A 50,941-nucleotide genomic window follows, 5' to 3' on the forward strand; every position below is an offset into this window, starting at 1 on the left:
TTGTACAAGTAGTACAAATATGCCTACAGAATATAAGACAAGCTGTCAGATGTTAGAGAGGAGCCAAATTGTTTTTTCTTCCTTAGTCCAGTACCTGAAACTTTCCACTAATAAAGAGATCCATTTCCCTCTTATTTCTTCAAAGAATGAACAAGACAACAAATAAACACTAAGGTCATGTATCTCATTATGCCCCCAAGGGCATATGCTGTCTGAATATTGGGTCTGACACCACTCCTCACAATGACTGCAGATCTTATTAGAGTGAATTACAGTTATGTAATGGCCTATAGGGCCATGTCCACATGTGGTGTGGATGTTTGGTTCCCCTGGGACAATTAGCAGCCCTGCACCTTGTGTCACTGCTAGTTCTCCCTAGGGAATGCCTGTGCCATGTGCACTCTGGTGCATGGCAAGTTACCCCGGGGGCAGGAGGGGAGGACAGCCTTACCTGGGGTCCTCCTGGGGCTGCAGCAGTGGCAAGTCTGCCACACTCATCTGCACATGGGCTAGTTGTTTGGCCTAGAAACCAGACAGATAGGTTTCTAGGCCACAAGAGGCTTCTATTATTTTTTTTAAAAGGGAAGTTTGAAAAAATTGGAGTGCCAGCACATCTGTCTGCATTCTGGCATCTTTAATTCTTAGATGAAAACGGAAAGCTCTGACCACATGTGATCAATAACAACTAAATCTTGCTTGTCCCTGAGCTCTGACAGATGTACAACTCCCTGCTGTAACTCATGGTGCTTTACAGCAAGTGCCATGACTTACAGCGACCCCCCCACCCCTTACCAACCCAACAGACATTAACTGTTGGCTTGGGGAAGAAGGGGGAAAAATCGAACTCCACTTTGGAGCCGATTCAGGAGGAGCTGCATGTCTGCAGCCTTTCTCCCCTAGCCTTGCACCCACCCACCTTTGGTGCTCTCTGCATAATGAGAGGGGGAGAAGAGAGTGGAGGGAGCTCCGGCAGTGGTTTGCCCAGCCTGTGCTGGAGGAGGGGCAGTTGGATTGGAGCTCCCCCTCCTCCTTGGGACACCAAACCACCTATCTTGGGTAGTGCTTCAATCCACCTGCCCTTACGAAGGCTGGGAAAACCCTAGCCCAGAGCACCCTCCCCTCCCTTCTCCCCCTCCCATCATGCAGAGAGGACCAGAAGTGGGGTGGGGCTGCATAAGCTCACTCCCACTCAGACAAAGGTTAATGAAGGCACTCTGCTTTGGAGCACCTGCATCTGAATCGTCATGTAACAAGTGTTAATTTGTTACACAACTGGGCACCTTTAAAGTGCTCTGCAGCCATGCCCTACAGCTATTAGGGCATGGCTATAGAGTGCTTTCAAGGGGATGATTGTGTGACAAATGTCACGTCTGTCATCACCCTCCATGCATCTAAATGGCCTGTACATCTGTGTGACTGCAGTGTTTGGCAGTAGCAGTCTCAGATTCTATATTCCTCTATGCACATAACTACCAGGAGGAGCGCCTCCCATGTTTTAGCACAATAACCTAGTGGTTAGGGCACAGGGACTAGGAATCCCAGATTCTAGATGCTCTTCACTCTCTAACTGCAAGGCCACAGAATAGACAATGCACAGACACATCTCCAAGGCTCCTCTTGAAGCTGGCCCAATACACCTTGCATTCAACTATTGGATAAAATGGATGAAGAGCAGTGGGGAAGTTATTGCGCCATTGTAACCAAGGACCCAGGGCCTCTCCATCCAGGACAGCAGCCACCTTACTGAGCCCCACAAACTGTAACTTGAACTCTTACTCCTGGCCCCATGTGTGTGCCTTTTTATTGGCTCTTGCTCTATGTCACAAAGTACTTGCTCAGGTGCAGAGCAGTCCTACTGGGCATGCTCAGTGGGTGCATGCAAGTTTGCATGCTCAGAACTGAATCACAAACTGTGCAGAAGTGCTAAAAACTGCAGTTAGATGGCTGTGTACATACCATATAGGCTTAAAATTTGTGAAATAGGATTTAGCCCTAAATATTCCACTGCACTTTTACAGGACTATGGATAAACAATGTAGGTAGTTAAGTTCTGCCTATCAACATTCCCTAAGTAGTTTGAGGTGGATGGGCAAAAACTGTGTATGACGCGGTCCCAGTCTAGCTTAAGTACCACTCTAGCCTAAGTACTTCCAAGACACCCCTAACTGGGATATATATATATCAGTTTATGATAAGTATCTAATGTAGCTTCAGATCAATGCATGCAACAGAGAGCGCGAGGCGTTGTTATACAGCATACAGTGTGGAATTTGGTGCCCTCCATGCAGCATCTGAGAAAGGAAAGGTTTGGGTTTCAAGGGATTAGACACTAGATATAATGGGCTTCCTCTAGGTCACCAACCCAAGTCTAGCCTCGGACTGATCAAAATAGGCACCAGCCAACAACTGTACAGTAAAATATGGAAGATAAATTAGCAATGAACAGATACTCATGTCACAAAGACCAGTGTAACAGTCAGAAGTGACAGCCCCTTGAGGTAGTCTCTGTGTAAAGGAGTCCTTTCTACCTTGAATGGTTCCCTCAAGAGAGGTGAAACACGTTTCATAGTTTCACAGTAGCTAGAGTCGGAAGGGACCTAGGTAGATCATCTAGTCCGACCCCCTGCCTTATCAGGAAAGAGCACCGGGGTCAGATGACCCCGGCAAGGTGCTCATCTAACTTCCTTTTAAAAATCCCCAGGCTAGGAGCCTGCACCACTTCCCCTGGAAGCTGGTTCCAGGCCCTAGCCGCCCTGACTGTGAAGTAGCGCCTCCTAATATCTAATCTAAACTTACCCTCCGCCAGTTTGTGACCGTTATTCCTGGTCACTCCTGGCAGCGCACGGGGGAACAGGGACTCCCCCAATACCTGCTGATCCCCCCTGACCAGTTTGTAGCAGGCCACAAAGTCCCCCCTTAACCTTCTCTTGTGGAGGCTAAACAGGTTCAGGTCCCGTAGCCTCTCCTCATAAGGCCTGCCCTGCTGACCCCTGATCATACGAGTGGCCCTCCTCTGGACTCTTTCCATATTGTCCACGTCCCTCTTGAAGTGTGGCGCCCAGAACTGGACGCAGTACTCCAGCTGCGGCCTGACCAGTGCCGCATAGAGGGGGAGGATCACCTCCCTGGACCTGCTCGAGATGCATCTGTGGATGCATGACAGGGTACGGCTGGCCTTCTTGACTGCCTCCCCACACTGCCGGCCCATGTTCATCGTGGAGTCAATGACGACTCCAAGATCCTTTTCCGTCTCCGTGCTGGCAAGAGGGGAGTTCCCCAACCTGTAAGTGTGGTGCCGGTTCTTCCTCCCCATGTGCAACACCTTGCACTTATCAGTGTTAAACCCCATCCTATTCTCATCCGCCCACCGTTGCAACCTGTCAAGGTCAGCTTGTAGCCTATTGCACCCTTCTAGTGCACCCACATCCCCCCACATCTTAGTGTCATCAGCAAACTTGAACAGGGTGCTTTCTACCCCCTCATCCAAGTCACTGATGAAGATGTTGAACAGTGCGGGCCCGAGGACCGAGCCCTGCGGAACCCCACTGCCCACGTCCTTCCAGGTCGAGAAGAACCCATCCACTACCACCCTCTGGGTGCGGCCCTCCAACCAGTTGGCGACCCATTTGACCGTGTGGGCATCGACACCACAGTCTCCCAGCTTTTTGATGAGGACAGGGTGAGAGACAACGTTATCATGTTGGTGTGGGAAAGTTTTTGCAGTACAAGCTGTACCTGCTCTACAGATACGAGAAGACTTGGCTCTGTAGGGATATCAGTAGAACACTTTTTACAAGAATACAAAACATGTGAAAAAAGTATTTTTTTTCTTTCTTTTTAAGGGGGAATTTTCTGTTGAAGCATTGAGTTCCATTTGACTGGGTTAGGTTGTCCTGTGTGGTTTCATTGTTATGAGAACTGAACAAGTTTAGCAGTCTGAAGCAAATTACTATGCATGTCTGTGTTCACACACCTTATGTCAAAGGCAATTTATTAAAATGCACTTCAGAAGGAATCAGATCGTGATTTAACTATTCATCATGACAATATTTTTAAATGGCACTGTACCTCAGCTATGTTCATATTTAAAATGCAGTCTTTTTATCACGGATTAATCACTTGCCTAATTTCATTCACTACTTTTCAAATATACAAGAATTGTAAAGCTGAATCAGACCTGTGGCCAGTTTAGATTAGTATTTTGTCTCTGCTTTGGAGAACTGTACAAGAGCAGAGATGGGATAACTACCCCAGCAGCAAGCGCTTCCTCCTAACACCTGTAACTAGTGATTTGTTTAAATCCTGATGCTTGAGGTTTTATAACCTTCCCAGAACTCTTGGGTTTTAGTAGCATTTCTTGATGTTTGTGTTTCAGTTTAAATGTCCATCTGGCTGAATTTTCTGTTTCAGTGATATCTTGTGACAACAACTTCCACAATCTTATTATAACAAGACACAGAACAAGTATTGCATTTCTGTAATTCCCAATCTTGTCCACATAATAACCCCCTGCTGTGCATATAAGCAGGAACTGAACCTCAGCTCTTGAGCACTAAATGAAGAAGTCTTGAACATTTGAAATATCCTGAAGCCAGAGGCCGGCTGACAGTTACTAGAGGAAGAGACATGCACTAATGTAATGTATTATATATAAATTGGATATGGCAAATGTGCAAATGGCATTGGTTCAACCCTTCACTGCTGAGTTTAAATCTATAGAGGAAATTTGTGGCTAGGTTTAAAATAAAAACTGCCTAGAAACCTCCACGCCTGCAAACAAGCTTTATGACATATGTTTCACTATGGCTGCCTGGGCTAAACCAATGCATTCTAAGTTACATTTTTATTTGACAGAGTATGATCAGAATGTTCTGTAGATATTTTAAATCAGGATTAAAAATAGTTTCTGGTTATTGGATTAGTGTTTGGGGCATGAGTAGGAGTGGCGTGATTACAAACTATTTCTATGTGTTCTCAATGTAAAAGGAAAAAAAAGGCAAATAAAACTTCTAGAGTCACTTGAGGATGCTGAACCCTGTCATGTGACAGGGTTAAGGGACTTTATAATCCTGTTCCCTACCACAAGCCTGGGTTCAGGTTCAGCCCAGTATTGCTGGGGGTCACACCTGTATGAAGGAACCAGTAGAGCCAAATACTGCTTTCAGGTACATTGGTACAACTTTTTTAGGGGTGTTGGTTGTAGCCATGTTGGTCTAAGGATATAGGCACACAAGGTTCTTTGGGTAAACGTGATATCTCTTATTAGATCAACCGTTTGCACCTGAAAGATTGCAAAGAACAATTTTCCCAATTTTCGTAAAATGCCTGTGATTTTCAACAGAAATTACACTGTCGTAAATTGAGAGTAAAATGATCCAAAGTGCAGAAAGGATTAATGAAACACACTTAAAGTATCCTATTGATACACTGGGTGTAACATGCATAAAATACTCAAAAACAGAACAGATCCCTAATTTTCAATAGATATTTTTTCCCATGAAAGTTACAAGCATATTTTCTACCCTTGTTTTCCATACCTATCCAACACATTTACATGTGTGTGCATCTCTACACACATGCACACACTACATATTATATGGAACCAATTGTCCATGAGTTGCAATTGCAGCAGGCGGCTCCCTGATCTGATGCTGCCAACTCCAGCACAAGGCAGAGTGGCAAGTAATAGCCAGAGTGATGTTCAAGAGGCAACAGGTTCAAGAGGCACTCTTTTATCTTTCTGGTGGAGAATTCTCCTTCACATGGAGTACTTGCATAGTAGCTGTGTCCACATGCTTTAAATGTATGTGGCATTTCCTTTCATATTGTGGTGCAGAGTGGAGCTAGTGGATGAGAGAATGCATCCTTCTGCCATTACAAGTGTTTGGGCCAGGTGCTCGCTGTATCTCCCAGGTTTTGGGAACTCTGTCCATTTACCCTAGCTGAAGTTCTTGCTCATATTGCCTAGGCACATAAAGTTTTTCAAAGCTAGTCACATGGAGTCTGTCAAAGGCATTTGACAATATATCTAAAGTCTTAAAAAATGTAAAATACAATTGCTGTAGGATAGCTTTTCAAATGATGATTGAGTGACACTTTCTTTGTATTTTTAAGCTTCCAGACTAAAACCTTGCTTCCAGTGTAAAGGGAAAAAAGGAATAGGGAAAAAAGAAAGAAGAAAGACTTCTGTATGGGTCCAGATAATGCATGCTGATACAAGTGCATACTCAGACTACAGTTCTTGACTACAAGTGGCTCATTAACATACCACCTGCAGCTCTTCACAGGCAGTCTTGCAGAGGTGTTGTTTTCTGTACTGCATGCACTGGGCATGTTGTTTTTGTGCAACTGTGAATAATGCAACATGCTGTGTAAGAATATTAAATAATGTGCTGCTGTTCTTCTGCTGCACCGCACTGTCCACCACAGTTCACCTGGAAGTATAGACGTTTGCTGCGGCTTTCATTAACAGTGACTGCTCACATGTCTGCAGCCAGTCAGGACTTAAATCTCACTGCTATTAGAGGGCGCAGTTTGATAGAACAGAAGGAATCGTCCTGTGAGCGGATGTGGGCATAGCTTTGAGTTACAGACTAGTACCTACTGGATAGGTGCTGCCAATGGCAAAAGTCACTGTTACAATGAGAACTATTAGGCGTCTCAGAAACATGCCACACTCACAGTAAATCACAGCGTGAACCCCATGTATTCATGCGGGTGTTTTCACCCAGTTCACACAGCCACAGGCAGGGCCAGATTAACACAAAGGCAAACTAGGCAGATGTCTAGAGGGGTCCAGTTGTGATTATTTTACGTATTGTAGTTATTGAGTGAAAAAAATAGTATATATACAGTAGTAAGTAAAGACTCACAAGCTTGTTTGCCTAGGGCCAGCACCATACTTAGACTCCTGGCAGCCCCAGGTGAACTTTTAGTACCCCCCTCTCCCCAAGCTAATGATAATAAGTATTATTATTTTCACCATTTTCAGGCCCCCTTTCTGTCCAGGCCTGTGTCTGGCCCTGCCTAGGGCCCACTAACGGGTTTACCTGGCCCTGGCCACAGCCTCTTCCGTGCAGCACCCCGCTCCTGACATGTAGATGTTTGGGTTTGCAAAAGGGGCCGGGAATTGTGCTGAAACACAGAGCCAGGCAAGTCAAGCAGCTTCCAGAAACACACGGCGCAGCACATCCATCCACCTCCCAGCCTGCTCGTCATGCTTAGTCCCGGGCTTGTCTTTGACTTCATGGCGCTTTACAGCGGTGGCCCGGCGCTGGAAGTGGGATGGCGAATGTCAGCGAGATTTCCCGGCGGCCGCACGTGCCCTTGAGCGCGGCGGGGGAGCCGGCCCCCCCGGGCCGCGCCGGGCTCCGGGGCCCGCGTTCTCCTTCGGAGCGGGCCCGGGGTTGCCGGGGCAACGGGAACGCGGCCGGGCCCCGCGGCTCTGCTCGGCCGCCCCGCGCGCAAACGGCTGCGGGGCGCGGCGCGCGGCTGGAACGGCGCTTTGACCCGCACTGCGCAAGCGCCCTGCCGTGCCGTGCAGAGGGAGGGAGTCACGGCCGCGCACGTGGCGGAGGTACTTGCTGCGCGGCTCCCAGGCGGGAGGCCCTGGCGATGCTGAGGGATGAGGGTGATTCCAGGTACTTCTTGCAGCTGGAAAACAGGCGGAGGAATGTTTTCGTGACCCAGCTCGGGGAGCACAGGTAAGGGAGCGCACTGGCACCACGCTGTATGCCCTCCAGTCTGAAGTCCAGAAAGGGTGTCTAAGGTGAAGGTGCCTGTGAGAGCTGATTGTCACAACCGGGGTTCTCCCGCCCTGCCTGTTGCTAGGGAGTTCAGGGCTAGGAAATGAACGGGGTGCTTTAGGAGAAACCCGTCGGAGTAACTCCCAGGCCTGTGCTTGTGCAATGAACTGCATTGGGCCGGGACTTCCAGAAGCTGAGAAAGCCCTCGGGAGGATGCCTTGAAGGCAGATGGGTTGGTCAGACTGAAGCTGCCTTTCTCAACCCTAAAACATTCTTTGCTGCCCCTTAGCAGAGCTGTACATCTACTGCGTTTGGATCTGTGCTGCAGAAGTCAGTACGCTGGGTTGCCAGCCAAACTCAGAAGTTATAGAAGATAATATGGAGCCTGTCAAAAAGCCTGCCATGCATAATGTGACACAAATGCGCAACTGGTTGACTCTGCCCTGGAAAAGTCTAAGGCAGAGCTGGGAACTGGAATACATGCAGCTGCTGCATATGGATGCGTCTCCCGAATCCTGCTGTCCAGCTCTTTGTAACGTGCCCGTCATTGTGGTATCTGCCATCACAGTGTAGTTTTGACATACCTGCTTTATCTTAGCAATCTTTGTTCCATAACCCCCTACCTACCATATCTCTGACTTGCTGGCTATCTGAAAGAGCATAAAAGGTCAAGGATACATGGGCCTTCTCATATTTTTGGCAGCGATTTCTTTCTTACAACAAACCCTTTCAAAATAATTACAACATGCCAGACATGCCTATTAGTTCTAGTTCAGGGCCATGTCTATTGCTCTGTACTCAGAGATTCCAGTCCCAGTAAAACAGGGCTCAAGATGTCTAAGATTTATGACCCCAAACAGAACAACATGGAAAATGAAACTTGTGGCACTTATAGTAGGATTAATTCTGTAATAGAAACCTTCATTTTCAGCCCAAATCTGTCTGACTCATTCTGGCCATGGGAAAGTCACTTAACTGGGCCATGTCTCATTTTTTCTGTCTGTAAAACAAGAGTCCTATCCATCTATCCAACCAACTGGATGGATTCAAGGAGCTAATAATACTTTTGTTTTCTATAAAATGATTGTGAGGAGCATTGAGTTAATATTTTTTACAATGTTTGATTGGGGGCACTAAAGAGAATACCATTTGTTTAGGAAAGTGCTCAGAAACCTTTAACTTCCACACACATTAAGTATCATTCAAGGGCTCTCTAAATAACACTGAACTCAATTATCTACTATAAAAAGATGAAAATCTATTGGGATTTAAATCTGTGAAATTAGAAAAATTAGGTATTTTAAACTTAAGCTGGACGGAAGCTGAACTAAACTCTTAACTGCATAATGAGCTATATGGCACATATACATGCTATAAATGTAAAATATTAGTTGAAAGCCATCTATTGGCTGTTTTTTTTAAAGGCTGCAGTCAAATAACTTCCTGCCTTACACAAACATGGGACAATATTGGTGCAGTCATTAGCAGTGCAGTCATCCTCAACCAGGAAAGAGGCACACCAAGGACAGGTAGAAGCCCTGCAACATTGCCTTTAGCCTGTAGGTAGAATTTGATGCACCAGTGATTAGTCCCTCTGCTCTAGGGAAAGACGACAGTAGAGATGATAAGTTGCTTCCAAGTGTGTTTACAAACAGAAAGCCAGTTAATACAGTTTTTGTTCAAGCAAAACTGAAAGCCAAAGGATGCTTTATACAACATGACAATGTGAAAACTGAGTAAGAATCTCAGGATTTGATCAATACTGCATACTGTGTGTCATATTCCTAGTACTGAGCTATGGACAGTCCTGATTAAGCCTATCATTTATTTTCCCAGGGAAGAAGAGGATAAAGATGTCACTTATATCCCCATCATCAATGAGGTTGGTTGTGCCCTTAATGCCTATTCCTTTGTGTCTCAGAATATCACAGGGAATATAATTATCTCCTTATTTGAGAGCTATGTCGTAATTCATAAACTAGGTATTGCCAACAGGATGCTTGGTCTGTGTCATCCAAGCTTATAACAACTGTTTCCACCTATATGGACAGTGTATAGACCTCATCAGGGTTAAGACATGTCGCTATAGCTCTGGAGAAGTGAGTTAAAGATTCTCTCTGGACTTTTGCCCAAGTAAAATCCTTTAGGTATCTGGATACCTGGCCATTCAGACTGGAGAGTCTGAGGTAGCTGGATGTGATGCTAGCCATATCATTCCCTTGTGTGCTGTCTGGGTGGAAGTTTAATTTTTTGATAGCCCTCATGCTTGTAGTTTGGTAGCTGGGTGAGCTGATATCCTGGCAGGTGTAAGTGCCCACACTTTTTCTACAAGGGTGCTTACACCCTACACCTACAAGAGCACTTACACCCTTTTTCTACAAGGAAATTACCGCAGTTCTGTGTCTCAGTGACTGAGGTATTGTAATAACAAAGCTCAAGAAAAGCACTTAAAGGGATGCTGCATACAGTCAATCCAGAGTGTCTGTTCAAATGTGACATTATCAGCCCTGAGAAAGCCAAGTCATGCAGTTCTATATGTAGGGGACTTTGGCAAAAAAAACCTTGGTGGACCTTTTCATATACATAAATGCCAGAGGGCAGTTTCCCATGAACAGGACACCGACGGATCTCCAGAGGAGCAATGGGCCGGATGAGTGAAGGAAGAACGGGGCAACCCAGAGAGCATCAGAGGTCCCCAAAGTGAGTATTGAGACGGTGGGCCTGGACGACGCCAAAGAGGGGGCGAAGAGCTGCGGACAACCTGGCTGGAGGGTGATCGGGGCGGGATCGCCGCCGAGGTCTTTGGACTCCGATAGATGGGCCCTAGCTGGGCAATTAGTAGTTGACAGAGAGGAGCGCCTTCCTGCTCATAGGATCCCCAGACAGGAATCTGGTGGAGGGTCGGTTAGGGGTAGCTAGGACACTAGCATCCCCGAGTGGGGGGGGGCACGAAGCACAGAGTTGCGCACGGTGGAGGGGCTTGTGATGAGGTTCCTAGAGAGGTGACGGCAGAGGCTCCTTTATAGGATAGGGTCAAGGTGCATGACCGCAAAATAGTCGTGCCCTACTGGCATTTGGGTCCAAGGACTGGAACAGCATCAGAAGCCTGCAGGGACAACCCTGGGAATGAGAAGGCGACGCATCACAGGAAGCATGAGGCCGGGGTGTAGGGGTGGCGGAGCCCTATGAGCAACCATCGGGCTGGGCCCAGGCTACTGAGGGACCCATGAACTAGCCCCGCCCACTAGGGAACATTAAGTCGTGGCAGGAGAGAGTGGGGTGGCAGCACGGGAAGAAGAACTACCCTGGTGACGATCAGGCCCAGAAGGGGCGGAGCCAACCGCAAGGAGAACAGAGCTGCCCTGGAGCGGCTGGAGAAGGCCCGCTGGTTGCACTGATATTTTAATCAGAAAAATTGTATATGCAACACCGACTAATTTGCTGACTTTTCGCCAGTTCTTGGATTCTCTGTTCCAACATGAACAGGAATTCTGATCCTCAGCTACACCAGTCTAACTCCACTCATCTCAATGGAATTATTCCTTCTTTCACCTGAGTAAGAAGGATGGAAACCAAGCACTAAATATATTGTTTCAGAAGCAAGACTGGGTACTTGAAATTATTATCTAGAAGGAAATAAATACAACTCATCTGATATGTAAAACCCCATTCACTGACACTTAGGCTGCCTATACATGTGCTCAGGGGTTGGGGAGCACGTTTTTATTAGAGCGGTTCCCAGAGATCCACTTTAATTAAAACGCCTCACCATCACATGTATTAAACCACTGCTTGTTTAAAATTGGCCACAGGACTCTTTATCCAAACCTCATTTGACAAGGTTTAGTTAAAGTTCCCCTGTAGCCATTTTAAACAAGCGGGGGTTTAATACACAAGATAGTGAGGCAATGCTAGTGCGTTCTAATTAGAATGCGGAGCAGGCTAAATGAATCGAGTCTCCTCCAATGTGTTCTAATTAGAACGCCACCAAGCGCTTGTATTGGCAGCCTTAATTTTGTTCCTGCCTGCAAAGTGATTCTTTCCCCACGTTGTGGCAGGTTAGGAACACTGGTTGACATTTTAGTTTGAATGTAGTAAAGGAAAGCTTTGTCCTTTGTTTCAACAGGATCAGGATTTGACTTGCAAATTGTAGCATATCTCCATTTCAGTCATTGCTTTAATATTTTAATCTGTGCCTCCAGGGTAAAGAGATGGTAAGTTTGATTATGGTCAAAATTTGAAGACCAAAAGTAACACTGCATGGAGTTTTTTTGTTTTTTTTAATGCAAGACCCATGGGCATTTCTTGTGTGCTGCCTTGATAAGCCAGTTCACTTTTTAGGCCCCCAGCAAGATTCTGGAGACTGATGCAAACACCCTGCAAAAAACCTTGGTTCTCAAGAAAGAGATTGAAGTTGATCGTGTCACAGCAGAGCTTATTGCTAAGAGGCAAGAGTTTAGAGAGCGGATGGAAGCTGTGGCCCGACGGAGAGCAGAGTTCACCAAAAAGCAACAGGATGTAAGCATTTCCCATCTATATTATGAGAAAGAAACCTTGAAACCCTTTCTTTTCTTATACCCAGGCCTCTGTTCCAGTTGTTTCTTTTGCAAATCTGCCTGTGGGTGTGGTGGAAGCAGTGATATATCTGAGCACTGGACAGTCTGCAATCTGATATTCCTCCAAGGGAACACAGTACACTCTGACTCTAACCACAGAACAGGAGGGTTTTTTGTATTGCTGTATCAGCAGTAAGGCCTCCAACTACTCCCCTTTCTGTGTTTGTTGTAAAAGAGATAGGGCTGGCTACAGTAGTGACATGACTGCTGGTGTCCATTATACTCTGGACACCTGATTCTCTATCTAAAAGCAACACATGGGAACAAACTAGAGGATTGGTAGATTGGCTAAAAGTTTATGAGCATAATGAAAATAAATCCATCAAGCTGCACTTATGCAGACTTTTCACTGATTTTCATAGGTCGCTTCCCTGGTAGGGTGTGGCATCAGTTTGTTAAATGTGCCATCTCTTTTTTTTTTTGCCAGAGCAGGACTCAAGCTCTTAAATTTGACAAGTTTCTTAAGGACACTGCTGTGAAGAGGCAGTGTGCAGTCCAGAAATACCAAGTAGAAGCAAAGCTGAATGAAATGAAAGAGAGAGAAATAAATAAATTGGTCGCAGAGCTTGAAAAGCTGAGAGTCAGGTAAGTGACAGATCATCTGAGCTTAGCTACAGATTTCCCTTTCTACTGTCTGTTTATGGAGTTCTGCATTATTTCGCATGGGTTTTTCTGACATGTAAATGTTTGTGGCTTAGAAATCTAACTTTCAGGTTTGCAGTACAGTATCTTGTCTCTTCAGGTTCAAATAGTAACAAAAGCAATTCAGTTTCTCAGCCTTCTCAGGTAGGTAATTTGAAATCCATGCAGTATACCAGCTGTAAAAATAGAGCTAAACTCAGGACAAGCCCTCCCTTTCAAACAGTGTCACATGGGTGAAAGCTGGATCTGAAAGTCCAGAATGTTGTGGGTTGGTACAGTTTTTGCTTAATGGTGATATTCAGGAGTCATAATCAAATAGCACTTTTCATAAGACCCAGATCTTCCATGGGCCCTTTGGCCACCATTTCCTTCCTTGCAGTCTGTAATTCTATTCTGTGGGCTGGTTTTACCATGTTCCACCCTAAACGGAAACTGCAGCTATTGCAACAGGCAACTATTGTGAACTTAGGCAACTATTTGTGAACAGTTTGAAAAATTAATGTCCCTCTCATTAGCTTGTGAGTGATAGTGGAAATAGGAGGCGGTCAGTAAGGATTATATCTTCCAATAAGGGCACAGAAGGAATACTGTGTGACTTAGGTGACAAAACAAAGAGCTTGAATGTTGTATGGTGTACTCAGAGTACTTCTAGGAACCACTTAGCAACAAACCCATGGGCTGGAAACTGTTTTTAATAAACACTGCTTGAACAATTAAGAATAGCAAACAAATATGCCAGTCAAATTATTTATGGATGTGTAAACATTGCTCTGAATATTGCTAATTATTCGTATTGCTGGAGCACCTTGGAGCTCCAGTCATGGACAGACTTCACTGTTCTAGGTGCTATACAAATGCAGAACAAAAAGACAGCCCTTGGCACTATAAGCTTGAGAATAAATTTTTAAACTATATGCATGCAGGTTCTGAAGCCCCAAAGGTTCCTGTTGGGAGCTGAAAACAAGGGGATATCTCCAAGTTCTATCAAAATAAACCACATCAGAAACCTCCCTTGTTAATAAAAATGGAAGTGCTGGAGAATTACTGCCTGACTCTACACGACCCACTGATAGAGTGCTGGAGGTGGGAAAAATAAATCGTGTTGGATTGGTAGGATTGAGTAGGAAAAAAATTCTGCTTGTAGGAATTTGCATAACATATTATTTACTTAGTTATAACAACCAGGCAGTCATTTCCTAGCACAGGATTAAGCAGGATTTAAATTACTGTGGACTGACACAGGATTAAACTCCTATTCAAAACTTCTCAGATTCCTTCTCAAAATGAGTTAACATGATCAGGATCAACCCAAGAGAGGATTTATATTTCTAGAATGTAGGTGCTGCAGTGTCTAATTTCCAGGTCTTTGGCCTCCAGAGTTCATTATCTAAGCTCCCTATACAGTACATGAGAATGGTGTACCTCGGAATAGTACTGCAAAGCACCCCCATGCTGAGGGTGAAGAACGCAGGAGCTAACTAATAGGAAACACTAAGAGCGTGGGTGTGCCTGCGTTGGGGGGGCAAGCGGACAGGCATCTCTGTCCACAGGATCCAGAGCCTTGACTCCTTCCCTAAGGGTGGGCACTTACCCCTGTTCTTTGCAAGAACTAAGCACAGGTCACGATTTTCTTTCAAAACGGTGTTAGTAGTGCCCACCTTTTAGCAAAGGGCCTTGTTGTCAGACCAGTTTGCCAGGAAGTAGGAGGCCCAGGTTCTCTGTTCTCCTTGACCTGAGATGGCTCAGACCCCCGCCTTCCAGGATACCCAGTCACTACCTGGAAAGGGGATGGGCCTAGACAGTTTATGGGCTTTATAGGGACTGGGGTTGGTGTCCTTTGGCATTGCTCTTTGGTGGGGATGGGTTGGGGAGTGTTATCATATTTCTTTTTAAAAGTGAACTGAATAATTAATTAAATAATTAAACTGAATAATGTGCTTCTATGAAGCATTGGGAGGTGGAGAGGGCAATTAGGTTTTGCAGACAGCTACGGCCCTCCTGTGAGAGAGGAGGTATGGGTTTGGGAGGGACATTAATACAAGTGGTGGACTCCCTTGGATGTGAGGCAGAGGAGTGGGTAGAGCTGGGAAGGGATATGGGGAGAAAACATTGTTTATGGGGTTTTTTTATTTCTGAGGTAATGAATGGGGCCTAGAAAGTAAGGTTGGGCCGGGCAGGGGACATGCTACTAAGTCAGGCAGGAGAGTGGGGGTGGGATAGACTGATTTTGAATTTGGGGACATTTTTTGGTGAGTTTGTGGGGTTTTATACTATCTTATTTTAATATTGCATTCTGTTAATTATTGTAAGGCTCCCTGAGCCTTTTTTGTGAAGGTGGCATATGCATCTGGTAAATGCATAAATAGGCTGCAGGGTATCTCGGGGTGGTGAAAAGGAGAGGGGCACTCTGCATGGGTCTGTGCTGCAAAGACTGTCAGAATCATGGGCTGGTGCACAAGGCATGAGCACAAGCAGCAGCACGTTTAAGGCACTGGGCTGGCAAGGGGGTGCCCTGGGTTCTGACTCCAGCCCTACAGGTTATTTTTCATTTTACATTCAGTGATGAAATACAGACAGTCCTGGATCCTTCACTTCCTTGGGCAGTGCTCTAAATCACTGTAAAGCAGGGTGGCGCTTGTGAGCAAGTGCAGAAGCAGAACTTGAGGCACCTAGAGAACTTCAGAGTCCAACATGGAGACATCTAGTAAGCTAAGAAATCTAAGGGGATAGGTGTCAGGGGTTTTCTGGATGGCAGAAGACTCCTTTAGTTGCCTGAGACCTTTACTGTGTCTCACAACTGCTGCTATTGGAAGGGTGTTTCAGAACTTCACTTCTCCAACTGTTGGAAATCTTTCTCCAATTACCAGCCTACCTTTTTTATGGTCAGTTTATATAGCCAGATATTCTTGTGCCAACATTGCTCTTTAGCTTAAAGATCTCTTCTCCCTTCCTATTGTTTATATTACTCATGTATGTATAGAGAGCTATTTTGTCTCCTCGCAGCCATTATTTTGGTAGGGCCTAGTAGCTATGCTAAACAAGCTCAGCTCTTTTGGGCTAGGGATAGAAATAAGACATAAACTGGTATAAGAGATTGGAAACTGGTTCAAATATATGTAATGCAACAGAAGTTCATTGCACATAAACCGCTTGCAAAATGTCCAAAACTGATTTAAGATAAACCTGGATGGATGTTGTATCAGATTTAACTGATTTAGATTAAACCAGTTAATAAAACTTCTGTCCCAGATCCTCTTCAGATTCAAGTTAACTCATACTGCCCCCTCAAACCAGGATGCCTTGCGCCTCCCCACCCCGCCCCCTTTGCAAGGTGGGTAGGCTAGCCCTGGCCCAAGCTGTCTGCTTCAGATGAACAGGAAGGTGTGCTCTAGGACCCCCCACACCTCCGGCTTCTGGCTGGACCACTGCAGGCATGTGGCTGCATTTCTGGAGTCAAAAGTGAATGTCTGTTCACTTGTTTATTGGTTCAATCTATGCAGTTTAGAGTAACCTAAGAAGTTTGAATTGATTCAGCCTCGGGCTTTTTGATTGTCTGTACTTAGCCTTAGTTTCCTGGCTGTTAGCTCTCTTAATCATCCTAGTAGCCCTTCTCTGCATCTGCTGTATTTTCACTTCAACTTTCTTTGAACATGGGTGGCAAGTATTGTATACAATATTACAGGTAGGCTGTCACTGAAGTGCTTTGTACAATGACATTACTACTTCCCTGTCTACTGGAAATATTTCTCCAGTAGTAGTAGTGGTACTAATAAATATTCAAAGAAATGTTGGGAAGCTGAACATTTGAGCACTTTTGGATCCTCAGAGGAAAGATACTATGTCATGTATAAGCAGAATCAATATTCATGTTGTTATAGGAATGCTTTTCCTGTGACAGTTTGCAACAAAATGCTTATTTGATGTAAAGGATTCACATAACGCATTTCATTTTCTCATTTGTTTTATTTGAACCTTCTTAAATATCATTGCTTATTTTTACAGGCAACAGAAACTGCAGAAGAAAGTGGAAAAATACAAAGTGTATGAGGATTTCCTACTGAAAATAACTGATAAGTTGCCTGACAGTAAGTGCTGCTGGTGCTTTTACTGTAATAATAGTAACTTTCACTGACTCCTTTTCACTGTATCCTTGCCAAGACATCTAGTCATCAGCAGTGGTGTGTGTCTTTAAAAATAAAGGTAATCCATGTGTGACAGACCTCCTGTCAGCTACTGTTCCCCAACCATTTCCTCTCTATTAAGCAGGACAGTGACCATCAGAGAGACACACTTGAGACAGGGCAGTGGGTTAGATCCATATTGTTGTGACCCATGCTGTTTTACTGGGTAGGCAGTATAAACATCAGTATACTGGGTGAATTAGTCTTCCTTGTAGGAGAAGAAAAGGTTGTAATGTTATTTTGGTCTTCTTGGCACTAGAAGGTTAGCATAATCCAACTGCTCTTTCCCTACAAGAACATACTGATTAAGTCTTGTCCAACTGTGAGGCAGCCTGGGGTGCAGGGTTTTTGTTGTTTCATTTATTGTGTACATTTATTTTCTGCTTTTGCCATGCAGTGCTTTGCTATTGAAGCAAAAGTCAGTGAAGTGCACCTTATACTGGGAAAAAATGTTCCAGGTTCTGGGTAGATCTTGTAACAGTTGGACTATGGTCCCCAAGGAAGCTCTGTATCCTGCACAGATAGGGTGCATCCAGACAAGCATGCACGTGTAGTTTGCAGTGCCACAGACCTGTTTGTGGTGCGGTAAACTGCATGTGCCACACATGCAGGCATTCACCATGCTAATTTGCAGCATGGCAGGGTTTTTTGACACTTAGAGATCCCCATGTCAAAAAACCCACTAGACAAAAGCAGCATGGTGCACATGGCTGCAGCGTGTGCCACCTGAAACCTGAGCCTGGTCAGCCAGAGCCATACTTTGGCTGTTGGCCATGCTTCGTGAGCCTGGATCACCACTGCTGGAGGACCCCAGGTAAGGCTGCTGTGGCCAGCCCAGGTGCTGGCATCAGCCTTCCCTACCCAACCCAGAGCAACTTGCCACACATCAAAGCATGCATGCAGGGACATTGCCCAAAGACAAATATGTGGGACTGCTGGTTGTCCCCGAGGAGCACACTCTTCTGTTCATGGGGATGCACCCAGAAGCGCTATCCCTGTAGGAGGCAGATGCATTGCACCTGAGAAGTAGAGGAGTGATTGAGGGATGACCTTGACAGAATTTAAGGGATGTTTAGGGGCATCCTCAGCCCAGTCTATATCACTCTCCTTATGTGTTACAGCGGGGGTAGTCAACCTGTGATACTTGTGCCGGAAGTGGTATGTAAAGCCTCTGTGTGGCATGTGGCAGATCACGGACAGAACAGGCAGCACAGCAGCAGAGAGAGCTGGAGGCATAAAACAGAGCAGCACAGAGCACAAAGCAGGGAGTGGAAAGCAAAGCTACAGATTGGGCAGAAAGCAGAGCAGCAGATTGGGAAGAAGAAAGGAATCTTAGTGGCACTCAGGGAAGGTGCAGAACTAATTTGTGGCTCACCTGCCAAAAAAGGTCGGTTGCTATTGTATTAGAGAATCAGTGTTACAGTAGCAGATGTTCAAGCATTTCTCAACTGGCGGTTTGTAGCACCCAGGAGAGTCATGAAAGATATTTGGGGCAGTTGCGAGGTGCTGAAAATACTATTACACTATAAAGCAAATACAGTGTTACTTCCCCACTCTTCATACAGTCTTGTTTTTCAAGCACTATCAAAGCACACAAATTCTGTAGGCCTTGGCACCTTTGCTTTTCTTTGTTTACTCAATGTGATGGTGTCATGAACATTTTTGCTATTGCCAAAGAAGTCAACCTGAAAGGATTGAGAAACAATTCTTCTGTCTCATAGAAGTGACATTTTGGTGGCTACCAGCCATATAAGTACATTCAGTAAAGCCTGTGATTTGCATATCAGATAAAGCAGTTAGCTGCTGATTGATCATTTTTCAAAATTTCAAACCCTGCTTTGTTAACTGCATATTACTTGCAAAAGAAAATGTATTGAATGCATCTTCATAAATGTATAAACAATTCCAGCTGAGCCAGGTATTTCAGGTCTTGATATTTTAGCCCATACTCCATTCTGAACTGATTCATAGATTCATAGATAATAGGGTTGGAAGGGACCTCATCAGATCGTCGAGTCCTGCCCCCTTCTCCAGGCAGGAAAGAGTGCTGGGGTCAGACAACCCCAGCCAGATGCTTATCCAATCTCCTCTTAAAAGACCCCCAAGGTAGGGGAAAACACCACCTCCCTTGGAAGCCCATTCCAGATTCTGGCAACCCTTACTGTGAAGAAGTTCTTCCTGATGTCTAACCTGAATCTGCTATGTTAGTTTGTGGCCATTATCTCTAATTACTCCAAGGGGTGCCCTGGTAACAGAGCATCTGCTATCCCTTGCTGTCCCCCACAATGAATTTGTAGATGGCCACAAGATCACCTCTCAGCCTTCTCTTGCAGAGGCTGATGAGATTTCAGGTCCCTCAACCTCTCTTCATAGGACCTATGCTGCAGGCCCCATACCATACGAGTGGCCCTCCTCTGGACCCTCTCAAGGTTATCCACAACTCTTGAAGCATGGCGCCCAAAACTGAACACAGTACTCCAGCTGCAGCCTCACCAGTGCTGCATAGAGGGGAAGTATCACCTCCCTAGACCTGTTTGTGATGCACCTGCTAATGCATAATCAAGTGCAGTTAGCTTTACTGATCAGTTCATCACACTGACGACTCATGTTCATCTTGGAGTCAACTATGACTCCGAGATCCCTTTCTATTACACTGCCGCTGAGAGGGTCATCCCCCAGCCTGTAAGTGTGCTGGTGATTCCTTCTCCCTCGGTACAGCACTTTGCATTTGTCCTTGTTGAATTGCATCCTACTCTGCTATGCCCACTTACCCAGTTTGTCCAGATCTGGCTGGATTCATTCCCTGCCCACTACTGTATTTACTTTGCCCCATAATTTGTTGTCATCCACAAATTTGGACAGAGTGCTCTCCACGCCCTCATCCAAGTCACTGATGAAGACATTGAACAGCGCTGGTCCAAGGACTGAACCTTGGGGAACTCCGCTGCTCCCATCTTTCCAGGTCGATATTGAACCATTCACCACCACTCTCTGGGTGTGTCCCTTTAGCCAATTTGCCACCTGCCTGACCATGTAATCATCTACATCACAGCCATTCAGTTCTTTTATGAGAATACGATGAGATACCGTATCAAAGGCTTTTGTAAAATCCAGGTAGATGATATCTACCTCATTCCCTGCATCTAAGCATTTTGTGACCTGGTCATAAAAAGAAACAAGGTTAGTCAAGCAGGATCTACCTGCTCTGAACCTGTGCTGGTTGCCCATCAGCATTATTTTTCCTGCTGGACTCCCACAAATGTGATCCTAAATAATTTTTTCAAAGGTTTTCCCAAGGATAGAAGTCAGGGTAACTGGCCACCTGGATCCTCCTTCCTCCCCTTCTTGAAAATAGGGACCATGCCAAGAGTGCTCAAACAACCATGCCAGTGGTTCTGCAATGACACTGGCTAATTCCTTCAGCACCCTTGGGTGAAGATCATCCGGGCCTGCTGACTTAAACACATCCAGCCCCTCCAAGTGGGCTGCACAATTTAAAAAGGATGTGGAGAAGCTTGAGAGAGTCCAGAGGAGAGCCACACGCATGATCAGAGGTCAGGAAAACAGGCCTTATGATAAGAGGTTGAGAGCTACGGGTCTCTTCAGCCTGGAAAAGCTCAGGCTCAGGGGCGACCTGGTGGCTGCCTATATAAGGTGTGTACATCAGGATCTGAGGGAATGCCTGTTCACCAGAGCGCCCCATGGGATGACAAGGTCAAACGGTCACAAACTTCTCCAAGACCATTTCAGGTTGGACGTAAGGAAGAACTTCTTTACAGTCCGAGCCCCCAAGGCCTGGAACAAACTGCTGCCAGAGGTGGTGCATGCACCTACTCTGGACTCCTTTAAGAGTCAATTGGACATTTATCTTGCTGGGATCCTGTGATACTGACTTCTTGCCCCTGGGGCTTGGGGTTGGACTCGATGATCTATGAAATCCCCCTTCCTTGAAATGCACTGCATCATTGCAACAGTTGTTCAAAACCTTGAAACACCCTCATGGGAAAAAATCACTAAAGCCATTTAATTTTCCCACACTACATTGTACTATGCTATACTATACTACATTACACTAGACATTCTGAAAGAGAAAGAAGTAGGTTTTGTGCTTTCCTGTGATATAACTATTACAATGTTGCCAACTCTCACAATTTTATCCTCTCATGCCTTTTTCTTCTTTTCTTAAAGCCACAGTTCTTGCAATCAGCTTATTATGTAACCGTCTCAGCTTGCATTAAAAAAGGCAATTTAAATAAAGCCTTGTGGCTGAAAAACTTCAAAATGTGAAGGAAAAGAATTCCAAATATATTTTTTAACATTGCTTGATTTTGTGAGTTATTCTCATGATTTTGGAAGGGTAGGGGGCATATGTGTTCTGACTCATTTGATTTGGAAGCTTCTAGTTGGCAAATTCAGAGTCCATTTCCTTGGAAGAAAGATTACTATAATGAAAATATTAGCTTATGCACAGGACCTGGCCCTATAAGGAACCTGCAAGGTACTGCCATCTCTTGGGAAGTGTAAAAGTTGCCAATATACAAAGTTCCATAAAGGGTCAGGCTTGTAACTGGTAAAGGAGGGGAAATAACATGCCTCTGATACATGATTGATAAGGTACTTCAGTACCCTTTTTGTGAAGTATTTTCCTTCTACAGACTACCTGGAATATGGTGAAGAGTCTCTGGTAAGAGCTATCATCAGGAGGCACGAGACACTGTCAGCTACAAATCAGAGCTTGATAAAAAACTTGATCGCCTTGTCAGATGACTATGAAGAAGGCCAGCATGACCTTGAAGCCTTGCAACGGGAACACGACACCAGAAAACTTGTAATGTTTTGAGTATTTTATTTACAGTATACGGAATGGGGCTTGATCCAAAATAGTTAAGGCACTTGACAGCCTGATACAGCGAGGTGCTGAGCTACACCCTGTGGTGCTGTTGGGTAATATGGAATCCATCTATCATGGCTGGGCAGGACAGAGGTTTTTGAAATACTGCAGATCAGATGCACAAAGAACACTCCTGTCATGTGAAGCAGGACAAATTCTCAGATAGCAGTGTCAGTCTCTGCAGCGCATTCTGCACTTTATCCTCCATTATACATTTCCTAAAGCTGTCAGGTGGGTTCCTGGGTGGCGACCACATGTAGGAGGTATACAGTAGTGATCCCTAGCATGAATCTCAGAACACAGCTTTGAGCTATGCTCACAAACTGTTGCTGCTAAAGCAGATTTCTTCTGTAGAAAAGTTCCTCTGGGCATTTTAGTTTTAATGATTTAAATTGAATGTAACAGGTCTTATCCATTTTGTAGGGGCTGATCAAGATCCCCACAGGGAAGAGAAGGAGGTAGAGTAAGAACCACAATGTATAACCACAGTGTACTATTCCAAGGTTTCCCTGAATAGACTTGCTGGCTAGGAGAGTGAATGCCCATGTAGCAATGCTGGCAAAACTGCTGGCTTTTACAACTCTTGTTGACAAGTCTAGATTGTACTTGCCAGTGCAGCTCCAGAGATGGGAGAAAACTCCCCACTAAATATGATTCTGTTGTTAGCATAATACGTACTGTGTAAAGTGCTTTGTGATCTGTTCAGCTGAACACCAGTATGTAGATGAAAGGTATTAGGTAGACATTCTTCTTCTAGGAGAAGAGCATCCATAGTGAACATTCTTGTTTTCTTTACCCAGATGCTGATTAGTGAACTCTCTGAACTTCAGATAAAGAGCAACAGAATACAGGAGAAAAATAAACAGTTGGAATTGAATATTAGGCATAATAAAGGGTACTTCAGAAGCCAGGTAAGTTTGCTAGGTGCTCTTTCCATTGCTTCTGGCAGAATATGAACTGTCGATAAAATGGAGCAGGGATATTGAAAATTGCAAATGAAAATCCTGTGCAGCTTTCTCCCCTACTGCAAGCACAGTGGCTCATTACTAGACTACATAATGTTTTCAGTGTAAGTTCTAATTTTGTGAGGTTTCAAAACACATTGGCCAAGGTACAGTTCTGAAAATGAGATGCTGGGAATGTGCAGCAGTGACATTTCCAAACACCCTTGGTGATAGTAACAGGGAAACTCAGTAACTTGGCTGGAACACAAGGAAGATCACAAACAGACAATAAAGCTCTGCATCTCTTTCTGCTGAAGTCAAGTTGGGGCAGCTGCCCCTGAGTTCAGTTGCAAGAGAATCAGGTGTGGCATTTGCTATCTTTACCATAGTTTAGGGGTTGGGCACCTTTTGCCGCCATAGGCCACTGCTTGTGACCCAGCCCCATCGTAGGCCTGCACCTGCTCCTGTACCTCCTGGCAATCAACAGATGCTGCAAAGGGAATAGATAGAAAAAAGGCAGGAGCCAGTATGCTGGGGATGTCTCCCAAACTGCAGTAGAGAGAACAAACAGGGCATGGCAAGCAATAGGCCCTTCAGGATGCCTCCTGTGCTACTGTGGCTGGAGCATGCTGCTGATTTCTTGAGCTGCCACAGTTAGGATCCAGCCTATTCAGGGGCGGGATGTGGCCTGGAGGCTGTAGGCTGCCGACCTCTGCCATTGTTCATAGGGCTTGTCCATATTGCAAAATCCTCAGCGCTTTTCAAGGAGGAGACTGCAGGCCTTATCTACACTAAAAAGTTCCCACAGTTAAAACCAGCTGTTACCGGCCACTAGTGTTGCTGCATGTCTGCAAATCCCAAGTATAGGAAAGTTGTGGTAGCTGGCAAGTGCAGTGGAGATCTTTTTTAAACACCAATGGCCTGCCCCGTATAAAGTAGTGGTTTGGCCGTTTATGCTAGGGGTTTGCACTGTTGATCATGGATACTCAGAGTGGCTGAAATCCTCAGTTTAGATAATGCCTTTGACACCCTCTTCTCCCCCACCACACACAATCACCCACCTGACACCTGGACAGACACTTTCATTCCAGCTCCTGAACAATGGACGGTCTCTCTTCCTTCTCTACAATATCTGATGGCTTCTTTATCTGATAGCACCATTAAGCATTTGCTGCTGCTGTTGGTCTGGCATAGCTGCAGTGGAAGAGTGTTCTAGTAAAGACACAGAAGACATATGCCTCCAGAAAGTCTTTTGCTGTAAACGTAGTTAAGACACCTCCTCAGAAGGCATTAGCTAACCAACAGAAGCTTTCTTTTCTTGACATAGCTGCATCCTTATGAGGGGTTTCAGTGGCACAGTGTTACAGGGGGAGCTGTTCACATGTTTAGCTGACTTAACTACGGCAGTAAAACTTTGACTCTTCGTACATGTTAATTTAAGGTAGCTCCTAGAGCTCTTAGCCCCTGGATTGTCCACACATTAACACGTTAAACTAGTTTTAAGTACTCTTGGGTGGCTTAAAGTTATGCCACCTCAGCCTAACTCTCTCTCTGATCCATGGGCGACTGGTGCCACCTTAGTCAGGGGGGCACATGCCCCCCCACAGTGACCAGTCAGTGACTGGGGGGGCTCCCCCCCGTGACCAATCTCGCTGACCGGAGAGGGGGGGAGGGGCACCAGTGCTCCCGCCTGCCCCTCATGCCCATCACCTAAGTGGCAAGTGTGGCCGGTCAGGGGGTGCACATCTACCCCCTATGTATCACCAGTGCTCTGATCTGTGTAACCTAGCTTGTGTAACCTTAATGAGTAGCCACTCTAAGCTAGTGTGAACACTATCCCCACCCCTATCCTCTGCTGGCCCAGATTAGGCCTATTGCCCTCCCCTGCCCCCCCCCAACCATCAGACCACTTCCCCCTGCCCCTGTCCCCCAGCAGCCCTGATCAGCCTGCTGTACCCCAGCCCTCCAGATCCCCTCTCACATCTCCCCCCTCTTCTCCCCTTCAGTCCTGGCTTACTTTGTTATCCTAGGAGAGCAGACAGGGAATGGACACCTGCCTGCCTGGCCACTGCCTTCACTGTGGGCAGGCAGCCACAGGTAAGCCGGGGGGGGCGGGTTTCAGATGAGCCATGAGGGCCAAGGTGGGAGGGGGGGGCACAGGGGAAGCTCTGGGGGATGGGGAGGACTGGAGAGAAGCCCAAGGGGTGCAGAGAGGAACCACAAGCAGCCAGGGGCAGCCCCAGAGTAGAGGGGAACAGGGGAACTTTGGGATGGCAATGGGCAGGTACAAACCCAGAAAGGGAAGAGAGGGTTTGGGGGGGGATTCTTATCTGTAAGTCCTCAAGGCCCCTGCTGGCTTGAGCATGTGGCTAGTCCGAACTCAAGCTAACGCTAATACTGATCAACATTTGAGCAGCTCAGAGTGTAACATGTAACAAGGCCCTTTGTTGAGTAGACCTGGCCTGAGTTGCTGTGCAGCTCTCCCTTTCTTGAACTCCTCCCTTTTGATATACTGTCCTATTTCCCTCACTAGCCCTTCAGCTTCAACCTAATTTCCTTACAGTTTTGCCATTCCCAGAGCATTGCCCAAATTTTCCCTTCTCTCCAACCCTTCAGCTGCTGGAGAATCTGTACCCTGTCTACAATGTGGTTTTTCCCTGCCTCAGCTGATATATGGCATCTTTAACTAGTGCTGCTTTCTCTCATGTTCCAGAGAATCAGCCAAGATGGCAGGAGGGAGCTGCACTCAGCAGGCCCGTGGGCTCAGAAAACATAGGCAACGGTGGCAGGGGCTTGCAAGTAGCAACGGTGGAGTGACCCCTTATCTCACTATTCCCAGAAGAGAGGGTATTTTGGGGAAAGGCAAAACAATAGTTGGAAGAGGGATTTATATGGGCGAGATGGAGGTGGTTACAGTTGCTGAGTCTTGAGGGTTTACACCTTGTCATGCAAGAGCCAGAATCAGGAGGGAAACCTGAAGCTGGGGCAGCACAGCAGAACCAAGTCATAGGGTGGGGGAAATCAGGGCAGAAAGGTAGCAGCACATGTGGAGAAAAAGCTGGATCTCACTAGGATTGTTACAGAGCTGAAATCCTCTAACATTGAATGGAATTCCCTCTTCACATGGTAGCAACTCCAGGTTTATGTAAAATGCTTTGTGGGGCAAAATTCATTCATGTCTTCTATACCATTGCAGAGTCAAGAACTAGGCAGCCTGTGGTTAGCTATCTCCAACTTGGCTGAGCAGTGCCACATGCCGCACTATGGTCGCTTACAGGAAATGGGATTGTTGTCAAAGCTGGATATGATCCAAGTAAGTTACCAAACTGCTGCAGGATTAAAAACAAACTACTACAGAGAGTACACTGGCTGCTTCTAAGGGTGTGCAGATTTTTTTGACAGCTAAAATCCAAGAGATTCTAATGTCTTCTTCAATTGACTGTGGCTGTGTACTTTGGAGCCTTTCAGCAAACGCAGCACCCATGTGAACTAGAAACGTATGTAAAGGTTACTTATATAGACAGTGGGAGACAGCCTCTCTCTCAGAATGTGGAACTGAGACTCAGAAGATCTGAGTTCTGTTCTGGCTGTACCAAGGACTTATAATTTCACTTTCGGTAAATCTTTTAGTGTCCTTGTGCTTCAGTTTCCCCATTTATAAAATTGGAATCATAATGTTTTCCCACTGCTGAAGTGACCTCTGAAGTTCAGTCAACTAACACACGTAAAACAATTGAGATCCCAGGATATAAGGTATTCTAGAAGAGCTAAATATTATCATTATTGATAATAGATGTGCAAAGTAATTATGAAAGAGTCCTAGTCTCATCTTGCTGCCAGACTGTAACGTTCTTATGAACAGACTAAACCCCTTTGAGTATCTGACTGCAGACAGTATATAAAGGCAGGACAGGGAGACTTGTAGTCTTTGGCTGAGCAATGTCAGAACATGTTCTTCAGAGCAGATCTTTCTAGGACTTGGCCCTCTGGGAACATAGGCCCATGGTGGAGAATGTCACAGAAGAAAGCTTTAGGACTTAGTCAGCTAGAATAAATCAATCCTTATGGAGACTGTTTATCTTAATATGGACATTGCTAGAAAGGGAGAACCATGATGATTTTTCCAGTAATACTTGAAGTGCTTTTTCATGTCTCTCCCCCAAAGCCCTTTATTAAAGTAGGTTAACAGAATAATTCCTCCTTTTTAAAAATAAGACAATGGAGGCCCAGACTTGTCAGTGGGAGGCAGCAGTAGAAACAGAAATAAAATCCATGGAGTAATTAAGTGTGTATTGTAGCTTTGGTGCAGTGACAGTTTACACTGGCTGAGGATCTGGCTGTTAGCATCTCTGACCCAAATTAAGAAAAGGTCTTAGGTGCCCAGTGTAAAACTAAGACAAATGTCGGTCTTAGTGAATTGTTCACCCATGTCACCTATGTGAACAATTGACAAAAACCCACCTAATAGCTTAACATCTATTAGAAGGTATAGGCACCAAAACATCTGCTATGAGAGTTACTTAAACACCTAAACTCTGTTACTGTCTGCACCACTGAGGTCCCATCACTGTTGCTAGTCTGCATATCTTGGCACATCTTGCCCACAGGCCATGTGGAATGCACAGACTAGGCACCCATGCACCTAAGTCCCTTAGGGTGGGCCCTGTTCAGTATGCCTGCTGAGCTCACACCACCGTGCTCTTCACAAACTCTGGAAGAGAGGCAGGATTCTAGACTCGACCCTCTCTTAGCGTTTCCAGTGGTAGTCCGTTGATCAGTGCACTCGGAAGTTCTATCATAGTGAGTGTCTGTATTGAAGATGCTTCTCTTTTTCTGTTACCAGGAATACATTCTAGAAAAAATGCAAATTGAGCAGTTAGCAACACAGACTGATGGATCCAGAATGTTGCAGTCTAGTCTCAGGACAAAAACACAGCACAGAAAAATAGGAGGCACCAAGGAGAAGTCACAAAGCCAAGTTCCAGCTGGCAATGGTGGCATAATACAAACTCCTAAAAATAAGTGGAAAGTATCAGTGTGATACCTTTAAACTAATGTACTGTGGTTTCCAAAATAACAGAACAGATGAAATCTGGAAGGTTAAATATCGGGCTTCTTGACTTTTCTTAATGTAAACAGCTCCTTTCCGCTGCTTTCATTTTTCTTCCATGCACATGGCTGTTTGGCACTGGGGAGCAGTCATTGGACAGTAGGTCTAAAGTTGAAGGAAACATGCTGAAAAATAAATAAAGTATTTCATAAATGAGCAGCAGCAGCAGCATTACACTGATCCTGCTATATGTACAGATACATAGGATAAATATATGTATACCTATGATGTGATTAAAAATCGGTTACTATATTTCATTTGTCTCTGGAAATGATTTACAGCCTGTGATGTTAATTAATTCATTGCTTGTAAAACATAGTTTGGTCCTCCACTGAAATTAGCTATGTAATTAGAAATTATTACCATGCTCCAATGGTTTTTTGTGTGTGATTAATTTGAAATTACATCAGGGAATGAGTTCTAAGTTACACGGCTTCATAGCAGCTGCAGATCTGGTTGATGGTTTTCAAAGTTATAACAAGGCATATTCAGTTCCCTGTTGCCATGTACTTTATGTAGATAGCTATGCTGGTGCAGAGTAGATGTAAAGCACTATCAAATTAGAACAGAAGCACTTAACATCCCTTAGCATTTGTTTTATGCTATTGCAAATGACTACTGGGGAAGCCCAAGATCTCTACACAGCACTCACCCTATAAGGAAAAAATGGTAATGAATATCTTTTAAATAGGGGTGTGCCCATGAGAAAGGTAGAAATAGAGGCTACAAATCTAGAGGCCTTAAATGTAGATAAATATCAGTTCAATACTAGCCTTAAACATCTTGGCCTTTGACTCAGTTCCAAGTAGAATATCAGTTTTGTGGCTTAGCTATTCAGCTCCCTTGCAAGACCTGTTCTTGCATGACTCAGGTAAGGAATGAACGAACTAATAATAGCTACATGAAAGAACAGAAGAGACTGTTAATATTTAATTATTACTTTGCAATTGTGTGTTTATCCTTCCTACCCTTCATCCGTTGTTTGTCTTCTTGGATTGTGGGTCTTGTTATCTCTCTGTGCCTCCGTTTCCCCACCATTCCTACCTTTTAAAGGTAGGGACTAGGCTTATCCGAATAATATCTGCCCAAAGGCTTTGGCATTGGTTGATCCACAGGCTCTGCTGAGTGACTGACCCTGGGTGCTGTCAGAGGGACATGAGGAAGGCAAGTAGAGTCCATACAGTGAGTCTATGAAAGAAAGAAAAGGATGGAAAGAGCGGAGGGAAGAATCAAAGCATTTTTATTGATTCATGTATTTAGAGACATGATTCAGAAATAGTTTATCCATGAAAAACAGTGGTTCTGCCAAGGTCAGGAACTTGTGGGGTAAGACACCCTCTAAAAGGGGCAGCCAAGCACATGAAAGTTCTGTGGGGCTTCATTTACTAGGACTAACTGATGCACTTGGCTATATCCAAGCAAATGCGGAGTCAACTCCATACACCTTGATCATTCAGACCTCCTGTCTCTCTCTTCTTTATTCTCTTCTCCAGCATATGGAGATACTAGGAGTTTCATTTGTGCATTACACTGTCTGTGTTTCTCACAGGGAGTTTTACAGATGAGAAAATTAATGGGGTGTCATTTAGGTGAGAAAGCTGCAGTACATCATTCCTCATTTAAATCATGCAAAATAGGGCTAGCTCAAAATTTACTATTGAGATTGCTTTTGGTGGAAAATTGGGATTTTAACTAAACTCTTTTTGGCAAAAAAAATGTGTAATTTTCAAAGAGCACATTTTTGTTTGACATTCTTTACAAAACAAGACCCTTTTATTGTCTTCAAAAAGTTTTCCACACTAAATATTTATTTTTTCTTCTAAATAAGAGTTATTATTCATACTTTTTGTCTCATTCTGCTCTCCACCACATCTCCCTTCCTGTTTATTTCCCTTTTCACTGAATTAACCGTGGGAAAACAAATATTTGGACCAGCGCCAATTCAGAAACATATAGGGTGGGATTCTAGCCCCCCAGGGAGAGAGAGAGGTAAGAGGGGGTACTCACCAGTCCCCCTCCAGTAGGGCAGGGCCCCCCTTGCCTGAGAGCAGCTTCCTCGACGGCAGGCCCACTGCGCATACGTGCAGTTTAAAAGGACCTGCCAATGTCAAAAAAGCCCCAGTTAGGCTCCGGAGTGGCGAGAGATGCACAGGTGAAAGCCCACCACGCCCCCACTCCCCCAAGGCCCCCCAGACACCCTCCAACAGCCAGCCCCCTGCCGACCCCCAGCACAGCTGGAGGTAAGCAGGGCCTGTGGTGGGGAGGTTAACCCCTTAGTGAGTGGGAGGAGGCGGCTGAGTGGAGCCGGGCCGGGTCTCACCCCACCCAGGCCCCTACTTCACCCAGCCCCCCAGGGAGCCACGCAACTGGAGCCACGCAAACAGGCTGCGCAAACAGGTGCGCTTGTCTGCTGGCACGTGAGTGCAGAGTTTGCGCAGGAGGGTGCACGGGAGGGCTGAGGCCCTGCCTGCGAGCCCCCTAGGATAGACATTCCAGCTGTAGCCAGCCTACCAGAGACATGACACAAATGGGCACATGCTGCACTGTGGCCCCCCCCGGCACCTCGGAGACGGCCACCCAGACGGAGCCCCTGGCTCTCGGCTGCGGGGGCTGCCTGTCCCTTTTTCAGGCTCTGGGGCCCAAGGAGCATGGCCACCTCCCCTTGCGGGGTCTGCTCCCTTTTGGGGTCTCTGGTTCACCAGCTGGAGGAGCTCCAGGCCGCAGTCCGGAGACTACATGCCATCAGGTACTGTGAGCAGGAGATCAACTCCTGCCAGGCCCTTCTCCCCCAGGAGCCAGAGGCTAGACCACGATCTCCCTCCAGGACAAAGGAGAACTCCGGGACCTCCCACTCTGTCCAGTCAGGGGCATGGACCAAGGTGGTCAAGGGCCCGAAGGCCCGCTGCACCAAGGCCCCTCCCTCACCAGAGCTTAGCAACAGGTACGCACCTCTTGCTGCTCCAGCAGAGCCTGCCAAGTTGCCAGCTCCCACAGGCAACACAGGCCCAACTGCAGCTACCACCCCTGCTCTCCTCAAGACAAAACTTAAGGTGTTTGTTGTGGGAGACTCCATCCTGAGGGGGCAATCTGCCGCCCCGACCCCTTAGCCCAGGAAGTCTTCTGCTTCCCGGAGGCCCACATCTGGGACATTGCAGAGGGGATCCCTAAGCTCCTCCATCCCACAGACCACTATCCTATGCTCCTTATTCATGTGGGCACCAATGACATGACTCAGAGTGCTCCCAGCCAGGTCATGAGGCGCTACAGGGATTTGGGAGCAGGGCTAAAGGGTCTGGGGGCACAGGTGGTGTTCTCATCGATCCTCCTGGTCTCGGGCTATGGGCTGAGGAGAGAGAGGAGGATCCACGTAGTGAACCACAGACTGCGGCTCTGGTGTCATCAGAAAGGCTTTGGCTTCCATGACCACAGACCACTCTTTGGCGAGAGAAGCAGCGAGCTGCTGGGAAGAGATGGCCTCCACCTCTCTCCCCTGGGGGAGGAAGCCCTTCTCAGCCAGACTGGCTGACCTGCTCCACCGGGCTTTAAACTAAGCTCGTTGGGAAACAGGAGGACTACCGCCACTGCTGGCCTGCTGAGCAACCCTTGCAAAGCCAGCAGGCCAAGGCACTTAAGGGAGCCCACCCCTGCCCCAGCCCTGGTACAATCTGTGGGCAAGGCAAGAGCCTCCAAGGGGACACTTGCCTGCCTGTACACAAATGCCAGGAGCTTGGGGAATAAGCAGGAGGAGCTCATCCTCCTGCTTAACACAAATAATTACGACGTCATAGGGATAACGGAGACCTGGTGGGACTCCACCTGTGACTGGACCACGGGTATAGATGGCTATACCCTGTACAGGAGGGATCATGTAGATAAAAGGGGCAGGGGTATAGCTTTCTACATTAAGGAAAGCTATGCGTCCCTGCAAGCTAATATTGGTGACCAGGGTGAACGACTGGAGACCCTCTGGGTTACAATCCATGGAGAACATGGCACAGGGGACACAATGGTGGGAGTCTAGTACAGACCTCCCACCCAAAGTCAAGAGCTTGACCAGGAGTTCACCTGGGAACTGTCTGAGGCCGCATGCTCCAGGACCATGGTTGTCATGGGTGACTTCAATTACCCGGACATCTCGTGGGAGGATCACTCAGCAATATCCGAGTGGTCTCAAAGCTTCCTATCGTGTGTGGATGACCTCTACCTGACTCAAGAAGTCTATGGGCCAACGAGAGGCAAAGTGCTGCTCGACCTGGTACTGGCTATGGGGAACGACCTAATCGGCGACCTAGTGATCGATGGGAAGCTGGGTGACAGCGACCATGAGCTGATCACCTTCACCATCCACCGTAAAGCTGGCAAGTCAGTCAGCAACACAGAAGTCCTTGACTTCAGAAAAGCTGACTTTGACAAGCTCAAGAGGCTTGTCGGCCAGGCCCTCAGGGACTATGACCCCAGGGAGATGGGCATTCAAGAAGAGTGGTTGCTTCTCAAGGAAGCGATCCTCAATGCACAAGCTAAATCTATTCCAACACAGAGGAAAGGCAGCAAGAGGGCACAGCAGCCCTCCTGGCTCTCCAGGGACCTAGCAGCCCTCCTGAGGGTAAAAAGAAAGGCCTACAAAGGATGGAGGACGGGATTCACCTCCAAGGAGGATTATTCTGCACTGTTCTGGTCATGCAGAGAGCAAACCAGGAAAGCCAAGGCTGCAACTGAACTCCAACTGGCTTCGAGCATCAAGGACAATAAAAAGTGGGGAGCTGGAGGAAAAGCAAGGGCAATGTTGGACCCCTGCTGAATCAGATGGGACAACTGACAACTGACGCCCAGAAAAAAGCCAAACTATTAAATGGGTACTTTGCGTCAGTCTTTCATCAGTCCCATGGGACGCCCATGCCTGCTACGGGACAGGGAGGTCCTGGTGAGGAAGATCCCTTGCCCTCCATTAATCCTGACCTCGTGAAGGAACACCTTGAGAGGCTGGATACCTTCAAGTCAGCCGGCCCTGACAATCTGCACCCCAGGGTACTCAAGGAGCTGGCGAGCATCATAGCCCAGCCTCTGGCACGGATCTTTGAAACTCCTGGCGCTCTGGTGTAGTGCCCAAAGACTGTGTGCAGGGCGCAAGCCAGCTTGTGACTATTGCCCCAGTGGGTTCTATCTCCTGATGTTAGCTTGTGAGAGGGAGAGGTAGACTCGTAAAGGTTCCAGAAAATTTTATTTGATCTCTTACGCACCACCGGTGTGGATGTGGCTGCACAGGTGGTTACACTTGGATCTGTCCCGGTTCGGGTGAGGGACGAATGAACGGAAAACAGAACGATGAATCCGAGACCGAAAACAACAGTGAACGAATGGTTGATATACAAGATGCCTGAGTGCACAAACGATTGCCTATGGGTTCCGGAGGCAGGAGAAGCCGTGGGAGGCTGGCCAGGCCTACCCACTGAGCAGCGAACGCTTTGGTATTTTTCTGTGCTTTTCCCCGAGCGGAAACTCAACCCTAGCTTTTATAGGCCAGATGACAAGCACAATTTCAAGCCCCGACTGGTCACATATTCGTGCCAAATGTTCGCGGGGTTTTTCCACAGGGGACAGGGTTTCCCCAGCACATGGCCGCGGCCAGCCATGCAGCAAACCAAACAGGGGACGGGGTTTCCCCAGCACATGGCCAGGGCCATGCAGCAAACCAAACAGGGGACGGGGTTTCCCCAGCACATGGCCAGGGCCATGCAGCAAACCAAACAGGGGACGGGGTTTCCCCAGCACATGGCCAGGGCCATGCAGCAAACCAAACAGGGGACGGGGTTTCCCCAGCACATGGCCACGGCCATGCAGCAAGCCAAATAGGGGCTTTCCAGATTGTGAGCAGAGTGCTGACGGTATCTGTTGCTGGGTAAAGCTGGCAGAGTCCAGCTGGAGCATGACAGACTGGAAGAAAGCCAAGGTGATGCCTATCTTCAAGACTATCCAGTCTCACCAGATCCCCCCAGTGGGGGTGCTCAGGGGGCGGGATCATCGACAGGCACTTCCGGTGACACCGGAGCGCCTGATTGGTGGGTAAGGCAGCGGCGGGTAATTCAAACCGCCTCCTTTATAAACGGCGGTTTGACGTAGCTTCCGGCACTTGGAGGTCAGGAGCAGTGGGGAGAAGAGGGACACAGGCGCACGTGTGCCCTTCCCACACGTGTGCCTCCTTTCTGGACCCGGAGCGGAGGAGAGTGCAGCAGTAGCAGCGGCGGCGGCGAGCGGAGCAGCTGAGGGGGCAGCAGCAGCTGATCCCCCTAAGGTAAGTGGGGCTGAGGGACTGAGGGGCCGGCGCAGCTGAGCCGGATCCGGAGGGGAAGCCCCCCGGGTCCCTCTTAGCCGAGCCGGTAGGGAGCCGCGCTCCCGAGCCGCGCGAACAGAGCGCGCAAACAGGCGTGGTCTGTAAGAGCGCGCCGGCGTTTGCGGCGGCGTTCGCGCCGGCGGGCGAGCAGGCGGGGCCCAGAGGCTGACCCCTGCTCTGCTAGTAAGGGCAGCAACTCCTGCGATGGTGTCGACACGGAGTTCTGCCAGGGCGCCTGCCCGGGGGGCGCGGTCTTCCCGGGGCTTGTCCGAGGCCTCCACCCAGACGGAGCCCTCGGGGGGGCTGCCGTCCTCCAACCCCCTGGCCTGCGGGAACTGCCCGGCAAGGTCTGGGGGGGCAGGGACTGGGGACTCCTGCACCTGTCCTGTAGGTATCCGCCTTAGGACCCTGGAGGAGCGGGTGCAGGAGCTCCTGGAGGAGGTTAGCAGGCTGAGGGGAATCCGTGAGGCAGAGGAGGAAATTGATAGGTATTTTCTTTCTCTGCAGGGTGGTACGACAGAGGAGAGGGCAGCCCGGGATGAGCCCTCCACTGCTGAGTGGCAGACGGTCTCCCGCGCCAGGGCTATTAACCATGTTGCGGCACCAGTTCCTCCTGTCCATCTGGAGAACAGATATGAGGCCCTGGCAGCCCTGGAGGAGGAGGGAGCAGTGGAAGATTCCAGGGAGGAGACTTTGCGCACACAATGTCCTGTGCGGGCGGCGGGAGTCAAGAGGCCTAAGAGGAGGAAGCGTCGCGTCATCGTGATTGGTGACTCCATCCTGAGAGGTACGGAGGGCCCCATCTGTTGCCAGGATCCCTCAGCACGTGAGGTCTACTGCCTGCCCGGAGCGAAGATTCAGGATGTGAAGGGGATGCTCCAGTCCATCATCCAGCCCACCGATTATTACCCCATGGTCCTCGTCCATGTGGGTACTAACGATGTGGCCAGGAGAGCCCCTGATCGCCTGATGGAGGACTACCATGCTCTGGGAGGCGTGCTGAGGGAGATGGGCGCACAGGCGGTCTTCTCTTCCATCCTGCCAGTGAGCGGTCGAGGCAGATGTCACGAGATGTGCATAGCGGAGACCAACTGGAGGCTACAGGAATGGTGCTTCGAGGCGGGCTTTGGCTTCCTCAGCCATGACCGGCACATTGTGATGAGAGACATGCTGGGATGGGATGGGCTCCACCTTTCCCCTAAAGGTAAGCGTGTGTTCTCTTCCAGGTTGGTGAACCTCCTTCGGCGGGCTTTAAACTAGGCTCGTCGGGGGAGGGGGAAGATGAGGGCGGAGGAGATGATGAACTACCAGGCCCAGCAACAGCCAGCGAGCCCAGACCAATGGTCAAAAGGGAGAAACAGGTAAGTGATGGGGGACGGGGCATTGCTGAGACTAGGGGGTCAGTGGGCACAACCGTTGGAGGCCTCAAATGCCTCTACACGAATGCTCGAAGTATGGGGAAGAAGCAGGAGGAACTCGCCCTCCTCCTAGCTGTCACCAGCCCTGACATAGTAGGGATCACAGAAACGTGGTGGGACTCATCGCATGACTGGGCGGTGAGTGTCAAGGGCTATAGGCTGTACAGGAGGGACAGGATAGGAAGGAAAGGTGGAGGAGTAGCACTCTACATCAAGGAGGAATATACTTCCTCGTTAATTAGCAAGGGGGTAGAGGGGGGGCACTCTGAGGTGCTCTGGGTTAGAGTAAAAGGCAGTCCAGGGGAGAGAGACTTAACGGTGGGAGTCTACTATAGACCTCCCAACCAGGGAGAAGAGCTCGACCAGGAATTCTTAGGTCAGCTCACAGAGGCAGTGAGGGCTAAGGATGTGGTCATCATGGGGGACCTGAACTTCCCAGACATCTGCTGGGAGGAGCAGTCAGCCAAGTCTGATCGCTCACGTCGGTTCTTAGCCAGAGTGCAGGACCTCCATCTAACCCAGGAGGTGCACAGTCCCACCAGGGGAGACGCCTTGTTGGACCTGGTGCTGGCCACGGGTGATGACCTGGTGAGGGGGCTGCGGGTGATGGGCCACCTGGGAGACAGTGATCATCGCTTGCTGGAATTCACCATCCAGCGTAAGGTGGCAAAGGGCTGCAGCAAGGCAACAGCCCTAGACTTTAGGAGGGCTGACTTCAACAAGCTGAGGAGGATCGTTGGGGAAGCGCTGAGGACCCAGAGGGGAAGGGAATCGGATGTCGAAGGTGAGTGGTTGCTCCTTAAGGAGACGATCCTCCATGCCCAAAGGGAGGTAATCCCAACAAGGGTCAAAGGGAGCAGGAGGGCACATAAACCCCCATGGCTCACTAAGAGCATCCGGGAATGTCTCCTTGCTAAAAGGGAGGCATATACCCAATGAAGAGATGGGGTCATCACCAAGAAGGACTATGTTACAGTCGCCCGAGGATGTAGGGGGGCAGTCAGGAGGGCCAAGGCAGTGATGGAGATAGGACTAGCTTCCCAGATTAAGGACAATAAGAAGTCCTTCTTCAAATACATAGGGGGTAAAAAGAGGGTCCTGGGTAATGTGGGGCCCCTGCAGGACACGATGGGCAACTTAGTCATCACGCCAGATGATAAAGCTAACATATTTAACGATTTCTTTGCCTCTGTCTTCCTAAGTAGGGACCAGTTCAGCCACCTCCCTGCTGGGCCCCCCTCAGGCCCCGGGAGAGACACGCCTGGGCCAGGGGTTAGCGAGGAGTTAGTTAGGGTACTTCTGGAGAGGCTGGACGTGTTCAAGTCCGCTGGTCCGGACGATCTTCACCCTAGGGTTCTACAGGAACTGGCCGAGGTCATTGCGGGACACCTGGCGCGGCTCTATGAGCACTCGTGGTGCTCTGGTGAGGTGCCGGAGGACTGGAAGAGGGCCAATGTGGTCCCTATCTTCAAAAAGGGAAAAAAAGACCCGGGAAATTACAGGCCAGTTAGTCTTACCTCAATCCCGGGTAAGCTCTTTGAAAAAATTATCCTGGCACACATCCAGGAGGGCCTTGCGGGGGAATGCATGCTCAGGGGCAACCAACATGGGTTCATCAGTGGCAGGTCTTGTCAGACCAACCTGGTGGCCTTTTACGATCAGGTCACCAAATCATTAGACGCAGGGGTTGCTGTGGATGTAGTCTTTCTGGACTTCCGGAAGGCTTTCGACACTGTCTCTCACCCTGTCCTCATCAAAAAGCTGGGAGACTGTGGTGTCGATGCCCACACGGTCAAATGGGTCGCCAACTGGTTGGAGGGCCGCACCCAGAGGGTGGTAGTGGATGGGTTCTTCTCGACCTGGAAGGACGTGGGCAGTGGGGTTCCGCAGGGCTCGGTCCTCGGGCCCGCACTGTTCAACATCTTCATCAGTGACTTGGATGAGGGGGTAGAAAGCACCCTGTTCAAGTTTGCTGATGACACTAAGATGTGGGGGGATGTGGGTGCACTAGAAGGGTGCAATAGGCTACAAGCTGACCTTGACAGGTTGCAACGGTGGGCGGATGAGAATAGGATGGGGTTTAACACTGATAAGTGCAAGGTGTTGCACATGGGGAGGAAGAACCGGCACCACACTTACAGGTTGGGGAACTCCCCTCTTGCCAGCACAGAGACAGAAAAGGATCTTGGAGTCGTCATTGACTCCACGATGAACATGGGCCAGCAGTGTGGGGAGGCAGTCAAGAAGGCCAGCCGTACCCTGTCGTGCATCCACAGATGCATCTCGAGCAGGTCCAGGGAGGTGATCCTCCCCCTCTATGCGGCACTGGTCAGGCCGCAGCTGGAGTACTGCGTCCAGTTCTGGGCGCCACACTTCAAGAGGGACGTGGACGATATGGAAAGAGTTCAGAGGAGGGCCACTCGTATGATCAGGGGTCAGCAGGGCAGGCCTTATGAGGAGAGGCTACGGGACCTGAATCTGTTTAGCCTCCACAAGAGAAGGTTAAGAGGGGACCTTCTTACAAACTGGTCAGGGGGGATCAGCAGGTATTGGGGGAGTCCCTGTTCCCCCGTGCGCTGCCAGGAGTGACCAGGAATAACGGTCACAAACTGGCGGAGGGTAAGTTTAGATTAGATATTAGGAGGCGCTACTTCACAGTCAGGGCGGCTAGGGCCTGGAACCAGCTTCCAGGGGAAGTGGTGCAGGCTCCTAGCTTGGGGATTTTTAAAAGGAAGTTAGATGAGCAGCTTGCCGGGGTCATCTGACCCCGGTGCTCTTTCCTGCCAAGGCAGGGGGTCGGACTAGATGATCTACCTAGGTCCCTTCCGACTCTAGCTACTATGAAACTATGAAAGGGAGGAAAGTGGATCCGGCTAACTATAGGCCCATCAGCCTGACTTCTATCCTGGGGAAGCTCTTAGAAAAGTTTATTAAAGAGGCCATCCTTAATGGACCAGTGGATGCCAACATACTGAGGGATAGCCAACACGGGTTTGTTGTGGGTAGGTCTTGCTTGACCAATCTCATTTCCTTCTACGATCAGGTGACCTATCAACCTAGAAAAGGGAGAAGACATTGATGTCATATATCTTGACTTCAAAAAAGCCTTTGATCTGGTATCCCATGATCACCTCTTGGCCAAACTGGACAATTGTAGCCTTGGGTCCACCACGATCTGCTGGCTGGGAAATTGGCTCCGTGGTCGAACCTAGAGGGTGGTAATTGATGGCAGTCACTCATCGTGGTGTCCTGTGACCAGTGGGGTCCCCCAAAGCTCTGTCCTTGGACCCATATTGTTCAACATCTTCATTAATGATGTGGACATTGGAGTCAGAAGCGGACTGGCCAAGTTCACTGATAACACCAAACTTTGGGGCAAAGTCTCCACACCAGAAGACAGGCGGGTGATCCAGGCTGACCTGGACAGGCTCAGCAAATGGGCGGATGAGAAACTGATGGTGTTTAACACTGAAAAATTCAAGATTCTCCACCTTGGGAAGAAAAACCTTCAGCATCCTTATAGGCTCGGCAGTGCTACGCTGGCTAGCACTACAGAAGAAAGACTTGGGGATCATCATTGACCACAAAATGAACATGAGCCTGCAATGCGATGCTGCGGCTAGTAAAGCGACCAAAACGCTGGCTTGCATCCATAGATACTTCTCAAGCAAATCCCGGGACATCATTCTCCCCTTGTACTCGGCCTTGGTGAGGCTGCAGCTGGAGTACTGCGTCCAGTTTTGGGCTCCACAACTCAAAAATGATGGGGAGAAGCTTGAGGGAGTCCAGAGAAGAGCCACGCTCTTGAGGTCAGGATCACGATCAGAGGTCAGGAAAACAGACCTTAAGACGACAGGCTGAGAGCCACGGGGCTCTTTAGCCTGGTACAGCGCAGGCTCGGGTGATCTGATGGCCACCTATAAGTTTATCAGGGGTGACCACCAGGATCTGGGGGAATGTTTGTTCACCAGAGTGCCCCAAGGGACGACGAGGTCGAACGGTCACAAACTCCTGCAAGACCGTTTCAGGCTGGACATAAGGAAGAATTTCTTTACTGTCCGAGCCCCCAAGGTCTGGAACAGTCTGCCAGTGGAGGTGATTCAAGCACCTACATTGAACACCTTCAAGAGCAAATTGATTGCTTATCTTGCTCGGATCCTATGACCCCAGCTGATTTCCTGCCCTTTTCATAAAATCTATGAAATCCCTTACCCTTTGTGCACCTAAACAGCAGCTTTCTATTACTAGTACTGCTTTATTCAATTAATTTTATTGATTAAACTTCTGCATTAGTAATTATAGCAACAATGACAAATCGTTTTCCTTTACCCAGTTGCTACAAAGAGATCACCAATTAAAAAAATATATAATAATAAGGCCCCAATTGTCCACTGTTTTTCCATTCGCTGTTTTCTTGATGAACCCCAAAGAATGAAGTAGATGGCTTCCTTAGTGTTCAGATAAATTGTGATCTCACTGCTACAGACTTTGAGTACTTAATCTGCCAGGCCAGGTAGCAAGGGCCCATAGAAGGTGACACTGAATTAGGCTGGCATCTCTACATCTCTTAGAAAGCCTTTTATAGGGGATATTTTATTGGAGAAGGTTTATGGCCACTACAATCTTCTGTGTGAACAGCTTATAGGGTCTTATGAACAGCTTATAGAGAAGAAAGAACCAGTCCCTTCCCCAAATCATTATTGGTTAATGTAGTCACATGCTGCTTGTGTTAATATTTTTCTTTTGGTTATAGCCATCAGACCTGTGGAGAACAGTAGAAGCAGAGCATCCAAGGGTCTGTTTTTGCAGAGGAGGTTCAGTATCCAGAGGGAGCCCTTAATTTTGTGACCCTTTATGATCTCAAATGGTCCAAGCCAAATATGTAAAGCTATAGATTATGCCCTAAAACTCTATAAGGGCACTCAAAATTTTGATCAGCATTGGCATTTTGCAACTCCAGCCTGTATTTCCTGGAAGTGAAGTACGGCAGGAATCACAGACCAAAGTAGACTAGTAATTTGACTTGTGAAGGTTGGCCTATAGCTTATTCCACAGTTTGGGCTCATTCAAGATCTCTCTTACATTCAGCTTTTTATCCACCATTAAGAAGATTGTTTCTCCTTTCATGGATTATTGGCTGAAGCTCATAAATGGCAAAATCTGAAGTGGTTCCATGAAAGGACCAAGTTAAAAGAAGAAATATGGATTTTCCATGCTTTGACAATTAATTGTTTGTTTTTAATACATCTCAAGAGGAAGCTGAAATTATATGTAGAAAGCTTGGTTTAATGTTGTGTAGATCTCTTTTTCTCTCCCACATAGCTGAGCATACTTCCAGATTTTTCCACATTTTATATAGAGCTAAAGTGTCTACTATCCATTTTGACAGGCAGGCCTTCTCTAGAAAAAGGCAGCGGTTAAAGGAATTATTAAGAAAGGATATATAATTAACATAATGTTTATGTTGTGAATTCATATAGGTCATGAATGGCATAATGAAGCAGAGACAAGTAGGTTATGATACTATCTCATTTGGTTTAAGTTTATATTAATACTTCACTCAAAGATTTGGGTGTTCACGCCTAGGATTTGGCTTTGGTTCATCTTTCCTAATTATAACGGTTTGGACAGGAAGCTTGAGAGATGTTATCACTTGGACAATGTTGGCTGAGAAGGTGAAGACACTGGAAAGACGTGTTACTTGCAGTCATTGGGCATATCTACATGTGCTATAGATGTGTAGCAATAAACTGCAGTGCATATCACCCCAGAGTTCATTGTGTCCAGGCACCGTGTTTACATGTGAGCTGGAGACTGTAGCATGTTGAGCCAGGCTGGAGCAGCCCTGCCATGCCAGCCCTGGGCTGCTCCAACCCAGCTCTACATACTATGGAGAGGCTGGCTGGGGCACGAGTGTGCTTCATTGTAGAGTTAGCCAGCAGGCAGCCCTCTCACTGAAGCACTCTTGTGCCTCAGCCAGCCCTGTCAGCATCTACATGCACACTGCTGCAGAGTAAAAACTTCACTGTAGGATAGTACTTGTATTTAGAAGTATTAACCTGTGGCGGAGTTAAGTAGTTTACTCCATCCTAATAGCGCTATACATGTAGACACTGAGCACATCTACATGTTCATTAATGCGCTATTATGGTGCATTAAATTTAGTACTTGTAATAACAAGTATTATCTTAATGTGCCATAACTGGTGCTACCATGCAGTAGTGTCAGCGCACGCTAGTGCACAAGTAGGTTAAGTCTACTGTGCATTATGACAGTTTTTTCCTGCTATGCTAATGCATGGTAGAATTAGTCTCCTGCCCATTTAGTGTCTAGTGTAGATGTGCCCACTGAGATGTTTACCGTAGAGCTAATTAGTCAACTTCGCAATAAACACCTTTTATAATGTGCCCATCCTATTTCATGAATATAGTCACAGTACAATAAAATCCTGTTATGAGTCGGTAACAGGGGGCCTTCTCAGGGCCAATTTAGCTTTGGCCCACCCACCTGTGCTTGGCCAACCGCCCGCCTTCTCACCCGCCACACTTTGATGTTAATTAATTAAGTATCTTAATAAGTGGAAGGCTGCCTATTTTCTTGCCCCATTGCCAGGGGGTGCTATCTGCAGCTCCATACCTCCCCTACACTGCTGCCCATGCCTCGCAGATAACATCCTCTGTTGTCAGCATCACCACCCCCACTCTGGGCCCCAGAATCCTACTCTTTGAACCCCACCTGGATCCCTCCACTCAGGCTGCCTACTCCGCCTTCATTCTAGGCTGCATAGCTCCCTGAGCTATTCCCCTTTACAGGTGTGGTCCCCCCAGGACCTTTGGCCACACTGGCCCTGGCTGACCTCCAGGCTAGTTGGAACCCCAGGCCCACAGCTCAGGGCGTCACTCACGGGCCCCAGCCCTTTGACCCTTCCAGTCCTGGCCCCAGCATTGGCCAGTCAGGAATGTCAAGTCAGGTTTCTGAGTCTATGGCCACACTCTCTCACTGGGGTCCACCTTCCAGACCCTACAAGGGAGTAACCCACCCAGTTGTGGGAGCTGGAATTAAGCACCCTGACCCACCTTTCACCAGGGTGGTAACTGGCCTCACATTTCCTGGGGGCTCCCGCACCACTGAGAGCCCCACTAGACCGCCCACTCCCAGCGGGGTACAGTTTTAGGTCATGCCCAGGCCTAGGAACCTCCTGACCATCCCCTACAGCTCCTCCTTTACCTTCAGAGTGTTCCATGAAGCCTCACAGCCAGGTAACGTTGCTGCACCTCCAGCCAGCAGTGAATTGCCCTGTTTATATGGCCGGCCAGAGCTCTAAAATGGCCGCCACAATTAAGCAACTGCTAGCTGTCTGGCCCCAGGTCTTAAAGTGGCAGGCACAAACAGTGCCCTGCCATAGAGTCCATCTAAGCAGAAGTAGAAATGGACCAAGTGAGCAATCACCTTGCTTATCAGAGGCTGAAAGGAGCTAATGAACGCTGAGGACATTAAAATTTTTCTTTCACAAACTGATTTAAAAAATTGTAGTAAAAAGCACTGAGATGACACATCAAGTAATTATGAAGCAGTGGGTGAGTCTACATACGCTCCTACAGTGCCATTATTACTGTGCTGTCATTTAGTGCTACCAAAAGGAAGTACTAAATAACAGCAGAATAACAGCCCGTACTGTGCTGTCCATGTGGCACATGGTTATTTTTAGCCTCTGTGTTCCCATAGTGACACACTGTACTGAGGGAGTACATCACTATGGTGACATTGCTGCAGTGTCATGGTTTTTGTTCGCTGATGCTACATCGCCACAGCACATTGTCACGGCAATGTAGTGTCACACGTAGTCATCCAGAGTGAAAAAAACAAAGGGCTAGACAGAATATTAAAGATAGTAAAACATCATTGGACAGATAACATCCTGAGTTCCCTTCTAAACCTACTTTTCTGTAATTCTGTGATTGGTTCACTCCTTTAAATCACAGTAGCTTTACATGGGAGCCACATGAATTAACAGACTTATGCCTACTAAATGGGAGGGAGCATTGTCTAGTGGGTAAAGTTCAGGATTAAGAGTGAAACAGTCTCAGGGGGAGATGTGCAGGAGACAGAGTTTAATCAGTTCACTTATGCCACTGTTCATGAATGCATATGCTTAAGTCTGTCTCTATTGAGGATCTGACTTGAGCATGTCTTTAATATAGTTGTTGTGTCCCATTGCCTTTCAGTGCATTCCAGTAAATTTCTTTACCCTCTATCCAAGTAAGCATACTGTAGGGCCATTATCTGGACCTAGATGAATTTGACCATAGTATTTCTTGATGGTATTCATATCACTGATTCCGTACATACTGGGGAAAAAATGAGTTCATCTCTGCACTGAGAGGCTATATTGATATTTCACTCAGCAGAGCACCCGTCTTGATTTTTCATATTGATTAAAACCCAAATTTCTCATAACAGAGAAAAAGCAGGTGCACTCAGTCTCAATGTGATAAACCATAATTTCTGATCAGATCTTCTCATCCAGAAGATATTTTAATCATGATGGGTTGTATTCATTTTTTATTACTGTTTTTAGGGTCTGTTCCCCACTCAAATCACTTTTATTTCCAGATGTTTTATAGCTATTATGGTAACCTTTATTTACATCACTTTGCAGGGGATGCTTTTTCCATAGCTTTAGGGTGACATAAATAGAAAATAGAAATAGGTTTTAGAAATGACTGGGGTAGTCAAGCAGCTAGATTAGATAGTGAGATAGACTTTGGTGGCTGGCAACTTGAAAACTTGATGTACAATATTTAGTTAATCTGCTGTAGTCAGGTACATTCTTCTTGGAGTTGAAGGAGGGCAGAGTTGTTTATTTTTGTTATTTCAGTGTTTTATGTATTGGGGGGGGTTTCGGGGGGGGGTTGGTATCTGTATGTGCCCGCCTGGCCTCAAATATCTGGTCGCGTGCGGCTCTATTTCAGATGTTCGATGACATCTGTCTTACTGTTCCTGGTGGTCTGCTGAGTGGGTGTTTGCCTCCGGTGTAGTCTTCCCCAGTCCCGCCTGCCACGACTTTGAAACTTACTTCAGTGGGGGGTCGAGCCACTTGTAATCTCTCAATGGTGGGACATCTATCTGGTGGTCTTCTGCGAGGCTCCACCTCCCCTCTACCTCCCCTCTACCTCGCCCTTACACCCAGCCTTGGTGGGTCACTTTTGTCCTCTTGGCCAGCCTCGCTCTCCTGCTGGTGTCACTCTGCTGCCTCCCTCCTTCTTGCCAGCGGCTCACTTTATTTCTGCCGGCTGGCAATCACGCCTGACATCACCGGCCGGCTGCAACTGTATAAAGCCATGGCTCACGAGCCACACGGGTTCCTTGGTTCCGGCTTTGCCGCTGGTCACACTGCAGGTTCTTTCACCCCTTTCTCTTTCTGGCCCCTCTGAAGGTTCCTTACCCCAGAGCTTCCCCCTAGTATTTTGGGGTCCCCCCTTAGGTTTCTCCCTGTGACACTGTGGATACAATACAATAAATAAAGAAGGAAGTAGTTGCTTGTCATATTATTCCCACCTGAAATCTTCACATGAAGAGAGTATAATGCAACCCATACTATAGGGATTTATTCTTAAAGAATCTAGCTCCAAAGGAATTGTACAGCAGTGTCATGCTGAAGTAAACTATACTGCAGTTGCTCTGAGATGCAGGGGGTAGTCAGGAAGGCCAAGGCGGAGAATGGAACTGGGACTAGCTTCCCAGATCAAGGACAACAAGAAGATCTAGTCAGGGAACTTCTGGAGGAACTGAATGTATTTAAATAAGCTGGTCCAGACGATCTCCACCCTAGAGTACTGAAGGAATTAGCTGAGGTCATTGTGGGACCCCAGGCATGGCTTTATGAGCACTCGTGGTGCTCTGCTGTGGTGTCAGAGGACTGGAAGAGGGTCAATGTGGTTCCCATCTTCAAAAAAGGGAGGAAGGAGGACCTGGGGAACTATAGGCCAGTTAGTTTTACCTCAATCCTGGGTAAGCTTTTTGAGAGCATTATTCTGGCACATGTCCACGAGGGGCCAGCAGGGGAGATTATGCTTAGGGGCAACCAACATGGGTTCATTAGAGGCAGGTCCTCTCAGATAAACCTGGTGGCCTTCTACAACCAGGTCACCAAATCCTTAGATGCAGGGGTAGCCCTGGACATAGTCTTTCTGGACTTTAGGAAGGCCTTTGACACTGTCTCTCACCCCGTTCTCATTAAAAAACTGGGGGACTGGTGTCGACACCTACACAGTCAAATGGGTCGCCAACTGGCTGGAGGGCCGCACCCAGAGGGTGGTGGTGGATGGGTCATTTTCGACATGGAGGGATGTGGGCAGTGGGGTTCCCCAGGGCTCAGTCCTCGGGCCTGCACTGTTCAATATCTTCATCAGTGACTTGGATGAGAGGGTAAAAAGCACCCTGTTCAAATTTGCTGATGACACTAAGATATGGGGGGATGTGGGCAAGCTAGAAGGAATAGGCTGCAATCGGACCTAGACAGGTTACAGGGGTGGGTGGATGAGAATAGGATGGGATTCTACACTGACAAGTGCAAGGTGATGCACTTGGGGAGGAAGAACCAGCAGCATACCTACAGGCTGGGGAACTCCCTTCTCGTCAGTGCAGAGGCAGAAAAGGATCTTGGAGTCATAATTGACTCCAAGATGAACATGGGCCGGCAGTGTGGGGAGGCAGTCAGGAAGGCCAACTGCACCTTGTCATGCATCCACAGATGCATCTCGAGCAGGTCCAAGGAGGTGATCCTCCCCCTCTATGCGGCACAGGTCAGGCCGCAGCTGGAGTACTGTGTCCAGTTCTGGGTACTGCACTTCAAGAGGGATGTGGACAACATGGAGAGGGTCCAGATGAGGGCCACTTGCATGATCAGGGGCAGCAGGGCAGGCCGTACGAGGAGAGGCTACAGGACCTGAACCTATTCAGCCTCCACAAGAGAAGGCTGACGGGGGATCTAGTGGCCTGTTACAAACTAATCAGAGGGGACCAGCAGGCATTGGGGGACTTCCTGTTTCCCCCAACACTACCAGGAGTGACTAGAAATAACAGTCACAAGCTGGCAGGGCGTAGATTCAGGCTAGGTATTAGGAGGCGCTACTTCACTGTCAGGGCAGCTAGGATCTGGAACCAACTTCCAAGAGAAGTTGTGCTGGCTCCTACCCTGGGGCTCTTTAAGACTAGGCTTAAAGACAACACCTTGCTGGGGTCGTTTGACCCCCAGTACTTTTACCTGTCAAGGCAGGGGTTCGGACTTGATGATCTGCTCAGGCCCCTTCCAACCCTACTAACTATGAAACATTACAGAAGTAAGCCATCTTTTCATATTTTAATAGCAATTTTTATAGGAAATGCTATGATTTTGTTTGGAAAAGATCACTAATTTCTAGTCTATGTATGTATGTTAATCTTACATTGCTTAAAGTAACTCTTAGTCAGAGGCTTTTCAGTTAAGCAACACAATGAATGGTGGTTAAGTATGTGTATCCTGGGAGGTATTACATGAAATCAGAAGAAGGGACGTTGAATACACCATAGGGCTGGGTTAGTTTTGTGACTTTACAGCAAGGCTACTGTGGCCAAGTCTCTTGAGCTAAAAGCCCTTTCACCTAAGTGGCACTTACACAGCTGTGTGAGTACAATTTTCTGGCACTTAACACACAGCTTGAATTCTATTTCTACCCATATAGCTACACTTACCTTTCTCTTCCTGTCCAGACATGCTCAGAAGACTCTATTCTGGCAACATAAGCTATAAGGTAAATTAGGATTGTCCAGGTAGGCACATAATGGTGCTTAAATCCTGAAATTTTGAATGCAATAAAAGCATCACGAGTACAGGGAAGAAGGTCCTCCCACCTTTTAGCCCAATAATACTTGCCCAGGGAAAAAGAGACCCAACTTCTGGCACCTCTCAGTGGAGTTCAAACCTGCAACTCCCCCTTCCTAACAAAATGCTTTGACTACCAGGCTATAGGTTGGACATTGCCCAGAAATCTAAAGGTGGTGATTCTTTATCAAGATAAATATTCCTGGAAGACTATATTGAGCCTATTGTTCTTGTTATTTGTATCCTAGTGATCCCTGGAGGATCGTATTGTGCTGAGCATTGGCACCTCCAAACAGGAAAAGTAAATGGTGAGAAAGCAAAAAAGAGACCCAGAGAGGTTAAGTGATTTGGCCAAGAGTACACAAACAGGTCAGAGGCAGGACCAAAAATGCATACCTCATTCCTGAGTCTTAGTCTTATGCTCTCACTCTCTCTCTGTTGGTGGCTTGGTTTAGATGGGAATACTGGGGCCCAAAAATTCAGGGGACTGGAATTTTTAAATTAACACTAGCTCTAAGTTGTCATCCTTTATTACCTAAGTCCTAAGAAGACTTGCCAAGATACATCTTAGGAGCAATTACCTCAAGCTGTAGCAGGAGAAAATGTAGGCTGGAGATTAGGAGAAACTTTCTCCCTATGACGATGCTTATGCATTTGAACAGGCTACCTAGAGAAGCTATAGAATCTCCATTTTTGGAGTCTTTCAAAAGCAGGTTAGACAGATATTTAGGTAAGATGGTGTAGTCAGGGATGATCCTGCCTTGACCAAAAGGCTGGACATCATGACCTTATGAGTTCCCTTCCAGCTCTACTTTCCTATGATGCTATGATCTTGCTCTCGGTATTCATTACTATCATCATCATGGCCAGTTTTCCTAGCTGTAGAATACCAAAGATCAATACAATATACATACTATGCAAAATTGTTCAGTCGCAAAAGGAAATAAAAGGAAATACCTTCACATATGAATGGCCATCATGAAGAAGTGGGAGAAAAACAGTTCCCCTTTGCCACAGAATCCAGGGCATGAAACAATGGGTTTAGACTGCAGTCAGGCAGATTTACATTACATTTCAGGGAAAACTTCCTATGTGTATGAATAAGAGGACAATGGAGCATGCAGCCTAGAGAAGCATAGGAATCTCCTTCATTGGAGATTTTCAAGAAAAAGCTGGAGAGTCCTCTGTCTGGGATGGTTTAGGAACACTAAATCTTGCATGTGAACTAAGGAGCTGAATTAAATGATCCTTCCAATCCTGTGATTCTAGTTGTGAAGTTGTAATCTGATTGTGGACTTTATTGCTACAATACCGAGAATTTTGTAAGTTTCAAAGAAGCACTGGCTGTTGATAACTCAAATGTCAAGACTAATGACAGAATATTGAAAGGGAAAGAAAACTACTGTTTCATTGCTTAAATCAATCTCTAATTATTAGGAATTAGAATCAGACCTTCATAGAGGACCATTTAGCCTACGTTTGCTGACTGTCAGGTTTCCCACACCTTCTTATGAAGTATCTGATTCTGGCCCTCATCAGAGACTGGGTACCGGACTAGATGCTGGATACTGATCGTAAGGACAATTCCTAATTTATAGAACTAAGAGTCTTACTGTGGAGCCCAGCAAAGTGTTGAAAGCTTGCAAGTCTCATTGATGAGGTTTGATAAGTGTGTGCTAGTGTCTGGCAAATTCATAACACCATTAAGCCATATTTCACACCAGTATTATATGATTTACTGTGCTAAAGATACTTTCTTCAGCAAGCTGACATCATGCTTCAGCTCAAATTGCCACTGTCTTGTGGTGTGTTTCTATTTCTTAATCCCTTGTCAGTGTTAAATACAATTGAATGAAGACTTTGATCTTAAGAACTAAACTGAATCCATTGTATGTTTTATTTTAAGCCCCGTCTCTCTTTTCAGACGGGAGATGAATGACATAGCAATACAAGGAAGGCAGCAGCATAACTGCATGGGGTCCCTTGCTGTAAATTTGGGGTGACCTTGCTGTTAAAAAACCACAACAAGAATGCCACTGAGAATCTCTGTGTTTTTGGGATCTCTCCCCAGTGCTGAAGAATACTTTGTTAGCCCACAGTCGAGCAGTCCCCAGTGTCTCTCAAGCTGGCAGGTAGGGCAGTCTGCTACAATTCAGTGCTCTACACACTCAGAATTGGGGACCATAATGAGCTGGTCCTCATACACAACCTGTCTACTTACCATCACCCTGAGAGACATCTTTCTTGGGTAGATCATGGATTTGCTGATACACTTGTGCCATCTAGTGGGTTTTTTTGGTCCCTGTCAAAATATTGGCTCATCAGAACCACAGAGAGATGCTGAAGTGGGCTTAGCTGGTTTAAATATGGGTCTGGGAGTCTGGACATGTAAACTTTGTTCTTTTGTCAATCTGGCTAATTAAGTCATGTAAAGATAGATTGATCATTTGAAACCTAAATAATTTGAAAGAAAAAGAGTTAAAATTGTTACAAGTACCATATATATCCTTGATGCCTTTCACAAATTAATGTTTTCCTTCTCTTGCTGCAGTGTAGAAACCCTCAGAAGATTAACGGAAAACAAAGGACTATACAAGTGCTATTGAAAGTACATAATAATCACAACAGAACAATATTCTTTTCTATAATCTCTTTTTCTGTTTCTCACAAAACAATACACAGTGGTTTTCCTTCTGACGAAAGGGGGCAGAATGCTTGCCTCACATAGGTGTGCTGAGGCTACATTCCTTGATATTTTGAAGTGTTTTGAGATCTTCAAGGGGAGGCCAAAGGCATATTAAAAAGTAGGAAGGAGTTGAAAATGGACATTGTTTGATTCTTAAGGAAAATCAAGTGGAACCTGATTTACTGTTTTACTACTTCTTTTTCCAATTTAGTTGTACACTAAGGGCGCATCCAGGTGAGCACGGCCAGGTGTTATGTGGTGCCGCAAACACATCTGCAGCGCCACATACCTCATAGTCAGGTGTTCTCCTTGCTGCAAGGATGTGCTGCCTGTGCACATGCTGCTCTGTTTTTTTTTTTCCATGGGTTTTTTTGACCCCTGAATCCAGGGATCAAAAAAACCCATGGGGAAAAACCCGAGCAGCACGCTCATGGGCAATGCACACCACTGAAAAGCAGAGCTGCACTGCGGCTGCCAGCCAGGCTCTGCCCAGCAGGATTGTGGCTGCTGCCTATTC

At 47.1% G+C, this 50,941-nt stretch overlaps 2 protein-coding genes across 4 annotated transcripts; both read left to right on the forward strand.

Moving 5' to 3' along the window:
- The first annotated feature begins 3,501 nt into the window (after window positions 1-3,501).
- On the forward strand, window positions 3,502-28,381 carry CCDC197 (coiled-coil domain containing 197). 3 transcript variants are annotated; one of them, XR_016440363.1, is made up of 10 exons: window positions 3,502-7,703; window positions 9,582-9,627; window positions 12,087-12,263; window positions 12,789-12,946; window positions 17,006-17,088; window positions 21,840-22,012; window positions 22,876-22,986; window positions 25,050-25,116; window positions 26,216-26,332; window positions 27,863-28,002. XR_016440363.1 is itself a non-coding variant. In XM_090033922.1 (9 exons), the coding sequence occupies exons 1-9, from the start codon at window positions 7,285-7,287 to the stop codon at window positions 28,058-28,060; spliced, it is 1,482 nt and encodes a 493-aa protein (XP_089890048.1). In that variant the 5' UTR covers window positions 3,545-7,284; the 3' UTR covers window positions 28,061-28,381. The 3 variants fall into 3 exon arrangements, 1 of the variants encoding a protein (XP_089890048.1); XR_016440364.1 differs by lacking the exon at window positions 27,863-28,002 and having other exon boundaries at window positions 3,508-7,703; window positions 25,026-25,116; window positions 26,216-26,253; XM_090033922.1 differs by lacking the exon at window positions 25,050-25,116 and having other exon boundaries at window positions 3,545-7,703; window positions 27,863-28,381.
- Window positions 28,382-34,463: 6,082 nt separating this feature from the next.
- On the forward strand, window positions 34,464-40,175 carry LOC149872149 (uncharacterized). Its single transcript, XM_090033923.1, has 2 exons — window positions 34,464-35,661; window positions 38,919-40,175. Exons 1-2 carry the CDS (start codon window positions 34,662-34,664, stop codon window positions 38,933-38,935), a joined length of 1,017 nt encoding a protein of 338 aa, XP_089890049.1. The 5' UTR covers window positions 34,464-34,661; the 3' UTR covers window positions 38,936-40,175.
- The last annotated feature ends 10,766 nt before the right edge of the window (window positions 40,176-50,941 follow it).

This window comes from Crocodylus siamensis, chromosome 2 (assembly GCF_052110815.1).
Source record: "Crocodylus siamensis isolate JL-2025a chromosome 2, ASM5211081v1, whole genome shotgun sequence".
NCBI classification, from domain to species: domain Eukaryota; kingdom Metazoa; phylum Chordata; order Crocodylia; family Crocodylidae; genus Crocodylus; species Crocodylus siamensis.

What these genes read in the sequence shown, in the direction of transcription:
- CCDC197 (XM_090033922.1), top strand. Translation starts at nt 7,285, where the DNA reads ATGGCGAATGTCAGCGAGATTTCCCGGCGGCCGCACGTGCCCTTGAGC. An exon ending in ATATCCCCATCATCAATGAG is followed by an intron (nt 9,628 to 12,086) that starts GTTGGTTGTGCC and finishes TTCACTTTTTAG; the next exon opens with GCCCCCAGCAAGATTCTGGA. An exon ending in CTTGAAAAGCTGAGAGTCAG is followed by an intron (nt 12,947 to 17,005) that starts GTAAGTGACAGA and finishes TTATTTTTACAG; the next exon opens with GCAACAGAAACTGCAGAAGA.
- LOC149872149 (XM_090033923.1), top strand. Translation starts at nt 34,662, where the DNA reads ATGGTGTCGACACGGAGTTCTGCCAGGGCGCCTGCCCGGGGGGCGCGG.